This window comes from Xiphias gladius, chromosome 15, assembly GCF_016859285.1.
Source record: "Xiphias gladius isolate SHS-SW01 ecotype Sanya breed wild chromosome 15, ASM1685928v1, whole genome shotgun sequence".
In the NCBI taxonomy this organism is placed as follows: Eukaryota; Metazoa; Chordata; class Actinopteri; order Istiophoriformes; family Xiphiidae; genus Xiphias; species Xiphias gladius.
The window spans coordinates 28,404,005-28,465,872 of NC_053414.1; the positions used below are offsets into that span (position 1 = coordinate 28,404,005).

The 61,868-nt window shown below is 42.3% G+C and overlaps 1 protein-coding gene and 1 long non-coding RNA gene across 5 annotated transcripts; one reads left to right on the plus strand and one right to left on the minus strand.

Moving 5' to 3' along the window:
* Nucleotides 1-15,931: 15,931 nt before the first annotated feature.
* On the plus strand, nucleotides 15,932-33,945 carry LOC120800791 (axin-2-like). 4 transcript variants are annotated; one of them, XM_040147149.1, is made up of 11 exons: nucleotides 15,932-16,253; nucleotides 17,798-18,738; nucleotides 21,222-21,362; nucleotides 24,913-25,015; nucleotides 26,802-26,942; nucleotides 27,552-27,973; nucleotides 28,116-28,265; nucleotides 28,367-28,600; nucleotides 28,771-28,875; nucleotides 29,476-29,601; nucleotides 32,171-33,945. In XM_040147149.1, the coding sequence occupies exons 2-11, from the start codon at nucleotides 17,909-17,911 to the stop codon at nucleotides 32,295-32,297; spliced, it is 2,379 nt and encodes a 792-aa protein (XP_040003083.1). In that variant the 5' UTR covers nucleotides 15,932-16,253; nucleotides 17,798-17,908; the 3' UTR covers nucleotides 32,298-33,945. The 4 variants fall into 4 exon arrangements, with proteins under 4 accessions (XP_040003083.1, XP_040003086.1, XP_040003085.1 ...); XM_040147151.1 differs by lacking the exon at nucleotides 15,932-16,253 and adding an exon at nucleotides 16,602-16,662; XM_040147150.1 differs by lacking the exon at nucleotides 15,932-16,253 and adding an exon at nucleotides 16,690-16,886.
* LOC120800792 lies at nucleotides 24,384-41,653 on the minus strand. Its single transcript, XR_005709015.1, has 4 exons — nucleotides 41,575-41,653; nucleotides 41,138-41,281; nucleotides 28,049-28,227; nucleotides 24,384-25,950 (listed from the first exon to the last, which is right to left on the minus strand). It is a non-coding gene; the product is annotated as an uncharacterized LOC120800792 (long non-coding RNA).
* Between the last annotated feature and the right edge of the window lie 20,215 nt (nucleotides 41,654-61,868).

The following is a 61,868-nucleotide window of genomic DNA, read 5'->3' on the forward strand; positions in this document are numbered from 1 at the left end:
TGCGTGAAATGTTGGATGAGGCAATTATGGTGTAAAACAACATAAATGACCAAACGGTTTATTTTTGTTTAATATAGGCGTGAGTTGTTCTTTGTAGCTTGTGCTGTCTGAACAATCTGTGTTGGATATTTGAAGTCTAAACAGTCAGTGTTTTGTGTTCACCAAGGTTGGGGGGCCAGTGGCTTAACACTTTCAAGAACCACTTTGTGGGGCGGCATTGTGGGGCAGCCTCAAGAAAACCTGAAATAGCTGAAACTAGACCTCAGTGCAAATAATCACCCTGGGCCTCTGTAAACCATCATGTTTATGCATTGTAAATTGTGAAAAGGAATGCTTTAACATTGTGTGGCATATGTATTTCAAGGCTTTGAACATTGGATGGTATCCGAATTTCACCCACACAACCACAGGCTTTTGCTCTCGCCTTTTGACTGAAATATCATTCAGATTCCAAAGACACTAAAAAAAAGCAACCTTTTTTGAGGCTGCCTAAAGAATGTGTCTGAAACCATTCCCAAGATGTTTCCATGCATTTAGCTATCACTGCTGCAGGGTCAAAAACCTTCCACCAGCTTCTCACTATTCTGAGTTTTACTTTGGTGACCATGCATTCTTGAAATTACACAACAGTCTTTGAAAGGTTTGTCTGAGTCTTGGCTTCAAAAATGTTCTAAATCCGTGGAAGACATATTATAATCCTTCAGTCCTCCAGTAAAACTGGACATACAAGGTAACGATAGAGCTCTCTATATAAACACACGGCGGGATATGTATAGATGTTGCGTCAACCCCTCTTCCACCTTAAAGGATTTATAAAAAAAAGTTTTTGGCAGGAGTGCAGTCGCCACACCGGTTATCTCTTTCCTAGACTGTAATTCACCTCTTTTGTAACACACCTCCCCCTTTGATCTATGGTTCCGAAACCTCATCTCACAACCTGTTTACCTAATGAGTCCTCAGAAAGACTGGGAACACACTTGGTGATGTCATGACACACACAAGTTACACCCACTCCTACCATCCTCAACAGGTTATATTACCTACAGTATGTCACAGACATGAAAAAAAAACAGACACAGATGTCTCAAAGAGTTGTAGGTTTCACCTACGTATCTTCTCTCCCCTAGCGCACATTACTGAATAGGAATGCTGGTTAGGAAGATGTACTGTAAATGTAGGTAGTGCGTAGTGCACTATTAACAGGAGCCCTTCATAGCCATGTAAAGCCTACAGACATTGATACTAGATTTATTTCACTTTTTTTTAACAAGTCCACATAGCATTGGTTATGTAATGTGTTAGACCGAATTAGTTAAGATATCTTTCCATTTACCACATTCAACATTTCGGAGAACCCATCGTGTTGTTAAGTTAAATTTTAATCGGAAAGTGGAAGCTAGTTAGCCTTGCTTGCTGTTAATGTTGTTGCTTGATGTTTTTTGCTCACATTATCTCAACACCTGAGTCATCAGCAGCTCCCGCACACTCAGTGTTATGTTCGTCCACGTTATACAAAGAAGTGTTGGCTGTCTTTCTTCCGTAGGTCCCGTTGTTGTGTTGGCAAATGGCCAGATGGTCAAAACTCAGAAACAAGTATACTCTTACCTCAGTATGAAGTCAAAGAGTAACATAGAAATGCTCAAACCACGGATGAGACTAAGAATTGGCTAACAATATCAGCCCCTCAGCGGGTTAACTGCTGGTGTGAAACCAGCCCATGTGCTCTCAGCGCTATAAACGAACAGTCATCTATTTTGGTGGCACCATGGCAAAGTGCTGCACTCGATCATCGTTGTTTATACATGACAAGGAAATCATTTAAAAACATACAACAAATATCAATTACAGAGCCTACACTGATTTTCTCAGAACAAGGAACAGTCCGACAAAGGCTTCCAGACAAAAACTGTCAACATGGCTGGTACAACAGGTGTTTTAAGAACTTAAAACTCCGCAGTCATGCTTCTGCTGCAGCCTTGATCTTGCCGCCTCGGCATGTGCACGCACATACACACATACATTCATACCGTCCCACATACGCACATGTATGCACGTACACACACCCAGGTAAAATCTACACTCCTTTGTGAGTAGAGAGGTGATTTTTATAAGGCAGAGAAGCAAGTAGGGTGACACTTTGAAAATATGGAGGAAATATGATAAGTTATGTCTGTGGAATGTCTCAGCAAGAATGTGCAAGGAGTTTGAACTCTCACTCATCTGTGTAGCTGCTGAACTCTGGTTGCAATAGCTTGTGCATTCCTGTTCTTTTGTCTGTGCCATTTTACAGATGATCCCACAGTCCACTGGCTTACACAGCCAGCTACAAATGAGCGTCAGTGTAATTAGTGTTTTCATTTACTTGGAAATAGTTGACTGTGGCTTTTGTGTTTGTCTCTTTACAGGTGTCAGTTGATGGTTTGGAGGAAACATCATGAGAATAGAGTTTATGTGCAGAAATGGGTGAGTACATGTTTATGCCTTTAAAGTGCACTGAGAAGATTGAAATTAAAAGTTTGGTGTCTGGGCTGAGATTGCTGTGTCTTGATTGTAATATTAGCCTTAAGGTTACCCTGGCATTCAGACAATTTATCTGCATCATTTTTCCCTTGAAAAATTTGTTTATGAGACATGAATGATCAAGCATATTATATTTATACATGTAGTCAAAAAAAAAAAACACCTCTAACTGAATAGCACTGAATTATTAAAACCTCAAGATTGGAAATATAGTCCTTATGCTATGATGTATTTCTTTTTGTGTCAAGTATTTTTGGGGTATATTTGCCTCTATTTGATGGCGTACAGTGTTGAGATGACAGGCATAGAGGGGAGAGAGACATGGGGGATGAAATGCAACAAAGGTCCTTAGCCAGACTCCAACTAGGGATGTTGTACTTACATAGACAGCCTCTTAAACCCCTAGACTCCTCAAAATAGTCATTCGACTGCAGTACAAATCAAACATAATACTCTTCTCAGACACTCATTTGAGAGAATCTAATATTTTCCATTATGGAGAATCAACATGTCAATATCATCAAACATCATACAGAAAACACGGAAGCATATTTCCAGTTTATTTCAACTTGGGTCTTATTTTGAAAGTTTTGGTCGACATTTCTATCATTCATAACATCATCGCACTCACCATGATCATTGCTGAGATCTGTGAATGTGGGGACATCGCAAAAAGAAGTCAGACAAGGCAAAAAAACATAAGCGTTAGATGATCAGACCAACCAAACTCCCAGGTTAGCAAGACTTATTTGGGAGGAAAAAAACAAGAAACGTTAAAAATATTACCAAACATGTCTACTGTAAACATCAAAACAACAAGAACTGGCAACAATTTGGATAATCGTTTCAGTCATTTTTAAAGCAAAAATGCCAAAGATTAGCTGGCTCCAACTTCTGAAATGTGAAGATTTTATACTTTTTTTTGTCATCTCTGATAGTGAATGGAATATCTTTGGGTTTTGGACTGTTTGTCAGACACAAACACACCATTTGAAGATGCCACTTTGGGCTCTGGGAAATTATGATGACATTTTATGGAATAAACAATTAATCCATTGATCGAGAAAATAATTGGCAGATTACTTGACATTGTAAATAAATCTCCTCATAAAGTATTTAAATAATCTGGCTAAAATTTTGTCTTTTTTATAACCTGTTGGACTCATCAGACTTTTTTGTAGTGATGTTACTGTGTTCGCAGATCTCAGCAATTGCTTTGGTAAATACAGTGTTATGATAACTGATAGAAATGATTCCCAAAACTATGGATATAAGACTCAAGTTCTAATAACCCAGAATTATCCTTTAAAGTATAGGATAAACATGGAATTTGGAAATGGAAATTGTGCAGGGACCCTGATTAAAAGGGTTCAACACACACACGCACGCCTTTAGTCCCCAGAGCTCCAGCTGCCCAGGGCTCTAAAGTCACGTTGTCCCAGTGTGATTGAAGGTCCAGCTGGTAGGCCAGCCCTTTTGAAGCTTTTCCCTTTTATGAGAAAGACAAACAGTTCCTCGTCGTCACCCACACTGGAGTGATTGATACACACACACACACACACACACACACACACACACACACACACACACACACACACACACACACACACATACATTGTGATCACAGACACGCACAGTTTCTTAATGGATGCCCTCTCTCCCACTGTAATCACTCTGCTAATGACCCGCTTGAACTCTGAATGAAACCCAGAAGGTGAGAACAAAAGATGGAGAGAGCGAGATAGTTCAAACCATGCAGTGTGTGAACATGGCTGCAAAGATTCATTTTGGCCCACTGCTTTATCCTGATATATAGATTGTTGTAGTTTGTGAGTATTGGTAATAAGTAGCTTTATAATTGATTTTAATTGTAATGACCATATTGATTTGGGGGTCCAACCCTGCTGGTTTTCCATTTAAGAAACAAACAACAATGAACATGACACAGTTTAAGCACATAACTGATACATTCTAGGCTTTCTTGTGTCCAGCTTTTGGAAAGTTGTGTATAACCTCATGTACACATTTTATTGTCCAAAAGCCCAGAATATAACTTTCTTTCTTTAGCTGGAAGAGCTGTTGCATCTATTGTGACTATAGGAATGCTAAGTCACTTCCATTCAGCGTGCTGCACATCTGGCTCCGAGTTTTGTCATGGTTGTTGTGTCTTCACTTATAAAGTTAGAGATCTTATGCTCAGAAGCATTTTGATACTGCTTACAACCTAACTGTCAAGTCGATACACAAAAAAACAAACAACCAAAAAAAACCAAAAAAATACGCGGGAAAAAAAGACTTGAACACACTACATGGCTGTTATAGACAGTTACACTGGTTGAAAATGTAGCATGTCTGTTATGAAAGACATAAGGCTGAAATTGTGGACGAAACATATGTAGACAGAATGTTCGTATTAACACTAAAATTAGCAGTAAGTACAGCGAGAAGTATCATTTATTATTTTCATCCAAAGGGGCACTTTTAGCCAGAAAGGACAAAGAAGAAGCAGCATGAGCCATTTTAACCACTTTGATCACATTAACAACCTTTTCCTTGTTTTAAGAGAAATCAGCCTTGAGGGCTAAAGAACTTATTAGGATTTTTTTCAGCACACTGCTACAAGAGAAACATTTATATGTATCTGGAACAGTTGGTCTTCATATAAACAGTTTTAGTTTAATGTAACTGTTTATCTTATTGGGACTGAATGACTCCACTGAATACATAACCAAAACAATCATGCTGCAATTTGCTAGCTAATATCCAAACTGAACGTTTGAAGTGGGATTTTTCAGTGACTAGCTTTTTTAAGTTCTTCAGTGCTCCTCTGTCCCCCTTTGACAAACTGAGGGAACAGTAGAGGGACAGCAGAGAGGCAATAATATAGAAGAGGGGAGGAAGGGAATGTGCAGGCAGATCTCCACTTCCTGGGTTTCTGCTGCCCCAGAGGCCATTTTCAGGGCCTCCTTACATGGGACCCATCCATACATGGAATTTGCATGAAACTGACTTTGATGGGATCTCCCTGCAGCTAAAGTGCTGGGACATAACTTGCATTCATATTCACAAGTGGGCACTGCACGGTGCATGAGAGAGAGCTTCCGCTCAGAAATGGGTGTCATCTTTCCCATTTTTGCACCACAGGGCGTCAGGATGTCTGGGTTTGTTTTTAGGCGTCTAGTTTGTAATGATAATCTAAGAGGAGTGCGGCAGCAAAGAAGAGAATCATACATACGTTTACCTAATGTGCTGTAAACGGCTATTTCACTGTGGAAATATAGAGAGGGTGGAAGCACAAGAAGGAGGGTGAGAGGATGGACAGGATGAAGGACACATGCAGACAGAAACAGACTACAAATAAAGATGCAAAAAGATAAAGAGTTTGAAATCCACTAAGGCAGACAGACAGAGAAACAAAGGAAAATCGACAAAGACATATGAGAGAGAGGAGAAGGACATATGAAGTAAAAAGGACAGAGATAGAAACAAAAAGATGAAATGAATGAATCCAGATAATGTGAATTTTAGAGGTCACCTCCTCACCACCCCCATCTCTTTCTTTTACGGTAATCCCTCCAGTAGCAGTGAGCTGCTAGGCTCCTCCATAAATCAGCGTTTGTATGAAATACCAGCGGGAGCCAAAGGTCAAAGGAGAAAATTAGCAGCTGTCTTTTCCTCTCCTTTCATGTTAGCCGCAGGGCTAATCGCCAAGTGCGCCATCAGCCTCATTTCCACTTTAAAACAAACTCCCCGACAAGCTGGGGAGGAACTGTTTGCCCGCGCTTACATTTTATGGCACCAGATTTTATTCTGAGAGGGAGGGGGAGGGGGGAGTGTCTGGTGGAGGGGGAGGGGGGTCCTACCCTTATTCCCCCCTTGCTTTCTCTCACCCCCCTCTTTCTGCACTCCTTTCTTCCATCATCTTCAGGTGTGGGAGGGCAAACAGTGGAGCATGCTCCTCTCACACTGCTTTGTTGACACATTTCAGCAGCGCTTGAGGAGCAGTGATGATTGGCGGCCTTTCCCTCTGCTCAACTCCAAGGTGGTGTTACTCGTTAATACAAGACCTGGTGACCTACGTTGACCTTTTCACTCCCACAGCCTTTGTTATTCTCCTGCCCTACTGTTAGGACTTCCCACTAGTTGAAATACCTGCATGTTTGGACTAGACATGTCATTATTAACTGAAGGTTGTTGTAGCGTTTCCAAATGTGCTAAATAGCAAAGTTTATGAATTTATGTTTGAATTGGAACTGAAAATTATTTTCTAATTGCTGTTTTTGTTTTATTCTTTTGTTGTTGTTTTTTTTGTCTCTTTACAGAAGGTGGACACAATAATAGAAATCGATGTACAGTACAGTTCACTTCTTTACCATGTGTTCACAAATACAGATAAAAAAGACACAGTACGTCTCTAGTCTCTCATAAATTTACAGTGACATTATGATTATGTTTTAAAAATGTATCCTCACTCAGCCCCGAAAAAGGACATGAGTGTAAATAACACTTTACAGAATCCAAATCAAAAGCACAAACTACATCGTCAAACATAGTCAAATAGAGCTAAATCAACTCCTCTCACACATGCTTGACAAAAGCTGAGCATTATAGGCTTCACAAATGTACTGTTTGTTCTATGGCTGTGTACAGTACTGTGTACTGTTCCACCCCCAGGATCATAGTGTCTATGCCCATATCACGTCTCCCTTTTTCCAGTGTTCTCCTCAAATTTCACTTGTTTTTTGGCATGACATTGTAAATTCTGATCCCAGATTCATTGTTGTTAAAACATATAGACAACACGAAATACATGAATAAAAGAAGCATTTTTCTTCTTTCTCTCTCCTCATCCATCTTTCTCGTCTTTCTTTGTCTTGCGCTCTTTTCTTTGATCCTCTTCCCCTCTCTTCTCTTTCTCCACCTTTCAGTTTACATCTCTCTTTGCTTGCTCTACACCGTCTCTCCATCTTTTTTTCTCTCTGTGGGAATGTTTTCCCTATCGCTTGTCAGTGCAGTCAGTGAGGTGCATAGCAGCAGTGCTTTGTTGCCATATTCCTCTTTGCCTATCTGCTGTGCCGTGTGTTTTGAAACTCACCCTCCCTCTGCACACCTGCTGAGTAGCTGCATGACACTGGGAAACATCCCACAATAGGGTCAAAACACTTTTATCTTAGTTCTAGTTATGGATTTAGAAACTCTCTCAGGAATATACGGACAATATGCAGCTGGCCAGAGCTGAGGTCCTGGATGATTGCTCTCTTTTGCTGTATCCATAACTTCCTTTATTCACAGTAGGTGTCTTTAACTCTTCATCTTGTAAAAATATCATAACCTCAAAGAATAAAGTCAAGGACCTTTATCATACAGTGGCTATTTTGAACCCCTTTGTCCCACTCACAAGAGCAAGAGCAAAAACACACACATATGGGTTTAGATCTTCATAAAAAGAAACAGAAGTGGGTTATACGCATGCATGCACATAACGTATGTGCACTTGAGCACTGATGTGCACAATATACAGTAACATATACATGCACCCCCTTTAGAGAAACTGTAGCCCTGCCGATGGGAGCAGTTTTTTTTTATTTGTTTCATAGCTCGTGTTTCTAGCTTCAAATTGTAGAATTTGTTTTTCACGGAACCATTTACACAACATTAAAATCATAATTTTAATTTAAAACTTAATTCTAAACAGGGACGATTTTTCTCACTGTGGCATTGAGTCACTGTGGCTTCTGACTGAAAATGATAGAATGCTAAAAATTCAGCTTTGAGACTGCTTTGCTTTGTAATTGCAGTTTCTGATTTAGTAAGCGATGCTTTTGGGGACCGTCAAGAGTGTTCGGCAGAGCCTTAAAAGTGTATGGCTCACACTAAAACCATTAAAGCTCTGCATAGGTACTGCAAAATTCAAGCAATTTTGTTGTTGTTGTGTTCATTGACTTTGAATTTGCTATTAGGTCTGTTGAGGGTTAATCAGAATTACTATACAGACCATACATTCGTAAAATACTGCAAAAAGTCACCATCCTTTAGACATGCATAGCTATTTCATGCATATTAGCCCACACGCATACACTCAGCAACAGTATTAGGAAATGTGTAATGTGTATGAATAAGCATGTTCGCGTAAATGACTCATATTTTAAACAATCAATAGGAAGGCTGTTCTCAAATCTAATCAATTAGGAGCTGGCAGAGCAGGCCATGCACATATTGTAACATTTAGGATAACTAAACACAACCCACCATCAACACAGGATTGGCAGATAATCAGCTCATATGCCAAAACACCCAGTTGACAATAATTATGGTTTTTTTATGACAAGCACATTTGTTCCCTTGTGTTCCAGTGAGGTAATTTGCATCTGAATGCATGACAATCAGATACTCATGTTTCTACATTTCTCAGGTCTGATACACTAATTTTTTTTTCAAATGTTCCTTTTTTTTTTTTTTTGAATCCCAAAGAACTTGGCTGAACGTTCAGAAACATAAAGATTCCATTTTGTACAGCAATTGAAGTGTAATTTGCCCAGTAACATTACAGGCTTCAATCACTGATCTAATTGTTTGGAAAAAATTAAGGAATAAATGCCTTGCTCAAAGGCTCAACAGTACTTGCTGGGGGATAGAAAAAAATGACTCATTCTGATGTTTTCTGCTTTATCAGCCATGGCACTGCCCTGAAAACAGGTGGTGTGGAAAATAATACCAAGAACACTTCTTTTTAAGTTCAGAACACTTTCAGTTTGAGGTTTTGATGCTTTATCCAGTAACTCCGGGAATTTTGTCCATACTGAAGGATTCTGCACGTCATGATTTACGTCCAACGCCAAAATGCAGTGCCAATGCAGGAAGTAGTGTGCGCTTCAGAAAAAAAAAAGGAGATCATTGTGGAGGGGTGTGCAGCAGACCTGACTTTCATGTAGGAGGCCAGAATTCACCTCCTGTCAAAGACCTGCAAAAAATGTTTGTTTTTATAACTGCAACTTCTATCTTTTCCTTACCTTAAGTGTTTTAGTTGCCCAACCCAAACCATACCTTGACCATGTATAGTTTATTTGTCACAACCATGGTCTTGTTCAAACCTTAACCACCTTACCTTACTGCTATGTGCAGATATTGTAGAAAGTGAGAATTGAACGTCCAAAAACTTTGTCACTGAACGTAATCTAGGGTTTTCCAGAATTGGAATTCTTGTCTAGTAGTAGGGTTGCTTTTTTTGAACAGTTTTACCATTATAACATTACCATTATAGCATATATAATCTAGAAACAAACTACTTTCCCCCTTTAGAACAGATAGTTGCTTTGAAAACTTACATATAAGTGTCACTCACCAGTTCACTTTTAAAGCTGACACATCCTGATAGTTGGCATTCAGCTTAATTTGCCAGCGTAGCTGCCTTTGTAATGGTGGTCCACCTACATCAAAGTTTGCATGTTTTGTCCCCCCCCCCCTTTGGTAGTTATACTCACCTCAAATCCTGTGATTGTGAGTTTTTTGTTGTGTCCTGTGAAATACTTTGTGACAAACAGTAGGAAGCAGCTTGAGGTGTGCAAGGCTATGTGTGGATGGAGAAGGGGTTTTAAAATGACAATGAAAGCAAATTCCGTGCATCAGTTCAAACAGGTGACGAAATACTTGTCAGGTTAATTTTAACCACACTGTGAATGGTTTAGTTTTTGCCACAGAATCTGACAGTGTGTCTGGACACAGCAGTCATCCAAATTTTTCTGTTGGAGCATGTTAGAACTGGCAGGATGGGGATATGTTCATATCACAAGGGCTGGTTGTAAAGACTGTATTTCAAACAATGAACCATTGTCACGTCTCCCTGTTGGTTTTATGGTGCTGTCTCCTGCTGCTGACTTCTCCAGAAGTTAACAGTTGAACAGTGGAACATTTGATCAATAGGGCCAATTCGTTTCCCTTATCAGTGCATGGATTTGCTGTCAGGCTGAGCCTCAGCCAGTTAGCTGTTGTCAGTCTAAACCAGTGTTGGTCTGTAACAAGTGTTGTTCAGCCTCTAATAGGCCTGACTGTTGCTTCATATCAAGCATTTTTCTACATCATTTGTCTGATCCTCATTAAGGATGGCTAACTGAGCTCAAAGTGAACATTCACACGTTTCTCTCGCTTTCACAATCACAACGAGAATCACTTGATTTGTCGAGCATGATAAATTGACAAACATAATTAATACACATCAGTGGAATTACTGTAGGAGCAACGGACACCATTACACAGAGAATTCAATGCAGGAGGACAATGCACATTAGAGTATGTACAGTGTGCTAACAATTATAGTCTGTACACTATATAGATATACTGTTTTTTCATATTTTTCATTTAAATTTTTCATATACATTTTTCTGTGGTTCGGTGGATTGCATCTGCATCAAGATGCAATGCAGTGTCCAGAGGTTATTGTTTTTTTTCAGCTCTACATATCGTCTTGCACTTTAGAAAGACAGAATGACAGACAAACAAACAGACACATGCTTTGTCCTTACAGGCTGGCTTGGCAAACATTTGCTGACATCAGATAGGGTTTCAGTTACCACGAAGGTCGCCAAGCCAGAACGGATTAGGCCAACCATCACAGGCATTGTTTCTATACATTATTAAACTTTTAAGCCACCGAAAAACAGGATTGTAAGAAAAAAAGAAGGAGAGTGGGAAGAGAAAGTAATTATTCATCTCCAGTGCTCACACGCACCCCCACACCTTCTTTAGCAAATCCCTCACTAGTTTCAAAAAATGGCCACTCAATGTTGCTTTTTTTTTTTCTTTTAAACTTGTTGAAAACCTAACTTGATCGTTGTCAACCTTGATTTATTTAGACTGTTGCCAAAGTTGAAATTAAAGTTTATTTTCTCAAATTGGTCCTTTTAAAAGGAATAGTCTTAATAAGCCATAACAGGCGGATGAATGGCTGGCTTCTCAAACTTTAAGGGTGTTATGCACCATGTCCGACATCAAAGCCCGTCTTAACTCCACACTTTAATTGTATCTTCTTCAAGCCTGTCTGCCTGTCCGCCATCTGATTCTGCTGACAACTGCACTCCTCTCTTCTTCATGCTCATCCGTCTATCTCTCCATTCCTCCCTCTCTGTCTTTCTCCATCTGTCATGACAGATAGCCCCCCCTTTTCTTTTTTCCTTTAGCTCTTCTAAAGTCACTCTGCTACAAGTGTCAACTCAGGCACGAGCCCTAAATGATTTTTTTGGATGAGTGCTGACATCTACCACTCACCCTTCAGCTCATGCAAACAGAATTACGCTATTTGCCCCTCTTTTCCTCTCCCCACTCTATTTATTTCTCTATCACTTCTTTTTTTTTCTGTTTCTCTCTGAGCCTACAAACAGACATTCACGCTTCTCTCCATATGGGCTTTAATTTGCCATTGTCCCCCAAGATATTCCTCGCTCAGGCTTGAGATAAAGGGATAATCACTTCAAAGGGAAGCTAGGGGGGGAGACTGCCCCCTCCCTCCCAGCTGAAAGGAGAAGTGGACAATACGCTAATTGAGAGGGGGAACTGATCACAGGGTCTGTTCAAAGGGACGCCTGACCACGCCCCCTCCTCCCTCCGATGCACTTAATTTTATTAGTGTTTATGGTGATGCCTCAGCCAAAATTATCACTCAAACCCACCACAGCCTTTGAACTCCCAAATATTGGGTTATTTGCAATTATCCACCCTCTCCTCTGTTTTTCTGGGCTATTTTAGCACAAGTGTAGGATTTGAGCGGATGAAAGAGCGATAAAACGGGCTGTACGGAATTTATTGTTCGCGTTGTGGAAACATATACTGTGGGCTGTGATATGATGCAAATCCAAAAGTTCTTACGAAAAAGACACAAAAAGGGAGAACACCGCCCTACCGTTTGACTGATGAAACTAATGATACACCATCAAAGACTTCTGCAGTACAGTACTAACACAGAAAGAGAGAACGATTCCTACATATTCCCATAATCAAAGTCCTCTGTCCGTTTCCATGTATCCTGATGTGACACCTGTACTGACAGCAGTGAAATGCATACTTTCTCTGTGCCTTAAATGCAGGCTCTAATTAAAGAGGAGCTTCATTTCCAGTCTGTGGTGATACACCAGATGCCTTTAATTTCTTCCCAACCACGAGCTCTCAATTAGCCTCCAGGTCACCCCGTTTTATTGGGGCTTCATAGCAAGTCAGTGGCAGCGCTCTCGTCCTGTATTGTGCTTTTAAAACGTTTGGATCTTCCTGTGAAATGGTTAGGGCTCCAACAAAGGGGTCAGGGCAGGGTCAACATCAAAAAGGGGCTTCTTGGGGCTACTTTACAGCACTCTCTCTCTTTTGTCACTGCTAAACACAAGAGTGGGTATTAGTGGGTCAACAGGTGTGGTCTCATGGGTTTAGGATCTCATGACACGTCCCAAATCAATTGAAGAAATACAGCAACTTGTATTTTGGCTGTATCTTTGGTGATCACAGAAGTTTGGGTTGTACAAACCTGGTTAAAGACAAACACACCCTGAATAGTTGAATAGCCTGAACTTTACATGTCATTAAAAGCAGACGGAGCAAAGCATGAAGGAGGCTTCCTGCCTGTCAGCAAAACTGTCTCTGGATTCTTTTTTTCTTTTGCAGTGATATGTGCGGCCTAATTTAATTTGTGTCAAGATAACATCTTATCCTGAATGTGAAATATCCCGCTTTTAAGATTGTCCTGCACTTCAAAAATTACATTTTATAACCCCTCTATATCACAATTCTCTTTTCAAAGCAGACTTTAAAGAAGTTAGTGCGCAGATAACAGTATGGCTACATATTTCATGGCTTTAATTTGGGCCTCGCTGATCAGCCGAGTGCCCCTTGAACGTCACGGTGCCAACGCTGCTGACCCATTTTGTGATTTCACGTTCCATCTCGCAGACAGCTGGCACTTCCCTTTGCAAAGTGTTGGAGGCTTTTTGTGAATTTTGGGTGCTGGATTGTTTGGATTTGTGGCAGCAATGTTTGTCTTACAGAACCCTGCAGTATAAACAGAGGTTATGAATGACCTCTTCATATTCACACTGACACACGCACACATGCAAACACAAACAAACACAGACAGACAGAGAAACAGACTGTACAGTCTGCTATCGTACAGCTTTGTGACACCTTGCAATGAAGATTTCTTAAAAGATTGTTTGAAATAAGCTGGACTCAATCATCAGACAAGCTTCCAGGACGTGGTTGGCAGGATGTCAATGTAATCAACTGGATTCCTCTGCTGAACAAAGAAAACAAGAATGATTTGCTATTGCACATACTGTATATCTGTAAGAAAGCTGGACTAAGCAAAATATGTCTGAACTAAAGTGAACAAGTTAGAAACTTGTATCCAGTGTGGCTGCAGGATGCAGTGATAAAGTATTGAGCATCTAAATTGAAAATAGTGAGGTAACTGAAAAATCTTACTCAGCAGTCAACATTAGCTGCGTTTCCATCAACGTATTTCTATGCGCATTTTGAAATATCGCATTGGAAAAGGTCGATGGAAATGACAAAATTTGAAAAAAACTTCCTGAATTTGCGCGAAAAACGTTTTTACGCTCACTTGAGGCGGTCTTGGAAAAAAATTGAATGCGCTTAATGGGAGATGTAAACGCCTTTTGCAATAAGGCCTGACCTACTGAACATTTAACTCACATGACTGATCGGCTGTTTTCCGCCTCTAGAGAGGAAGAAGAAGAAGAAGAAGAAGAGGCTGTTTTCGGTGTCTTCCTGTCTCCGGACAGCATGACACATGGGCAGTCATCGCTGACATGAAAGAAAAATTACAACTTGCCCCCAATAGAAAAAAAATCCTGAAACCCGCTCTCCATTTTTCTCTCCTAGATTGCCGAGGTGACTGGTTTTATTTCTTCTTCTTCCTCTTTGAGGTTTTTTGGTGGTACGCAAACAACTTGTTCTGTTTCCGATTCACGACTTCTACTTCTTCCACTCTGTTCAATACAGCCACGCGTAATGCTGCCTATCCCGCCACCTTCTGACGACACTACACAGCCTAGTTTATTAACTCCAAACCCGATGATGGAAACGCGCCTTTTGCGACATTTCAAAAGTTTGCGTACAGTTCACTTAACAATTAAACGGTAACACATATAGTGTCAGTCCATGCTGGATGAGATTGGATGAAATGACATGTCACGATAAGCCATGTGGCCAAGTGTAAAGATTTGGACAAACAGACTAAAATGCTGACACAACTAGAAATCCACATGGGAACTGCTACACAGCACGCTTAATTCTCTATGTATAACTCAACATGAATTAATCACCACTTGGGGACCTAGGAGAAGTTGGATTTCATTAGTTCCCTTGTCCTGTACCATCAAGAGAGTTTTGTGAATTTGAATCCTCTGACTTATATAATTATATTCTCCTTTAAAGTTGATTTTCAACATCAAAGGGACAATATAGCCTTTGAAGTACCATGGGATTGGATCACTGTCTAACCCACTCTTTAAGATTCTGTCACAATGACATTAAGGAAGTCATGTGAATTAAAAGACTAGAGAACAGCTCTTGCCTTTGCTCTCTGTCCAATTTCAATCAAAATGTCATGCTGTGCCATTTTCCCTGAATGTGGAACTGGCAAGTATGTTAGGTTGACATCTTTGTGGCTAAAAGCCTGTGACTAATATGTAAAGTATTTGACAGTTACACTCTATAGGATTATTAAATCAGTGCTATAACTTCAAAAATAGGTTTTAAATAATTGCAGACATTGTTTAAAATTAAATTTAGTCACAAATTCTTTACTGTCACTCCCCTCACTCTGGTAATTCTTTTATTAAGTAGGAATGTTACAGGAACGACATAAGGATAAAGCACCTAAATCTCTCCATACATTGCACACCAACAGAGACGTATTGAAGAAAAATACCCTGCCATACAGCGGGAGACATACATGTATACCAAAATGAGCTGTAAAAGTAAGACAGATCCTATCATAGTGGCTTCTCCTCAGCTAGTCGGACGCACTAAAGTCACTCCAGTCACCTAGAAAGGCCACGGGCAACAAAAGTATCGCTTTTGTTTGCTTTGTGTGTCTGTTGAAACTTTGTGTAGTAACAGGCGGACTGTAAGAATAATGCCATTGGCTCGGTAGATCACTTACTTCTGACGCTCCAAAGCCTCGGGGAGTTGGCTCTTGATTGCCTGTCTTTGATAAGGTCCTGGCACACAAGTAAATCTCTTCCCTGTCTAGAAAAGTTGGTTGAACATTATTCCAAGAGTAAACGCATGGGTTTTCTAATGAGGACTGCTTAAACGGAACATACGCTGTAATTTGCGCCTCTTTCTATTCCCTTGTCTTTACCGTAGTTCATTTTGTTTTGTTTTATTTCGTTGGTTATTGCAAAGATGAGACGCTGTGTTTTTATGTATCTTCCGGGACCAGAGCAGCGGTTCTTCACTTTGAAGTCCACAGTTAAACCCTCAGCCCAGTTGGTTTAAGAACAGCCCGGAGGATTTCTACCGCCTGCCGTGACTTCTTGAAACACTACCTGAGGAGAAAAGTCGAGAGGAGAAAGCTTCTCCCTTGTTTTCGCGGCTGCATTAAAATTATCCGACGTGATAGGACATTACGGGACGCAGGAGAGCGCCGGGGCGGTTTAAGGCACAGCCTGTTGTTGGACTACTTTACTTTCACGTTTTCTAATCAGTGAGGCGACTCGGGTACATGGATGGTAAGTTGTAGGAAAGCTGTTCCACAGGCCCCCTCTCTTGGCCGCTTTGATGTGCTGCTGCTGAGCTTTGAAGTTGAGAAATGCGGGCTATGTTTCTTGTTTGTGGGCGAGAAATACGGTGAGGTAGATAAGAAGCTTATTTGTGTGTGTGTGTGTGTGTGTGTGTGTGTGTGTGTGTGTGTGTGTGTGTGTATGTGTGTGTGTGTGTGTGTGTGCGCGCGCGCGCACATGAATGTATGAATGTGTAGCCCAGATAAAAACTGAATATTTGTCGGGTGGTGCGTCTTCTAGCTGGGAAAAAAGTGGGATGCATTCTTCAGTCAGAGCTCCCCTCCACCCCCTCCTTCACCTCCTCCAGATTTTGACACCCCCAGTGAACTACATAGGGACTGAGCCTGCCTACTCTGAGGTCAGTTGTTGAATGGGACAGGGTACATTAAACTACAGCGGTTGTATTGCAGAGAGAGAGGACACATGTGGCACGGCACAGGCTCGAATCAGTCCATCGTCGGTTCTGTCTTTTTTGCTGGATTACTGTTTGGAGAGTTTTGGACTGTACTCGGCTCTACTTAAAATGGAGTAATAGTTCAACTTTTTAACGGGTTTTGCTCTGGTTGGATCTGCTCTGCGATGGTATGTTGTTTTACGCACGTTTATTCAGCCTTCATCCAGTGGATTTTAGAATCGTTTATATTACACTGCAGAGTTAAACTGCCCGTTGAGACTGTATAAATAAGTGTGTAGCATTTGTAACTGCCAAACACACAGTTTATGCCATTTTTAAGTGCGCATCGTTTCGCGGAGCAATGTTGCAGTCTCTGTAGTTTCGACGCGAGGCTCCGATTAAATCTCTCAGGTGCTGGATGAGCTTTTACTCCAAATATAACAAGTCTATCTGTCGTGTTGGTAGTTCAGACACGTTGCCGGGGCTGTGACTTTAATAATGTGCTGTAACAGCCTTTTTGGGCAGATATTAAGGCGATTGATGGCTTACATTTACGCATGAGCGACGAGCTTTTCCCGCGGGGCTTCTTACCTCTCGTACATTACGACGTTTAGGGTCATTGTGGTGCAGATCAGATACATTTCCACTCGTCTGTACACCTCTGAGGCGGCGAGGACAAGTGTAGGCTGCGAGTGGAAACGAATCGGTGTGTGCGTGTGAGATGCAGACGGGGGCAGGGTACGGTCGTCCGAAACAGATTGGGAATTAATTGGAGTTGAAGCCCGTGACATGGACTCGTTAGGAAAACACGTGTAAGCCACAGTTGTGAGAACACGGTTTTGGTGAAGAATGAGGCTGTGTGAGATGATTATTCTTGTAAAATGTTTTTTGATGTGACAGATCAATGCACGTTCAGAATGTAGGCTGCAGTTGATCTCTCATTTAGATTATAAATAGATAAATAAAACGAAACAAAGCCTTTCATATTTCCTTTCTCTGTGAACCCGGCGAGGGTTTCTGAAAGGGACTGTTTACTTGATGTCTTTCTTTGAAGTTCAGCAGGATCTGGCTTTGATTAGATCAATACTTTGTGTTTCAGAGTGAAGAGGAGCTAAGAAGCTCCCCCGCTGCTTTTAGAGAGTGAGGAGGATTAGGCTGGAGCTCAGTGGAGGCACGACGGCACTCTCACACGGCAACCGGAGCTGGAGCCATGAGCAGGGCGCTTACGGAGCACATCCACAGTAGCTTCCGAGAAGATGCTCCTCGTCCTCCGGTACCGGGGGAGGAGGGAGAGGCGTCATGCTACAACCCCAGCAGATCTGCCAAAATGAGAGCCCAAAACAAGGTTAAAGATACCCCCGCCGCCGCGCCTCCCGGCTCCACACCGCGGAGGAACGAGGATGGACTCGGGGAGCCAGAGGGCAGCGCGTCTCCGGACTCGCCCCTAGTCCGGTGGACCAAGTCTCTGCATTTTCTCCTGGGCGACCAAGACGGTGCTCACCTCTTCAGGACCTTTTTGGAGCGGGAGAATTGCGTGGACACTTTGGACTTTTGGTTCGCCTGCAACGGCTTCAGGCAAATGGACTTAAAGGATACCAAAACGTTGCGAGTTGCCAAAGTTATTTTCAAGCGGTACATCGAGAACAACAGTATTGTCGCCAAGCAGCTGAAACCCGCCACCAAGACCTTCATAAGGGATAGTATTAAGAAACAACAGATAGACTCGGTCATGTTTGACCAGGCACAGACGGAAATTCAGTCCAACATGGAAGAGAATGCATACCAGATGTTTTTGACCTCTGACATATACCTCGAATACGTGCGCACCGGCTGCGAGAACGCAGCTTACATGAACCACAGCGGTCTCGGCAGTCTCAAGCTGATGTGCGGATACCTTCCTCCTCTGATGGAGGAAGAGGAATGGAGTTGTAATGACCTGAAGGCAAAAACGTTAGGGTCTGTGGTTGGACTGTCTGCAAAAACCCTGAGGGCTACTGCTACCATCCGGACAGCAACTGAAGTCCTGGAGAACAGTTGCAGGTAAGAGCAGCGCTCACCTAGCAATGCATGCCTGTGTTATTGCATCTTAATGCGTGTTGGTTATTTTGAGCATTGCTTACCGTCTTCATGATCACCTTTTTGTCATTAGTTAAACTACCCTGAATATGTGGCAGTTAGAAGTTATTTTACAAATGCCTAAGATAGAGATAAAGGCACTTGATCAAAGGGTCTCGGAGGAACATGCCTGTATATTTGTGCCCTCCTGCCTTGCAGTTAGCCAAGGGGTTGAAGGGGTGGAGGGGCGGGGTGGGTACAAAACATCAATGGATCTGAGCCTTCCTTTTAAGTAAATGGTGTCTTGCAGGCAGCCCTCTGCTGGCTTGCTCAAGTTTCCTGTGCTTTGAAACCCTTCCTCCGGTTCAGGCACAAATTCAGACACCGAGTCTCATGACTGTTACAGCTACGTAAAACACCATGATGCTATTGTAAAGTTATGCTGTATTTTCACCCATGCCATACAGTTATCGTATACTGTCACAAAATCTCCCCAACTCAGAGTGATGCTAATACAGAGTTAAAAGAACTTGCAGTGCAGTCAGTCAGTCTTATGCCAGGCGGAGATATTGTTCTCTTGGTCACAGATGAGAGCAGAACTGTTTGTGGAAATCATTTGGGCTTTTATCTTAAGAACTTGTCCTACACATTGTCCAACAGCTGAAATCTTTTCAAGCCAGGAACATTTTCCAAAACTGGATTTTATGCATGAGCCTGCATCAAAGGGCACTTGAAAGGTTTTAGCTCAGCTACTTTATCCTCACATCTGGACACAATTATTACTTAGAAGTTTGACAATGTCTTGATATTTGGTTTGGTAGGAAAATAAAGTTTATAGATAATCCATACTTTCCCTGTCAAGTTAACCAAACATTAAGCGAGACTAGGGATTAAAATGGTCTCCAGCATGACTTTTTTTAATGACAGCGTAAAAACTAATTGATTAAGTCCAATAACTCAACTTAAACACTCCCTTGAGTGTCAGCAGATGTCAGATAACATGATAGCACTAATTTGCTTCAAAGTGATCGTGTTGAGTCAGGAACCAATAAGCACACAGTTTGTTGACATGTCGGCATCTCCTGGTTTCCTGGTGTGTTTCCCTGCATTCTTGTTTTTCACTAAAAGAAAAGCGGGAGGGAGAGAGTCCCCTCATTCTGCCTTCCGTCACCCGCGCTCTCCCCCTTTCCCCTTGCCCCTCACCATTTCTTTAGGTCAACCAATTTCCATCTCAAACATGTGGAACTAATTTTGCCACTGCACAGATTTCTTTTTTCCCTCTTTTTGAGAAACCTCCAATATTCAACTCCAAAGTGATAGAAAAACACAACAACAACACATCCTCAGCCCAGTTCCGCAGCTTCAACCACAGAAACCACTTTGCCGTAGATTGTGTGTGTATGTGTGTGTGTCACTGTTTTCCTTCCTCTTTCTCTTCTGTCCAGCACTTTTATCTCCCATTTTTGAAAAAGAAAATCTGTCTGACAGAGACCAAGCATGCTTTGGAGGGAGACAGGGAGACACAAGAGGAGGGGAAGGGAGAAATACAGGAGGGGGGGGGTCATGAAAGAAAGAAAGGAGATGGAGAAAGAGATCAGGGGGTGCAGAGAGCCCAGCTGTGCTAAATACCTGACTCTTTGCGCGGACCTTCCAAAGGTCAGGTTTGTGCTTGGGGCCTACGGCTTTAGTCATGCTGGGGTTCTCCTCTCAGCACTCCCAGCAGAAGGCATTCTCATAAAGAAAGGGGCCCTCCTTCCCCCTTTCCATCTCTCCCTCCCTCTCTAAAGCTCAAGTTCCCCCTTCCTCTTCTTCCCTCCCTCTTCCTTGTCCACCCCCTTCACCACTGGAACAGGAATGCAACACAGCAGGAGAGAGTAGAAAGACAGAGAGAGAGACTTTGGAAAGGAAAGCAGGGGAGAGTGGGCAAAGGAGGGGCCCCAGACTGGATGATTGAAAAAAGGAGGGATAGAAGTGAGAGAAAGTGACGGAGAGTAAAGAAGAAAAAAAATGGAAAAGTGCAGGAGTAATGGTATAGAGATAGCAGAAGAGAGAAAGAAGGGAAATGCTGTTGTTCATTCACACAGCAAAGCTGCTCACTTCTCCTACTTCACCACCCCTCCTCTCTCACACACAGACACACACACTCACACACACACACACAATGCCCCGGCATGTTAAGAGAGGCGGAGGCAAGACGAAAAAAAAACCCATGGCTCCATCTCTAACACTTGTCACATTCCTCAGGCCCCAAAGTCTCGTGAAAGTGACTCTTAATTACACAAATCTGCAGAGAATGTAAACAAAACAATCTCCGAGCTGTCATGTTTGCTTTTAAAATCTGATAAAGTTAATAAAAGAAGGAAACAGAGAAAATAAACTTTATCAAACTGTGTCACTTCTGTCCACTGTCTCTGTACCGCAGCCTTAATTGACATCTCAGTAAAGCATGTTTCCTGGGTCTCTCACAGGTCTCACCGTCGAGGAGACCCTGCCAGTCCCTATTTTGTCAACTCTGGCTACATTTTTGCCCCTGCCACCAGTGCCAACGATAGTGAGATCTCCAGTGATGCCACGACAGATGATTCCATGTCCATGACAGACAGTAGTGTGTAAGTGTTTTTAGTTTTTATTGAAATCAAAAAGTTGGTTGGTCACTTTAATTTCAACCCAGCTTGCTCTGGAGATAATGTAGCATTTTCAAAAGGCTCATTTCCATTCAGCTGAACCTGGCCAAAGCTCGTTGAATTTTATTATTTCCATAGTATGTAAACGTGCCTGGACTAGAGTTCAGTCAACACCTTTCCAGGAAAACGTCCCGGGGTGTGAAGAAAACATTTGGCCTTGTAGTTTTACAGACTCAGCCTTTCTTTGGGCCAGAGGACTGCACTGTTGCAAAATAATGGTCTGTAATGTATTTTAATTATCCTCTATGATTGACTCCAGGTAATTCTATTAAACTGTAGTTGTTGCTGTGGCCTCCAGGGAGATAACTCTGGGAAAGTCATTATGTCTAAAGACCTTTTGAAGTATATTCTGAGAAGAGGCTGGAGGAGAGGGAGAAAAAATGGGAACGTCTTGATGTGGGTGGGGGCGTTGCCTCATTTTCCTCAAAGTTGAAATGTATCCATCCCAGCCTTCTGCCACAACAGACTTGTTTTTTTCATATTATCTAATCGCTTTTTCCCTTTGAAGAGCTGTAGGAGAGGGGGAGGAAAATGGTCATTCGGGCCTCAAGACAAACTCATTGAAAAATGTTGGCACCAAATGAAAGGAGGCTTACTCACATGGTGGGTCGGTTTCCTGCCACTGGCCTCTGTGGCGTGCTGAGATCATGTGTCTGCGAGGCTTTCACAGGGGTTACTCATTTCTAGACCTTGGGACAAGGCATAAGGAACTCCCCCTGGCCAGACTAGGGCACCCCCAAAAATCACCTCCACCCACCCAGCCCTCCACAGATTCTCTCCTCCAGCCTCCAGAGCCAATAGCAGGAGTGGTGAGGCTCGAAGTGCAAGGGAGTGAGAAAATAAAGTGCATGGAGTATAAAGGGCTTAACTGAATCGCTTTCAGCCTATTGTTAGGTGAGGGGAGCTTAGGGGGATAAGAGGGTGGCTGGCTGCTTTGAAAATGACTTGCACAACTGAATAGGAGATCCCCATAAAGTAAGAGCCCATGAAACCATGAAAGAGTCCACGGCTGTTTTCTCTTCCCCAACCTGGACAAAGCACCCACCCGTCACATGGTTCGCCAGGGTGGGAACTGTTTGGACTGATAAAACATAGTTAGTGAGAGGGAAGTTGGCAAGCTTTGTTTGTTAATGATGTTTTGCTGCTAAGTTTGGGGTTCTTGTTACTGCACAAGCTCCTCTGGGTTGTTGAGTTTTACTTTTGAAGAGTTTCCTGTGTTTCTTCCTGTGCCTTGAGGGACGGTGGCTTGTAGTCTCAAGGGTACAGTTTGTGAAACATTGATTTTGGTAGTAGGCCTCACTCATTGGCAGTGTGGCTCCACTATCTGATTCTTCTGGTCAATGTCACTCTCAAATGTCATTTGCAGAACTTGTTCAGATGAATAAAGAAGAAATCTGTTCATTGTTGAACAGCATCATACAGCATCAAAGTCATATTTATTTAGTAGTTATCGCCCGGGTCTTTGACACAGAGATCTCTCCTGTCCTTGTCCCCTCTACCCCTAACTGATTTTAATAAAAAGAAAACACACAACTTCTTCCTCTCTCATTCGAGGGAACAATTTGATTAGTGTGTCCTTTTATAGTGGTTAACAGGCACACTGCAAATTTGCATCTCATTTCCCAGATAAAGAACAAGAAGAGGAGGATTTGGGAAGGGGGTGGAAGAAAAGGGTGGGGGGATTTTTTTCTCTTTTTGCTTATATCTTATTTATGGATTTACTTGGACGCTGGGGAATGCTGCTGCACCAACTTCAAACATTACCTTATCTTACAAACCAGCCTTTTGATGTTGCTGAGATCAGAGGCTCACAGCAGAGCGCTTGCCAAACGAAGATGGCAGTGGGTGCATATGTGCATGAGTGTGAGATTTCAAAGAGGCAGCAGAAAAAGTAGCGTTTGGGCTAGGTCAGACACTTCTGAGCAGCCAAAATGGCCAAGATAATTGGCCCAGCTTAAGTGGCAGCTGACTGGAAAAGCTAGCAGACACAGAATAAAAAATGGAGAATAAGATTCACAGAATAAATGCCTAATTGCCCTGAGACTACTAGTATTCCTAGCTACATCTCCATTTTCATATTAATATATCAGAGCTACAAAGCCAGCAGCACTTAAGCAGCATTTGCTAGATTGCTTTAACCTGTTGTAGGTTCTGACCTGAACCAGTTACTGAGGTTAGTGCAAATTCTTCTGCTTTTTGGCTGGACTGCAACAGCGGGGCAACACGCATATGCCGCTGACTGACTGAGTTATCAAGTTACACCATTGGTCAGCCGAATGCCAGGTGACTGAGTGCTGAAGTCACACTATTGGTTGGCTGGCCGAATGTTGAAGTCTCCCCACTGTCCGTTGCTCTTTCAAAAGTTTCTTTTACATCATTAGGGGGGCGTTTGCGTTTAGTGTTGCTAACTTAGCACCTTTGTCGCGAGATTTACAGACTTGTCAGACCTCTTTAGCGACTTTTCTTCACAATAGCCCCTAGCGACGAATCTAGCAACTTTTTGACAAACCTTCTCTACTTTCCATAGAAGAGAGTCGCCAGTATTGCCCTGGGAGCGCAAGGTCGGGCTTTCCCTCCACAGGCACACATCTTATGCATCTCATTCAGTTGCCCGCACAGCAGCTGCATAGACGTGAATGAGCTTCTAACTTTCTCTCTGAGTGATCATTTTACAAGTAAATGGAGCTGAAATCACAACACAACCATTGTATTTAGCTTATGTGTGTGGGGATTTGGTCAGACGACACAGCTATAAAATCAGGATTTTAGCAGTGCAGAGCAGCAGCTTGGAAATGGCTTGGAAGTGACTGTTGGTTAATATAGTCTTAATGACCCGTGTTTCAGTCCCTATTTCATACTTGTTCCATTGTTTGACAGCAGAAACAGAAAAACATGTGAATGAGAACAGCTTTATTGGGAATTTGGCTGTATTAAAATACTGCATACGTGAGCACAGAGAGTAGGAGAGAAGGAAACAGATAAAAGGGCGGTCCAGCCATATACTAGGTTTTGACCTAGTCTTGTTAAACAACTCCTGTCAGAGTTGACAAGGACTGATGTAATCTTATCAGTGGGGCTCTTCTTTTGAAGCCTGTAGGGATGTTTAGCATATCTCTCCCATTGTTCTGGTGTGTTTTGTTATGTGTGTTTTTGTTGCCTTGGCTTCAAGGGCTCCCTGGCCTTTTGATTTAACTGTAATGTGCCTAGTGGGTGGTTACTGGGTGGTGCCTTGTCGGTCACTTCAATGATAAACTGCCTCCTAAGGGCTCTTTCTCCACAAAGATTGGCTAATGGTGCTAATGCACTAACTATTGGTGTGGAAATATTGTGACCTGCTTGACAGAGTAGTAGTAAATCATCAAAAATAACATCCACTGGGTAGTTGGTTATAATAGATAAGTAATTTATGAATAAGAAAGAAAAACTGTCCGGTTTTTTTTTTTAATGTAAATCTATAATATCTTTGGTTTTACAGAGATGGAATTCCTCCATACAAGCTTGGCACCAAGAAGCAGCTCCAGAGAGAGATGCATCGCAGTGTCAAGATCAATGGCCAGGTTACGCTACCCCACTTTCCTGTAAGTCCTACTTCCTTAAGTTTTACTTCCTGTCTCAGTGTTTCCTTTTTTGTAATCAGCTAAACTCAAACTTTTACACGCTGACAGACAACTGGGTCCGGATTCCCTCGAGGAGTTGTGCTTTATTTTATTTTAATTATTTATTTATTTATTTTTAGAGCTTATGTTGTGACAGAATACTATATTTCATTCCCTCACTCATTTTCATATAAAAGTCGGGGTAAATGAAAGGCAGGATTTACATACAACTTCACTTCTTCTTCAGCTGTTTCAAGCCCCTTCTTTCCTACCATCCCAGTAGCTTCTGTAGGACTGTAAATATAAACTTGCGTAGTAATCTCTGTATTCCATCTCAGTAACTGTAGTGTCATAAATTGTCATAACTTCAGATTACTCTTCGAACTGGCTAAATTTACATCCCAGCAGATGAATAGGAGGCACATCACCATTCAATTCCGCTTTCCTCTATTCCCACCCTGATGGTCCCATTAGTATTTGGGTCAGACAGTGTATGCGCTTTGAATTCAAGATTTTGTTGACCTGCTAAAGTTGTCGTGGGAAGGTTTAAGGAACTGAGTTAGAACAGACTGACACAGGTTAGGAGGTGGATCTGTTTGAGACAAGAAAAGAGATATGAAATTCTTTTGTCTTCATATCCAAACACAGGTATGTGTGTGTGGAAGAGTTTTGTGTGTGTGTGTGTTTGTGTATGCACTTGACAGTGTTTCTGTTCCCCCTTTTTTTCTCTTTTCTTCTCTGTCTTTTCTCTCTCTCTTTTCCTTTCCCACTTGCACTCCTTTAATGTCTCCCTCCTGATTTGGAGATGGCTCTGTCTCCCATGATGCACCAGCCCCAGGCAGCAGGGGCCCCGTGCAGGGCTGGCGCTCCTTTGCCAGCAGCTCCGCTTGCCTTTCTTCTTCTTCCCTTCATCGTGTCTACAAAGAGATGAGAGGAACAACAAAAAAAGAGTCAAAATCAAGAAAGCTAGTGTGCCAAATAACAAAAAGTAAGAAAGAGAGAGAGAGAAACCGATGCATATAGTTAAAGAAAAAGGAGGATAATGTGACTAGAGTACCTCTGAGCTGCCCTGCATGCAGCCAGGAAATAAATTACTACTTCCCCTCAGATCTTCCTAGTATTTGACTCCTCTATCCTCTCCCTCCCTCTTTTCCCTCCTCCTCTGTCTTGCTCTCTCCCTGCCACCATTGCCACTTCACAAATGCACATCTCAATCCTCTTCCTCTTTTTTCATGCTGTTAATTTTGTCCCCTTCTCCCTTTTTTCTACTGCTCTCCTTACTCTCTCTTCTCTGTCGATATCTGGCTTTTATTTGGAGATTTAAAGCTGCGTGTCCCTCCCACCCCTAGTGTGCGTTTGATGTTTGACAAGGGCCCTTTGAAGTGTGCTGACTTCAGAGGCTGCCTAGCTGATGGCTTGGTCGGGCTACAGAGAGTGCAGGCAGGGGGCCTCCCCTCCAAGCGAGACCAACTGCTACCCCACCATCACTACCCCCTTCTCTCCTCCTCGCCCAGCAGCCTGGCACTGCCAAGGGCACTGGGCATGAGAATATCTGGGGAGGGATGGGCGGCGGAGAAGGTCTGGGTTAGCTCGAGGGCAAGGGCATCTGGATTAGGCCTTTTGGAATAGTAGCCGGCTTTTTGGAACAAGAAAGGATTAGGGCAGGGGCAATGGATTAATGCACCATATTGCATCTGTCAGAAACACTAAGCAGTTACACTAACACACACACTAAAGTGTCCTTTCCAATGTGTTGCTTACCCTACAGAGGACATACCGGCTGCCTAAGGAGATGACTCCTGTTGAGCCCTCAGCCTTTGCTGCCCAGCTCATCGCCAGGCTGGAGAAGCTGAAGCGAGAGCAGGACACCATGAGCTCATTGGAGGAGAGGCTGCAGCAGATCCAGGAGGTATGGATTCACACAAACCTCTTTTAAACAGCCCAAAACTTCCACATTAGGCATGACTGCCGCACTGAAATTCTAACTAGTATCCAAGTTAGCATGGAACGATGGTACCATATTGCACTACAAAAGCCTTTATGCCATCTTTAGCATGTCGAAGAAAAGGGAAAAGACCAAGGGATTTGAAAGTCTGTCTTGGTTTAGCAACATCTTCCCTTTTTCTCTCTGTCCTCCATTATTTCATCTGGAGAAACTTTCAAACTTATGTTTCTAGACACACTTGGAAGTTCCTTCAAATAGTTAGCACTTAGCTGCTCTCCAGTGGCACGTTTGCTGAGTATGTGTAGTGCCAGTCTCTTTGTGAAGCACAGGCACACTCTGCATTATAGATGAAGTGCACCCAAAGCCTGTTAGTGAAGATAACAGTGCAGCAAAAAGGAAACTCAAATCAAGTTATCCAGGCGTTTGCTCTCACTGACTTCAGAGTACGATAGATATAAGTTGGTATAAGTTGAGACATAAATTCCTCTGCTTGCTGCCTCTCCCACATGTGACTGTGTATGAATGTTTCGTCCATTGCCTTAACTTTTTTTATTGTTTTCCTTGCCTGTCCAGGAGGAGGAAAGAGAGGAGAGCAGCGACCTCGCCAGCAACACCTCCCTCCATCACCCTCTGCTCCCATCAGGCAGTCAATGCGAGGAAGACCCCCAGGCTATCTTAGACGAGCACCTATCCCGTGTCCTGAAGACACCTGGCTGCCAGTCACCAGGTGTGGTTCGGCACTCACCGCGCTCACGCTCACCAGATCGGACGGGTGCCATGGTATCTTCTGGCCACGGGCCCTTCTTTGGTGCTTATCCTGGGGCCGCCAAGGTTATAATGACAGGCAGACAGTCCACAAAGCACATCCACCATCACTACATCCACCATCACCACGCTGGGCCGAAGCCCAAGGAGCAGATCGAGGCCGAGGCGGCTCAGCGCGTGCAGTGCCTCTGCCCTCCAGGGGGCGCCAATTATTCTGACTTCACCCCTGCGTGAGTGTTACTTCTGAGCTCTGCCTACACCGTTTGTCAGTCAGCATTGTACATTAGACCTATTATCTTTACTACCTAAAGTTTTCCAAGTGGTAAAGCTGGTCAGTCTCTGGTCCCAACATGCCTCTCCTTCTCCTTCCAGTCGCTGCAGCACTTTGTCCAGACGGCCAGTCAAGGCCTCAGATGAGGGCATGTCTTCACCACGCCTTCCCCTAGATGCCACTGACCGCTCTCAGAATGTTTGGCAGTGGATCCTAGAGAGTGAGAGGCAGGGCAAGCATAAGCCACACAGGTAAGTTTCTTCGAGGAATCACCACATCATTTGTACCAAAGAACACCAGAGTCTTGAGGTCACAGCTCATTTTACATACTGACCCTTCTTTATCCTAACAGCACTCAAGGCCTGAAGAAGTCTAGTCCGCTCGACTCCAAGACCCTGCCTGGTCGGACTCACTACTCTTGGGGTGGAGGTGGCATCGGTAGTGGGACTCACCTCCGTGGTCACCACCCGGGCCACCCGTTCATCCAGGACCCAGCCATGCCACCCTTGCCCCCACCAAACACTCTGGCACAGCTAGAGGAGGCCTGCCGCAGACTAGAAGAGGTTTCCAAGCCACCAAAACAGAGGTAGGCAAACTTGGACACTCTTACACATAAAACCAAAACTGCCAATTATACATATTCCCCATCTTCCACTTTTGATTTACCATGTCAGAATATGGTGTAAATGATGTTCAGTTGTATTCTCTTCATATTGATGTGAATACTGATAAGTCATCGATCGCTGATTTTGACAGGCATTCAACAGCAGCCAGTAGCCTTCAGAGAGACAGGAGCCATCCAGCAGCTGCCTTCCCCACTGGAGGCAGCCCTCTAGCCAGCCCTGGACTCCAAGCAGACGAGTACGGGTGTTTTCTTTTACTTCTCGCTTCCTTAATGTATAACACAATCTTCACTTTATTTCTACAGCTATTTTTTCTTTCTCAGTTGCTTTCTAGTTTTCCAGATTTCATTCCTCATACACTTTTCTGAACGTTCCCTCTCCTTCCGAGCTTGTGTTTTCGCTCTCTTCCTCACAGATTTTCTTGCAATTTCCTTCAAAGAGAGATGTTGTGAGTCAGCATAGCTATGTCTTTGAACTCCTCTTCTCTCGCTTTCTAATCATTTAAGATTAAACATGCTTTAATATGGAATCCTAACTACCCACACGTCTTGCAACACACACACTCACCACTGGGAACCAACAGACATGTGTTAAGTAGCCCCTGGTAACTAAAATTTATCGGCCCCCTTCATACATTTGTTGTTGAAAGGGGTAGGTGTTTGATGTTAAGCTACAGCCACCTGGCTGTGAGGCCTCTTTTAGTTTTAATTGGATGACCCTCAGTGGGCGAGCTGTCTGTTGGCATCCTTAATTAATAATAGAGATTCTTTGTCTACATTCAATACCCTGACTTCTACAAGTGCAGCTGTTGAAACCATTTTTCATTTTGCATTTTCAGGTCTAAAGAATTAGTGGTCACCTACTTCTTCTGTGGTGAGGAGATTCCTTATCGCAGCATGATGAAGACCCACTGCCTCACCCTGGGACACTTCAAGGAGCAGCTTAGCAAGAAAGGCAACTACCGGTAAATATTATCCACAGCACACAGATTACAGTACGCTAGCACATACATGGATAGATGTTTATTCACAACTGTTTGGATGGGCGGGGTTACCTATCTGTGTATGTATGTGCATTTGTTATTGTACTTGTATGTGATTGTCTGCTGACTGGGAGTGTGAAATACTGGAGCCTGATAGTTGAAAAGAAACTGGGCTGATCCACTGTATTCAGAGTAGTGTGTGTGTGTTTTTTTTTTTTTTTTGTGTGTGTGGGGGGGGGGGGTTCTGACATCTGGTACTGATTTCCATGGTAAGGCAGCCTTAATAAATATGGCTTTGAAGCCTGGGCCATTTTATTTTGTGCACAAAGACCTTTGTGAGGCCTCCACACTATTGCATCAGGCATTAAAATCAAATGCCGCAAGCAACATCTTCTGTTAATGACTGATAACAGACAACACGACCTCCTGTCAATGTCAGATGATGAAGGAAAATTCCAAAACAACGCAAGAACTCGTAAGGTAATTTGAAATATAATTGCGAAGAAATTTGGAGTCAGAAATGAAAACTTTTAAATCAGGAACCCCAATGTCAAGGAAGTCCAGGGTAGCTTTATTAAGTAACCGTTTCAGTACTGCGTAGGTTGTATGCAACTGAAAAGACATAAAGCCTGTGTGCTCATGACATCAACATTAGATTACGGCCACATCTGCTTGTTAGGCAAGAGAGAGAAGGCGGCCTGCAAACAAGTCATTGCACCCCTGCTATCCTGTAACTCTTCAGTGAGTGAGAGAGAAGGGGGAGGTGGATGAAGCTACTGGCTTCAATGGCAACAGAATGTGTGGAGTTGGTTAATTTGGACATGGCAGCGGTACAATGGAGAACAGTATGCCGTGGCTCTGCCAGACGATATTGGTGCCAGATGTTGCGAAGAGAGAAAAATCCTGCCACATAAAACATGTTCCAATGGAAAGACTCCGTCGGTCTCTCTCTGTCTCTCTCTCTGAAGCAAAGTGATGACTTTGAACTATTTGTGAGTGAAATGTAGCATTGAAAAAAATCCAGCCAGTTAAATTTAGAAGGATAATGCATTTATTTGGTTTGTACTAATGACGATGAAAAGGCTAAATCCTGCCCAGCAAAGCCTAGACACCAGAGGAAAAGTTTGCTGAAACGCCATATCATTAAACAAAGCCATTACTCCTCTGTCACATCATTGCACACTTGAGTAGAGAGTCTTGCAGCCGTGGTAACACAACGTCCTCCTTCGTTTGTGTGTAATTACAGTCAACATGGAAAATAAAACAGTATGTGTACAGTTTAGAATGCCCCTCCTTACATGTGTTATTTGAATGACTCTGAGCTGAGCGATAAAACAGACCCCCCCTTTTTCTTCTTTTTTGTACTCTGAACGCAGGCAGACATGGGCAAAATGAGGCATTTTTCCATTACAAAGCTTATCATTAAATCCCCTCCCGCTGATCTTTTGCTGGGTTTAAAGTAGAGAGGAGAAATCATTAGGAGCTCCAGGAGACTTCACAGTCACTGGGACCAAGCTAACCCTGGGAGTTATCTCTGCTTGAGAGAAGAAGAAGAAGAGTGGGCTAGCTAGGTGACCCGTGACCTCCAGCAGACTGTCTAAGCAGTCGCCACCCTTCCTCCTCCCAGGTTAAAGCCCCTCAGGCTCGGCCTGCATCCAACCTATCACACCCAGTCACCGAGCCAGGAAAGGCCTCATCTCTGCATCCGCTTTTTTCTCTTCCTGCTCCCTCTTTTTTTCCTCTGTTCTCGGCTGGTGATCGGAAAGCTGCCCAAAGTGTGTTTTTGTGTGTGTGTGTCTGTCTGTGATGGCAGGTGTGTGTAAGACAGAAACATGGGATGTGTGTATTTATGTGCAAGCAGCGGAGTTTGGTCTTGCAGTCGCAGGCAGACTTTCAGGCACCTGAAATGTCAACCTGTGTGACAGAAAGGCCCTTCATTTGACAGCCAGCCCAATTAGAAGTCATGGAGACTCAGAGAAGGACGGGGGGGGGACTATTGAAGAGAGGGGGGGGCTTAAGAAAGCCTCTAATTAACCCTTCAACTTTAATAACACCTTGCAGGACAAATAGGCATCCGTAGAATGGCCAGCAGTCAAGATGAACAAGTGGATGAGGAGACAGGCACACATGGATGAACACACACAGACACACAAACAGGCTGTTTTCTAGCAACTTGAATTATTACAGGGAGTGTTTAAACGGAGGGTTCAGCTCTGTTTGTGCAGCAGTGTGATGTGGAGTCAGGCTCTGCCTTTGAAGTGTGCAGGGATGGCATTGAAGGCTATGACTAAGTTGTTTTGAGTAGGATCCATTTCTGGCTCTCAGAGTGTGTGCGTTTGTGTTTGATTTGGACTAAAGGGAGTTGTGCGCGAGCGTGTATATGGAAGTAGTTGTGTAGGTGCCTCAAAAAGGTTTAAAACACAAAATGTATCAGATGCACTCCTGCTGCCAGTCTGTCAGGTTTCGTTTGAGTTCAATTTTTGTTTTTTTCACATACACCTACGCTCAACATTTTCTAATCACAGCCTTTCTCTTTGTTTTTCTTTCTTAGGTACTACTTCAAGAAGGCAAGTGATGAGTTTGAGTGTGGTGCCGTGTTCGAGGAGGTGTGGGAGGATGCCACCGTGTTGCCCATGTATGAGGGCAAGGTCCTGGGCAAGGTGGAAAGGATGGACTAAAAGCCACTTTGTTGCCAACCAACCAATGCCCTTCCCTGTCCAACCAAAAGCTAAACTGTCCCTAAAAACTTGAGCAAGAGACTCTATGTAATTAACAAAAAACACTCTGGACTCCTTTTTTGTTTTGTTTTTTCTATTTCGTAATATTAAGCTAAACAGAGTTAATATATCCAGCACAAGAGGAGTGATTGAAGGAAGACGAGCCAATGAAGTATACCGAATCCAGAGGAGGTGCTGCCCCTCCCTGAATTTCTCAGCCAATCAGCCTTAGAAACACAAGGGAATGACACAACAGACTTTTAAAGGCCAAGACAAGGATGATGATGATGATGATGATGATGGGAGGCCAGTGGGGGGGGAGGCGCCGCCCTTTCTTGAATATAACCACTGAAGATGTAGATGACTGTTTTGTTGTGATGTGATGAGAGACTGATGGTGCATTCACACCGGTTTTCCGGCTGAGTGCAACAGACTAGCGGGCGCTGAAGATGCAGTGCCACCAACCTACTCTTAAAGTTACACTCCAACATCGTTACAAAAACGTCTGTACGTGTGCATATACATACATGCATATATGTATATATACATGTATTATATATATAGATGCTTTTTGTCATGAGTTGAAAGTTTTTAAGTATTTATTGAAAAAACCCACTCCTTTCCCTGTTCTCCCTTCCCATGTCTTCTTAAACCTGTGGTCCTTCCCCTCCCTATTTCCAGCCAATGGGCAAGCTGCTTTGAATGTTGGGAGAATACTGTGGTGATATTGTTTAGTGTTTATTTTTGTTTGTTTTTACTTTACACAAAGGATGTGACACTAGCCTAGCACCTCCCATAGCCTTGTAGCCCCGTCTGACCCAAACTAACAACCTAAGCAGTGGTCTTGTCCGAGGCGCACTCCCTCCACTACCCTTATGGGCAATCCCAGTCTTAAATGCTGCTGATAGTTTGTAATGTTAAGTTTGTCCCGCTAGCATTTCCGTTCCCTCGTTCTCTCCCCCTCCCTCTCTTTATCTGTTTCTCTCAGTCCAGCGACAGAGCTCAATCTTTTTCGTTGTGCCTTTGTTTGTAAACCAGGCATTGCACAGGAGGGGGGGGGTGAAAAAAGTTGCATATACACACAGAGGAGACCTGGAGCACAAGTTGTACCATCTAATAATGGCAGTGTTTACAGCCCACACACCAAAATAATTTGTGCTTACAAGAACCAGTTTGGGTCATTGATAAAGACTTTTTAAGGAAGTCAGCTAGCGTGTCAAAAAACACAAAAAAAGGAAAAAAAAGCAAACATTGAAGAATTATGGCTCCGATATCCTTTGAATGTTGTTACAGTAACATCGTATATAGCAGAGTTCCTGTATACATTGTAATTATGCATTCTGAAGTATGGATACTGACACATGTGATGCACACATAGAGTACACACACACACACACATTAACAGTACACACATCAAACACACTATCGCTGGTGTTTTATGAGTACAGCACCTGTGCCTACATGGATGCCATACCGTGTGCTACCCTGTTTCAGGGTTTTAATATATATCCCTTGATTCTCAGAAGGGTTTTATGTTGAAAAGATATTTTTATGCTTTTAATAATATCCTGTAATCATGTTTTTTTTTTTTTGTTTGTTTGTTTTTACACCACGGCCTTTTTTGTTTTGTTTCATTCTATCTAAACTGTAAATTATACATTATATAAAGAGTTTCATTTAAAGATTTACATGGACCTATAATTATTGTAATTATTGAGAGATGTAGCCTTTATTAAAGTTTTATATTTTTCAAATGAAAGCCGATGTGACTGGAATTGTTTCTTTCATGATACAAAGATACTTACTTTCCCTGCACCTCTCGATGTCAACATACCTTTTCATATTATGGCCAGTTCATACTGCACAACAAACTTCCCAGCATTGGTATTAGATCATTTTTTTCTGGTGACAAGAACGGACTGGAGAGTCCACTTCAGGAAGTCATAAATGTGGATTGGTCTGGGACAGCTGGTAATGTATAAACACATTATGATAGATACGGGGGTTCTGGTAAATGTACAAATCTAGAAAAGCATAACTCATGGACTGAGTAGTTAAAATAATACTAATAATATCACGCTTGGGTCCTTGTAACATTCCTTTTTAAAGGGATACTGGAAAAGGTAAGCAAAACCTTAAAAAAACCTACTAAAAGACATCAGTATCAGCTGCTCAATGAGAAATGTAACACTTTACCTAAATGATGAGAAATACTGGATAGTGGAAATTACACTACAACAAGCTATTGTAAGATTTTGGTAAGCAAGAAAGGTGTTTGGAACCTGTTGTTAAATACTTGCAAAAATGATTCTTGACAGCTATCTGCCTTCTCTATAACCTCTGTGTCTTCCTCAGTAATGAAGAACATAAAATGTTATCGTCACTATTAAAGAAGTAAAATATTTTAGCGCTGTGGACACAATGCAGACTGAAGATAGAGAAATGACTTCATTTAAACCAAATGATTATTGAAATTAATTCTTGTATACACTTCCCACAGGAGTTTCAAAAACAGCTAGAATGAAAACCTGAAAAATGATGAATTGTTGAAAAAAATAAAGTGTAAATTCAATATGCGCTGTTAATTCACAGTGTAAACAGACATAACTAAAAGCTTTTGATGCGTTACAGGCCCTCAGTGGTTAAATGTGTGGGTTCTGTATTCAACACTTAAATGAGAGACATTAAGCATGGAAATGGGGGCATGGGCTAATTGGTCCTACTAAAGAGCAACGAGGACCAGCGCTACTCTCTGACAGTCAACACAAACATTAATGAAGCACCCTGCATCCCCTATCAGAGGGCCCAGCCATGTTTGCCTCAATTATCTGGCTTTATTTCAGCAGTGGGGGGAAAAAAGAAGAAAAAAAAAAAATCAGGAAATAATTCAGTGTTGGGGAACGCGATGCTGTCTGCTGTGTGCAGACTCACTCACTTGAACAGCTCAGTTCAAACTGTTGACATAAAAAGAGACTTTCAATTGGCCAAAAGCAGAGGTAGCAACGTAACAAAGATAACAACAGTCATTACTGACAAGCTCTCACTTCCCACAAAATGATTTTCTCATTTCTTTCTCCCCTGATAGCTGTTCCTGGCAATATGGCGAAAAAAGGAAGAAAAACACACAAGCCGCCAATGCTTGTCACATCGATGAGATACTGTAGGTTTTTCTCTTTCTTAAAGCACATACGTACTCATTTTTTGACATGAAAAAATAATTTCTGCAGTAGAACAGTTTGTATTTTTAACACCACAAATAGCAGATCCATTTCCCAGACCCTTTTCATCAAAGGCGCAGAGCCGTGAAACTTCAACACATAATCAATGCATTACATAGAGCCCAAACCTCAAAATCAATTCCTTCATGGTCTAAACTTTACAATGAGGAGGGTTTAATCAGGCCAAACCAGCTAGTTTCTGTTGAACTCTCAAGAACAGGGCAGGTGTAACCCTCCACCCTTCTACCCCCACCCTCCCCGCCTCTCCCCAACTCTATTTTTACAGCCTCTTGGGGCTCTGGCTTTGAAGGGAAACCTATCCAGGAAAATTGCTTGCATTTTTCCCCACCAAAGCGCTGATAGATGGACATTGACTGTTGCATTCCCTCTCTTGCACATCAGGAGCTCACCCCCCACCCCCTATCTCCTCTCAGCTTTTCCATGGCATTCCAGTCCTAATAGGTGCTTTGTTGAAGTGCATTGCCGGTTCCATATAGCTTCTGAAGTTCCTGTTTTCACAGTAACTTGACTTCCATTTGTTGCTGTCGACTCCTTTAACTTAAATTTTAATTTGAAGCACACCATTCTTTCACAGTGCCTTTTCATCCACGGAGAATATTTCTGCAGTGTAACTTTGATTTCATTGGCAGCATTCGCTTGTCTTTCCCAATGGCCCCGTATTCCCTATATGTCCCATACCCCACTACCTTCATCCCTGTCTTTTTCCAAACAGTTGCATTCATTCCTCCTTGCATTGTGGTAATTGGCATAGCATGGTTGAGGCTATTGTAAACATGGCTGTGTGAAACTGGTATAAAGAGGCACCAGTCACTCCCCAGGCTAAGCTAGTGTGCGAGGCAGGCAGGGGCTGCTGCCTATTGTGCTGGTGAAGCCTTTGTAGATTTGCAGTGGGCCCCCTTTTAATCGCCTTCTCATACACTGCCTGCCGACTCGCTTTGCATATTTAATTGCCAGGTAAAATCATTTTGTCGACAATCCGTTTAATTATTTGATTGTACAGTAACCGTAAAGAGTGAGCGAGGCGAAGAGGAAGGGATAAAGGGGGATAGAGAGAAGGAGAGAGACAGAGAGAGAGCAGCAGGCAGCGGAGAAAGAAAGAGGTCTGTTGCCAGAATAGACATCAAAGCTGTGCCTTGATGTTGATGTTGAATGGGCATTAATGGTTTCTGAAGGCAAGAGATTGCACAGGAAAAAAAAAAAAAAAAGAAAGAGAGAAAAGAAAAAAAAATAAACCCTCCTTTTTCTCTGACAATCCCGCCAGCAATCTCAGTAAATGCATAAACATTGGAACCCGGTGCCAGATAGAGGGGTTGAACAGAGACAAGGAAAGTGAAACTGAGAAAAGCTAGTTGGATTGTTCACTTTCATTTCCCTTTAATGACTGAAAGGTGAGTAATCGAAAAGATGGGTCAAATGGACTGACTGGAGGCTGGCAGTGGTTAGGAGGCCATTGCATGTTAAACCTTTGGGTTAAAAGATTCAAACCAGTGTCTGTTAACTCACCATAAGTCACAAGCATCTCAAAGTAAGATACATTAGGTTGTGTCTCATCCTCCTAACTAACACTGTTGGTTTGCACTGATTTTGCAGCACTGTACCTGCAGGGAATCTTCTGAGCAAGTATTTTGCAGAATTTTAACTTCTTTTGATCCAAATATTGGATGGATGCTAATTGAGGTTACACTGAATCCTAAATGCAATCAGTAATTCAAAGCATGTTGAAAAGTCCATGCTAGATTTAGCCCACGGCATCCCATAATACTAGTCAAATGATACAAACGTGAGACATTATCACCATATAAAGTTGATATGCTGCATGTGTTAGCAAGTTGGGTTTTTATAAGTAGAAGCTCAAGTGGTTAGAACAAGGTGCATCATTGCCCCAAAAAAATTTTTTCTGTCTTTTGGCCTGTAAAAAATTTCAAGTGTACGTTTCCCCTGCTTAGCCATGTACCTCTTTCTTGACACTTTTTCATCCAACTCTGTCAACCAACTCTGTCCTTCCCTCCGCTACACTTGAGGATAGCAGGCATAACACATCGGACACATGATACTGACAGGAGAAGTAGTCAGGGTAAGGTAGCCGAAGACTTTATAGAGAAATTAATGGTCACGCGTCATCCTCTGTTGGCTACTCTGCTTTGAGAAGTGAACCGCTCAGGTCCCAAAGAAAATGATTAAGAAATAAGCCGTGCGCTCCTTTTAATTGTTCGCTGCTGTCGCTGGGACAAACAAAGTTGTTGCGCTACAGTTCAAGAGTGTTTTTCACTGCAAATGGTGTTTTCCAATACAACCCTCAAATGGATTTTGTATTACATTTTTTCCCATCTATTATTATTAAACTATACAGATATACGATTTGGACTTAAAAAGAAATAAATACTTTTTTTAGTCTAAGCATACCACGGCAACATTGTCACCACAGAAACTCAAAGAAACATTTATGCAGTGGAAATGATCTGTTAACATGAACATCAATCAGTAGATTTTAATATCAAGTTGACGGAAAACACACAAAGTGTAATATGAGAATACTTGCTCCACATGATGGAAGGATATAATACTGCCTTTGCATTCTTGAAGCGAACCCTAAACAGTGGATGCTGTGCTCTTTCCTGTCACCAAACACCTGAATGTTGTCTCGTTTTTCATGATGTGTGCGGTGGGGCTTGGCATTTGCGTGTGAACAGTCCAAGCTGGGGGCTTTAACTGCAGCTTACCTCTGAAACTCATCCAAAACCACCTTGATCCTCTTTCGGCTGGCACTGCTGAAGATCTCTCTCCCTCTCTCTACCTGTCTCTGCCTCTCTCTCTCCCTCTCTCTACCTGTCTCTGCCTCTCTCTCTCCCTCTCTCTGTCTGTCTCTGCCTTTCTCTCCCTCTCTCCTCCAGTCTGGCTGTCTGTCTCTCCCATCCACTCACCCTCTCTCCCCTTCTCTTGTGTTGTCAAGTTTACTTATCTTTCCAGCTTCCCTGAACTATCTTGTTTCTCTGTCATTCTGTTGTGAGGGTGATGTGTATGTGGGTGTGAGGGTGTTGAGGGGGTATCTGCTATCTGAAGGGAATATCTAGATTCAACATAACCTTGACTAGCATGTTTGCCTGTTGAGCAAGTACATAACTCTCCTCCTTTTACTGACTTTACCCAAAAGAAATCTGGCATTCAAAGATGATGTGCTCAAGATACGAGGTTAAAAACAGATAGATGATGCAAGATATAAAAGGACTCTGTCTTTACTGTTGATAAAAACCCATTTTCTATCAACTTGTTATGGGAAATTGTTTATAATTCATGATGTATGCATGATAAACTGATAGCGAAAAGACACCTGAATACTGATTGATTATCCATTATGCAACTGCAAATATACACAATCAGCCACAACATTAAAACCAAAAACTTGTGTGTGTGTGTGTGTGTGTGTGTATATATATATTTATACACACACACACACACACACACACACACACACACACACACACACACACACACACACACACACACACACACAATTAGGTACTTCAGTGTAGACCTCAATCATATCTTGATGAGCCTCTGAAAATTAAAGGACTATGTCCATAAATTATAAAATATATAATATATATAAATTATCAGCTTAGCTCTGGAGCTTTCAACCACACCTGATGTTCTTCATCTGTGGATGAAAGTGCCTCAGTTGTCATCACGTGCCCTAAATATGGAACTTCGGGGGGAGATTGTAACCCGTCTCTATTTAAAGATGGTTGTTTTCAGCTTCAGAAAGCTCTCAAAAGAGTTAGTAAGTGGACCTGATTTTATTTTTTTTTGTCCAGGTCAAGAACTGTTCTACTCAAATTATGAGCAGATTACTGGAGAAATTGTGGATAAAACTGATTATCTCATGGCCAGCAGTTCTGTGCCTACAGTAATCACAAACTGCCCATAAGAAATCAAAGGAGAAAAAGCATATAATAGCTTTCTGGCCCTCTCTGCTCTGATTTAAGAGCACTCTTTTTGGACAACTTTTGTTCATTTATTTTGGGAGCATCCATCCATCTCTTTCCGTTTCTCTCTACCTCTGCCAACTCTATGTCAGCGGTGGATAGGCATTGTCTATTTTGTCTAACTACCCCCTGTCAGGTCTCAAACCACCCCCAAGGGAAGCCTGTGTTCTTTGGGAAAGATAGAGCTTTGGGCCCAAACCACTGTCAACAAGGGGAACAATTTGGCTGGCAAGGGCCATATTTACAGATTGGTGAACCACAGCTCCATTTAGCAGTCTTCTTTCGTCAGTAAACACCACAGGACGGTATCTTTCTCAGATCTCAAGAGGAGGAACAGAGATAGAATTATGCCATGCAACCCAAAGTTGGTCTATGTTGACCACCAGTCGGACCGCCATTGTTTAGATCTTCAGAAAGGCCAAATGATCCGATAACATGAGTTTGTCATGGCACGCAACTTTGTTCACATTCCTCAGTGACCCATCGGAATGCAGTCCCTCGAAAGGCTTCGCCTGTGGCCTCAGTTTGGAGGGTGTGTGGTGTATTTTGAATCCATCAGACTCTTGTCTTTTCTTGTACCATCCTGAATATTGGGAGCGGCATTTCTAAAAATACAGTGATTAGAGAGTTGTGTTTTTTAACATGAATGCTTCAACCTAGTCCCCTTCGGGCCATTGTACATACACAAAGTATGCAAAATGTGTGAAGATATGGCAACCATGAGTCTTGTTAACCTGTTGGCCCACGGTACATTGAGGCAGCCCGGTATGCAAACAGAGAACTGGTTTGGAGTTTGGGGTCAGAAAAGACTTAAGACTAAAATCCAATACAGATAAAGGCTGCTTCTGTGATTCTGGTTCCCCCTTTGTTATTGTTCAACACTCCCTTTTAAAAATATTATTCTGCTATCAATAGTGCAAAAGCTAACTTGCAAAGACAACTGGGATAAAGGTAAAACCACAATTCTCATTCAGATGTCAAGAAGAAGAAGCCATTTAAATAAAGGAATAGTCATATTCATTAGATTTTTGCTGATGTGCTTGTTCTTGTTCTATTTTGTTAGGTGTGAATATAGCCTATAACATGGAGCTGGCTAGCCAGTCTGTGATTTAGTTTTACTATCATCACATTATCACTTCAGTTTAGCTCCACTCACCCCACATTTCAAAAGTGCACAATGAAATCGTTTCAGTTTTGCTCTTGCTCTGCACATGTACACCTATATGTTCTGGAGCTGTAAATTACTCCGTTCCTATGTTGTTTGGTAGTTTAAGATGACCAGAATTTATCGAATTATAGCACAGTATACACTGAGCGTTGATAAAGTCACGTTATGTATACAAGATATGTTCCAAATTACAGCTCAAGCCGATTCAAAAAGCAGTTTATGTTCCAAGACCCCGACATTAACCACAAAGAACCTGCAGCAGCAACCAGTCATTGTCATCCATACATGTCTTGCTTGGGTGTGGCTACCACTGACAATATTGAACTGAGCTCTTTTTTAGAAACTGGGGAATTTCTCTGCACTTTTATCCTAAGACAGCCATAGTGCTTCAGTGTTGTGCCTCACACATACCTTCAGGTCCGCAGTCCATTCCCCAGACGGCTGTGGGAAAAGTGGTGAGGCCACTCTGGGTTTGGAGGCCTCCCAGGAACCACGGGGATAAAAACTAGCCTCTGTCATGTGATGCGGTCATGTGACTCTCGCGGAAATGGAGTCCTATGAAGAGGAAAGGCAAAGGGGGAACATAAGATTTTCAACAAATCAGTCAATATAATAATAAATGTGAAATTCCAGTGTGCATATATATAATATCTTGTTTCATGATCCCATGAAGCCACAGTCTTCTATCTCTTGTCTGTGCCCTGCAGCTTGGATGGAAACCAGATCACCGTTTAGTGGCTAAAATGATCTAAACCTTCCTTTGATTTTTTTCACTGATTTTCACCATCCAAAACAAGTTAAACCACACCAAGGGTTTACATATGCCTAAATGAACCTCTGAAAACCACCTGGGTTGTGGGTGTATGAGCCTTCAAGCCTGACTGTTTCCCATCGTAGACGCTCTGCCTGGCAAAGCTCGGGGCTTAGCCGCCATTGTTTACTCTTTACCCACAGAGCCCAGCACCTGTTAGAGATTGAGCTGTACAAAACCCAGCTGCAAGCCATTTTCATCTAACACCCAGGAAGATAACTATCCCTGTAGCACAAATGATTAGGCTAATCGGGCACGATGATGGGAAGGGACTAAGTAGGATGAGAAGGCAGAAAGTTGCGGACACAAAATGGCAGCCTCTGAGGGAATCTGTTAGTCTCGGACAACCTAATGGACAAATGCACAATTCAGCCATCTCTTAATGAGGACTGTAGGGGCACTGTCTTTCCTTGTTTGTAATCTTCATCTCACATGCCACTTTCTGATGGGCCAACATACCCCCCCTGGCTCGACAAGAGGCAACCATTGTGAGGAAATGGCTTTGCAATCTGCAGGAGCCCACAGCAGTTCTGTCTGTTTTTCTCTACTGCCTCCCTGTCGCCAGCTTGTCCCTCTTCTCCTTTGCTTTTCACACACAGGCAATTAAGTCAGTTTCCCAATGCTGTGATCCCCTCCAACATTCTTTGTTCTTGTTTTTTGTTGTTTTCCTGTTCCTTAGGTTTTCTCCCTCTCTCCCTCAGTCTTGCGGGTTTTTTTCTCGGGTGAGAAGGTCGAGGCTGGGGGCGGAACAGAGAGAAGGAGAAAAATGAGGGAAGGGGGGGTTACATTTGCAGCTTTATGACTAACAACATGTGTTTCTGGCTCTTAGTATTTACATGTTTCTCATGGAAAAGAGGGTGGCGGGAGAGGATGATGGGAGAAGAAAGACGGGCATATGGTTCTTGTTTGTTGAGTTAAATTCAGAACCGGACTGTTTGTTTGTTGTGACGAGCAGAGGGAAATACGTTCTTGTAATCATCTTCAAATTTGACTACTCCTCAGGCAGTGGTGAGGCTTTTCCTTGTAATCAGGTATTTACATTAATATACACACAATACATTGTTTTCATGTACACAAATATACTGTACATACAAACAAGAACTACTTTCTCTTGTTTCAAGCAGAAAAGTTGTAGGTTTGTTTCCCTGAAGGACAATTACTTAGTTTTAAGTTTGATTGTAAAGTGAATATTTTTGCTGGCTTTAAAGTAATACGAACTTTCCGTCTTTCACACTCTCCATTTCTCTCTGGCTGAGGCTCAATGGTGCACACTCCCCTGCTGTAGCTCTTTCCCTCTGCACGCCTCAGGCACCTCAACTGCTGGCACTTGTCTCACCATTATAAAGCCTTCATGAGAACCAAAACCAGGTATTTTGCTCCCCCTTCTTCCCCTTCTGTCTCTGAGGTGTGCCAGCACCTACCCGCATGAGTCTGTGGTTGTCCAATTGCCTTGTAGGGGTGGCAGTGGGAGTGTTGGGAGGGGGTGGGGGGCATTCTGCTTTGCACACCTTTGGCTTGTAATCTGCTCAAGACCAGACTTTACATACAGTGTGGGAAGTATTATCGTCAGAGATCCTTGTAATTTCAATAGATTGTGGGAGGTAAAGGTTGAGTGTGAATTTATTGAACCTGTGGGCCTGGTCTTTGTCATTATAGGAAAACTCTACCCTTAGATACTCTTACACTGTAAAACTATCATCAATCAGTGATTCCAGGTGTTATTTTGTGATGCAAAAGCAGTTTGAAGTGGTGTGATTTACTTTTTTTAGTGCACTCACTTTCCCTTCATCTTCTATACTCCATCTGCAATACTTTGGTTAATGATTTAAGTATCAAGAACTAAACCAAACCTTTTAGTTAAAATGTGACCTCTCATGTCTCTGTTTTGAATTGTTGTTTATTGAAATAAATATCTCTCTTTCTCTTCCAAATTGATTTTTCCCTGTGTGATTGTTAAACATCAAAGTATAAATCACGACGTCAAGAAAACACTTGAGGGCCTGACATCAAATCATTTAACTGCAGATGGTTTTGATGTCTGAAAAGCTTACAATTATCCAAGTCACTTGTAGATGAAGTACAAACGTACAACGGGGTGTTGTGTCATGTTTTTGGACTCAAGGAAAAAAGTGTTTATAATTTAAATATCCATCAGTGTGGTGGAAAATTTAAAAACACAGTGTGGTGGCACATTTACTGAGTTTGCACTGTCTCTCAGTTTTCAGGTCTCTCTTTGGAGAATTACTTAATGGCTTGTTCTGACATGTCAGGTTGCACATGTCCTTGTTGACAGTGTCACTAAAGGCTGTTCAAAAGCAAGCTAGCATTCTTACAAGTGACGCATTTTACTATGTGAAATTCAGCATAAGCCCAAAACTTCTCTGTCTGTTAGAAGTTATGCGTCGCATTGAAATTAATAGCAGCCCTTCCACACAATAGCAGTATTTCTGTTACAATGTCACTGCCTCGGTCATGTTATGCCCCTTCTGTCTCTCTGTCCCTTTCTTCAGCCAAATTACCGTTTCACCATTAGCTCTGTCATTATTAAAACCAGATTCCTTCTACTTGTCCTCTGCCAGATCATCCATGTTGCTTAAAGCGAGACTATGCGACTTTTGCTGAGCTAACAGAGGCCTCTGCGGCAACAAATGGTAATTACAGGACACTGGCGCATTAAATTCTGTTGGGCTCAGAGTCCGCGCGGCAAAGGGCACTGGAATGAAGGGGAAACGAAACATGTCTTCAAGTGAGGTAAAAGACTGAAAACATCTGAACCCACAGCAGTTGTGTGCTAAAATGTAGTTGCTTGGAGCGAGCTTTACACTGACTGAGTGACTAGTAACAGCGAAGGGTCTTCCCTCAGCAGGGGTGACAACTCAAGCCATGGCAACAAGCAGTTAGTGAGTTACCCAACATGGGAATATGTTCCACTAACCTTACCATCCACATCATCCTGACACCATGGAAAATACAGTCGGGTGGCAGCTAGTATATAGCTTAGCTTGAAATGACAGTAACAGTAGATGCGGTACATTCTTTTTATTGCTTGGAAATTCAGAATTTACTTTTTGTACATTTAAAAGTTACATAGTCTCGTTATAAGTCCCAAACATGTCATAGTGCTCTAGCTAGCCTGCCCCTAACCTGTTCCTGTTTTTGTTCCTCTGTCCAGTTCAAACCACCTGTATCTGTGTTTCACACACATTGCTCATCTTTGACCTGCCTGCATGCCTGCCGGCCTTTGGATTTGTTTGCCTGCACTATACTGTATGTAGGCCGTTCCTTTTTCCTCTGATTGAAAAGTCACCAAAAAAAAATCTGCCTGCCTGAGTGTCTGCATCTGGGTCCTCCATTCTGTGCTCCATACTTGAACTGAGATAATTACAGTATTGCTATAATGATTTAGCCCTTAGTACAATGCACAATTCTAATAACCTCTAAATGTAGTTTCAACATAGTTTTTTTTTTTCAACATAGTTTTTTTCCCCTATAGTAGTGACCTAGGGCCAAACAAATCAAAACACACCGTACTGGTGATCCTAAGATCTATAGGACTCACTAATGTATCAAAAATTTGCATTCAACCGTCATTTCTGAAACACGATGCTTCCACTGATGGGAGGTTTTGTATGATTATTTGGTTCTGGGCATCTAGCCATGCTAAATACTTAACCAGTAGAGCAGGAGGAACGTGAACTAGGACCAAGAACCGCCAATAACAGTAATGACTGATTAACATATCTTGTGCTAATAGATGTGGTAGCTACAGAAGTGAAAAATCTGGATCTTGTACTTCCCACTGCCAATATTTGGCCTGACCAATACTCCTTGAATCATTATTGCCTTTGCTTGGATTAAATGTGTTCAAAAAGCAATTTCGAAGCAAACATTTTGTGGCTAATATATTTGCTTGGAAACAAGTGAAATGTTGCAAGGCCAATACAATGCAGTTTTTACACCTAACAGCAAGATACTGAATATTTTCAAAAATCACGAAGGAAAGCAGCCAGTGCAAACAGGAATAATAGAGCAGTTTTCAAGTTCTTGAGAATTTCTTGAGTCATACTCATAGTAGCCATCCGCGAGATTGCTGTGTGGTTTTGGAGGGAAAGTCTTTTTTTGTTGTAATGTGCTGTGAGGGCAGGTTATGTTTACTACTGTAATCTGGGTTATTACTCTTTGGTTTTCTGTATTTTTTTATTTTTGCAGTTAAAAGTCATTCTGGAACCCGTGGTAGCTTAACAAATATTTTTCTGCAACTTAATCATTTTCACTTGCAACTGCAACACTTCCAACTTTACTGTAGACCTGCCACTGCAGAGGATGATAATGTGCAAAAAGTTACAAATTTCAGCTCTGACATACAAACTAATTATTACAATATATAAAATTCTGTATTTTTGTTCAAGATGTTTGCTCACATGATTTTTGATATTTAGTGTTTAAGGGACTCCAATTGGTGGAGAATTATAGAACAATAGAACTATAAAGACATGTCAAAACTCAGACAAACATCAAAGAGACATGTTGATTCAAAAGAGTTCAGCACTAAATGAGTCACAGACATCTTTCAGGAAGGATGGCCTGTGGTTTGTCGAAATGGGACACTGAAGAGGCAAACAGATTATTTATTCATGTGTTGATTTGGTGGTTGTTTTTGTCCCTCTTGTCACACTTCCATTTCAAATGTCAAAGGACCTCATTTGGGCTGTGTCAAAATGCACCACGTGGAGACAGAAAAGAAGTTGCCACTGCTCTCGTGGCTAGAGACGGCAGTTTCAGAGGATCCAAGTTTAGCCTTAGCTTTAGCTGTAAATTCACATCATGAATATGTACCAAGTTGAGAAAAGAAAAGGAATTCATTTTCCTGATCCTATCCTCCATTTGGGACTATTGGGAGTGAATCAGAGCACTTGCAGTGAGCGGAGGTGGGAGGTCATGTGTGATGGCGGATGTGTGCGGGCCAGGAAAGAAAGAGAAAGAGAAAGATAGTGAAAATTGCTTTATTTGCCTGGGTGTAGGCTGATGTAAACAAACGCAGAGCTTATGCAAGCTTTTGATCTTGTGAACCATGAAATCTTCTTGGTAAAAACAGGAAAATTAGGCCTCACTGCAGGGATGGAGGAGGGGCAGAGCAGGCAAAGGCTCATGGGAAAAGATATTTAGTCTGAGATCGGGAGTTCCAAGCTATTAAATGAACTTCCCCCTTCTGACTTTGATACAGCTTAACACTGTTTCCCCCAAATGTTTAACCCTGAGGAACTCATAAGGATTGGTATTGGTGGTATTATTGTTCCCTCATCAAAGTGGCAGAGTTGTAATCGAGCCCTTTGTAGTTTAATTGTCTTTATTCAATGGCAGGACCTCATGGCAAAACACCATTCAGCTGGGGCATACTGTGGATAACAAGGCACCAATAACTAGACGATTAGTTCATTTTCACTATAGATGGGGCTCATAATGATAGATACGGAAATCTGTGCTGAGGCACTCTTCTTTTCATGTGAGGATCCCTTTTAGCAAGCTGATTTTCATCAGACGTCCACATTCCCAGCCCCAATTTTGTTGACATTGCAATAGCAGCTCGCGGGGATGGGGGCGGCATGGGGCGGTTGGGTGATAAAAGGGGATGGGGGGCTACTTGAGAGACAGAAAAGAAGGAATCAGTTGCTTTGCCCATGAGCTGCACTTTTTTTTTTTTTTTCCTGTCACGTAGCACCCTGGTAGGATATGTGAGTTTGGTACAGAGGTGAAGCAAGCTTCCCTCCCTTGCCCCTGGAAAGCTTGTGCCCAAGAGCTATCCATTTGAACTTCAATGAGAGGCAGCCTTCTTGTGAGGACTTGAAACAGACATCTTTGGGAGGCTGTTAGAAGTGCCCAGGCATGCCTTCTTTACTTGATGTGATGTGAAGCTCACTTTTGTTTGATGATTCCATACATAGATACAAAATGGTATCCTTGGCTGGAAAAGAGTGAGAAAGGGAGCATAGAGGGAAAGGGAAGATGGAAAAGGGACAAGATTGACATTATAGCTGCACTGCACCTGTTACAGAGTGTGTTGTTCAGGTTGAGCCAAGAGAGGAGGGCAAACAAGATTTAAAGGAAAGATTTTGATTTCTCTCCAAGTCTGTCTTAAAACATCCCTCACATGACGTATGTATGTGTAAAGAGTTATTCGTGCCAGTAATCAGTCCTTCTTTCCATATTGGTCCCCAGACAATCCTTTACTAAAGAGACTACACTGTAAGTAATTGGAAAAAATTCACAGTCCATGTTCTATGCAAAAAGAGTTTTTTAAAGTTCAGCCGAAGCTAATATGTGGCTTCAGCAGTCTGAAACCACATATTAGCCTGATTTGAAGCCTTGATTTGTCTAAGATTTGTCTTAGACAAATCAAGTGGGTATCATCATCCTAACCTGTCTGAATACACTTTTACATTGTAGTGGCATTAGGAAGGATCTTTTCACAGCCCACCTGGACCGGAGAAATGAATACTATTTGCAGTAACCCTTTCAGCATACTGTACATTCTGTATGGTATGTGTCTGTTGCAATAAGACAAGATCTGAAAAAGACGGAACCTTTCCTTTAAACATCCATTCTTCACATTGTATTTTGATAGAGTGATGGAAAGTTCACTTTGAAAGTTTGATTTGTTCAACATTCACTCCTCGATCCCTCTCCCTTGTCAATAACCATTTGTAAATTCATGTCTTCAGTTTCACCCAGCAGACACTGAGATGATTTCACTACCAGATGTTTGGCGGATGCCTCAACACTCAACACTGAATACCCAAATTTCCCAACACAATTGAGTTTTTTGGCCTTTGTCTGCATTGGTTGCTGTTCAACTAATATATCAAAGGTTTCCCAATCTAAGTTGTTTGCCTCTTGAAATGCAGTCTTTGTGTCAGTGTGCTTTGTAAAAAAAATCTTTTTGAGAGCAGATGAAGTAGCTCCAGGATGACAGGCATCATGTTAAAATGGCCAAGTAGCAAAAATGTCACCAAAAAGCACATTCTGCATTACTTTTGATGGAGATCCGCCTTTTAACAAGTTCTCCTTTTAAGATCTTTTCATATCATAAAGAGAGAGAAAGGGCAGAAGACAACAGACAAAAGAACCCGAATGCAGACTTCACTTCTCCCTTGAAGATGTTAAAATTAGTGACTTAAAAAAAATCAAAGGCTCAACATTAAACACTGAAAGATGCTTGAAATGTCGACACTGCAGTGTTTTAGAAAAAAGGACATAAGATGAGAGATACTTGCAACAGACTTTGGTGTCACTTCAAAGCCTTGACTTTAAGAAAGTGGGATATTATAATACTGATAGGAGAATCTTTACCTGGCTCTGTTGACCTCGTCTGAGGTTTCTGACAGTCCAACCAAAGATCCTGGGACCATGCCTTCACACCATGGGGTAAGGGGGGCTGTGAGGGTCTGTGGGGTCGAGGGAGCTAGGTTTGACGTGTAACCCTGGAGGTCGTCTTTGGTCTCTTGCTCTGTGATGGCCTCTTTCTTCTCTTGTTATGTTCAGAAAAAGATGGCCGCCTTTGAACTCCACGGTAGCTATAGAAACGGCTGGAGTTCCTCCACTTTAGCGCTTGACTGTCAGTGTCTGACTGGGCCACCATGATGGGCCAGCATCATTAGAAGCCGCCGCACACAGGGCACACATTGACACATTTGCTGACACAGGGTATATAAATAAGGCCCTGTGGAAGTGTGTATGTGCGGGTGTGTTTGTTTATAGGGGGTATGGGGGTCATTTTAATTGGCTTGGCCTACGAACTTATGAGCAACAGAAAACCTATGAGCAACAGAAGCCTGATGTGTTTGGACTACTGAGAACTCGCTTTTTTATGTCACAGATTTAAGACTTTGCTAAGAAAACAAAACTTTTATTCTCTTGTTAGCGTTACATGCTGAATCAGGGACAAAAACTCATGGCAGTATAGTTAAGTTCTTCATAGTTCACCAGGAAGTCACTGCTGCCATAGGTAAAAGATCAGAGTTTATCATCTGCTGTGTGGCTCGATTATGACAAACAAAAGTAATAAATTCATTTAACATAACTTTAAGTACTTGACATCTTCAGCCTTGTGTTCCCTCGCAAGCCCCCTGAATCATAAAACCTTTCTCCTCCTCTAATTTTTTGTAAAGACTTTAATTTTCCAGTCTCTGGAACTTCAAAGAACTGACGATTTGCAAGTCCACATCCCTCCGAGGGCTCCGTGAATCTCCATTCTTTCATTTCGACGGCCCCTTCAGTAAATATGTGCAATCGCCCCGCTTTTCAAACAGATTCGTTTCCCATGTATTTATTTTAAATGAATATTATTAGCTGGCCTGGCAAGAAAAGGTTCTTATGCTAATCCACAGAAATCGCAGGCATTTCCATTTAATGCCTACTTATAGGCCATTCTTTAACGACTATTTGCCTCACAGTCTTAGCAAATGAGCTCTGCACCCCAGACTACTCTGCACTCATAATTTCATTGGAAAGAAGAAGACCAGCCCCCCCCCCAACACCCCTTTTTACTTTGATCCCAGAATGTGTTTTTGAATCTGCTGGTTGTGTATTCAAACATCAATGGAGACGTGGTTGCAAGTGCTTGCTTTCATTATTTTTCACAGAGATAAAACGAAACAACAGAGGGATGGGAGGGGACAAGTGGGGGAGATGAGGAAGGGGGAGAAGGCATGATGGGAGGAAATGAGGGAGGGTAGGTGACTGTCCGGGACAGACCTCACATTGCCAGAGAGACAATGTGTGTCAATGTGGAGTCACATCCTTATCAGATTGTGTGTCCTGCTTATTAAAACTGCTGACCTCCCTGCCAACCCTGCCATAACTCCTGCTCTCTTCACTGTAGCTCTCTGTCTTTCTGTACACCCTTATCTTTGGGCTTTCTGAGTGAAGAGACAGAGATATCTGTGTCTGAATTCTTTCATATGGGGCCTAGCTGCAGCCACCAGTCTCAGCTGTATTGTCTATTGACCAAATGTTTTTACTGATTTTCAGGCACTTTAGGACATTGTAATTCCCATTTTTTCCATTTCCTTTCCAGTGAGGCTTGAATTCATGGTATTTTAACCTGGAAAAATGTAATATTTGAGATGTCTCAGCTTTGTGTTTGACCACTGCCAGTCTAAAAAAGCATTGTGACAAGTTTTGACCTTCACCTGGAATCGTCTGTCCACCTCTAGTGTGGCATCCCGCACCGTGACTATGGCGAATGGGGATTGAGGCATCCCACCAAGGTATAATGAGTGATGGGGCTTCTTTGATTCCTAGAGAGCTTTCATCTTCGCTCAAGGCCTCCACTGTTAGACTGCTCTTTCTCTCTTTCTGTTCTTCTTTGTCTCTTGCCTTGATGTTTGATGCTGAAGACAGAGAAAAAGATATTTAATATGGTCCCCATTCGATTACCACTCTCCTTACTGTGATGCTCATATCATGCATCCCTTCTCCCAATGTTCATGGTTTCATAATTGGGATGCCATCGTTGAACCACAGGAACCAATTTTGCCTGTTGTCAGTGTGTGCTGGAAAGTTAGCGAGACAACCTTTTGCGTATGCAACAGCTCAAAATCATTATTGCTCAAGCTCATAACAACCTTCTGAGAGAGGCTTTTTGGGGGGGCTTTAAGAGCACAGCAAGTCACTTGGAGGCAAAAAAAGATTGCAAGATTTGTGGTGAGAAAGAAGAAAACTTGAAAGGAAAACAACAAAGAAAGCATTTGTTCTTTCTCTGCGCTTGCACCCTCAGTCTAGGGTTCTAATCTCTTATTGTTTCAGACCCAAACAGAGACAAAGGAGTTGCAGATCAAAACAAATGACTATCAAGCTATCAAACAAGCACCACCCTGCTATGATTCCAAACGCTGACTGCGGGAGAGGGAGAAGAGAGTCAGAGTCAGGCGGGTCGCGTATTGTTTCCAGTCACTTTGATGCAGAACTTAAAACGCTGGCAAAGAAAAAAAAAATCAAACGCCTACCATGAAAGAAGGAGAGAGGAAAAGGAGAAGAGAGGGAGAAGAGAAGAGAAAGGGGGCGATGCGAAACATGCTAACACTGTTTGCATATATGCACTTGCCTTTGTTTCATTAGTGGTCCAGCTGATAACCTTTATTAAGCCTGATCTGGAATTAAACTCATGGACTAGCGGTGCTTTGAAGCTACAACTGGCTCTTTTGCTGTTTGTGCTGTAAATGCAGGTTGTGGTACGCAGATAAAGCACTTCTGAAGGATATTAAGACTTGAAAGTCCTTTGGCTATTCAGTGGTACATATTTGATGTTGTTCTTTTGCTCCTTGGCTAAATTAGCATATCTCCTTCAAGCCCCCCCCCCCCCCATTGACAGTTGTAATCCTCTGCCATCATGTGTTCACTAAAATTCATAAATGATAGAAGTACATTGTGTACGCTTCTGACACATCAAAGTATGATAACACGATTAGCTATGACGACTTGAGTTTGTTTTCTCCCCACCCCTCTTCTCTCTCTCGTCCTCATCATTGTAATCAGCACCCATTTGCTCCCTCCTGTATTTTGGTCTCTTTCATTTCCACGCACATAATAGTAACTATTCCAAAATCATCTTACCAGTTGCGGTGGGGTGAGACAACCTTTGGCTCAGTTTTTTCACTTTCATTCAGTCTCTCTCCAGAAAATGTTATCACTGTCTAATTTTAGCAGCGATCATATCATCTCTCGGTGTGACAGCACTCTCTTATCCCGCTCGTCTCTCTTCCCAAATCGAGTCATGTGCGCTGGGTGACAGGGCAAATGTGCCACACTACTGTAGATGAGCAGTAGTGTGTAAGTTAAACTGCAAGGCACATTCCCTGCACACATCAAAACAAAAGGCAGTGACAGCCCCATTGTGATCTATTATTTAGCCCCCTCCGTATTTGATCACTAGTGCATGCCATAGTGATGATCATGCAGATTAGGCCCGTTTCTTCCAGCCTCCCCTCTGCACTCTTTTGCTTTCATTGTTTTGGGATCTTCATTTTTGCCTCCCTTGCAAGTGTTGTTATGAGCCAAAGTGGTGATTTTTCAAGAATGACATTCTCCCTAAGGGAAGTTGACACTGTAGGTCATTAGGTAGCAATACATCAATAAGTAAAGCAATATGTAAAACTGCATACACAAATGATGAGCAGTCGTAAGGTATCTAATGAGTGTGAACAGCGCACCTAATGTGTCTGTGAGCTGATTTGTGCTGATAGAAATATTAGCTTGCTGGTTATATCTAATCTTAATTACCTGCCCCCGTGACAGTCATTGGTTTTCTGAGATAATAAAATCAAATGACAGGCATTTGAAACTTGCTTGAGAGAAGTAGTCAATCACAGTTTACCAACAAATTAAGTGTTTTCATACCCGCTGATCTAGATGGATAACCTTCAGTGTCCCCAGAGTCTATTTATATTATACACCCTGGGAATAGTCTTCAAGATAAACTTCATTTAGAAACTCTGCCTTTGTGTTATTCAAACACCACATTCAAAAAATCTTTCACCAGGAATATCATTGTTTCACATAGACAAGAATATTATTTCTTCCATTTTTTTTCAGGTCCTGTTTTATTGTACTGAATGGTTACACCTCCTGGTTAAGTAAAAGTTAAATAAGATTTGTTGCCCTTATTAGTTGATTTCTTATTATACTCTGCAGTACTATACTGCAATGCAGTTGCAAACTTAGACTTTTTTGAAAATGATTTTTTTCAGTGCATTCAAAGACAAAATAATAACCTATATAATGCAAGAAACAATCAAATTCTTTGAATGCTTTTGACAACTTCCATGTTTGTTTATTATGTATATGTGATTTTGTGACATCACTCATGAAAGCAGTGCTTGTAGCATCAGACTAGTGATTCTTGGATGTCAGAGTGTCCTTGAATGCAGCAGCAAGAAGAGTTTTGAAATAATATGTTTACAGTCACATTATAACAAAACAATGGCATGTGACATATGACTTATCTCAAGCAATTTTTAACACTTCAAAAAATTAATTAATTGATGCCCCTTTAGATGGTAGGAAATTAGTCTACAAACCCATGCTATGATCTGGAAAATGGTAGGCCGTAATATACAGAACGGTGTACATTATGTGCAATTTATTTAAAACCACAGTTTAGAGAGACAGAGGTTGTTTGAATTGCCTCCAAATATTTCTCTTCTCACACCCTTTTCTGTCTCCAATTTCTCCTTTGCTCTGCGTTCCTCTCTTTTATTCTCCCAAGTCCCGATTAATGAGTCACTCATTATTTTGGTCCAAACACTGACAAAAGAGAGTCTGTGAGCCATTTAATTTGCTCCAAATTAAAAATACAATCCTTCACTTTGTGCTATTTTGTCTCACTCTTGGTTTGGAAAAAAGCTATTGTGCGTGCACATCTAAATTGTCAACAGAGTTTAACTTCAATTTTTCCCTTTCAGACTGACTGAAAATAAATAAATACATAAATAAATGAATAATAAACTGAAAAAAGAGGTAGTTCAGGTACTTTTTTGGGTAAATTATCCCTGAGAGTACTGAGGGGACACACCAATCAGAGCTAATCTCGTTTGATTCCAAACATGAACGCTGCTCCCTTTAACCTTAACCACTCAGCTGTGCAATTGTTCACTCAGTAGAGAGAGCAACTCTGTGTGTAATTAGCGGAAGACCCCTTTATGAATGGAATTAGCATCATCTTTGTCCTCTCACCAGGAGTATAGCCCTAATTATCCATCTGCATGTTCCAAGGGAGGCCATACACAAGCAGAGGGGGACAATTGCATCCTGGCCCTTCTAATGGCCCTCGTTTGCAGAGCTGAAAAAAGATTTTGAAAAAAGTGCAGACTTTTGTCCAGCGAAATGAGGGCAAACTCTCAAGTACTAATTGAAGTCTGACTGCAGATGGGTCTCGTTAATTTTCCACCACCCAGAGGTCACACCGTAACCTTTATACGAGTGAATGTGTGTGTTTGTCTAAATGTGTGTGCCGTGATGGTCTGTGTGTGTGTGTGTGTGTGTGTGTGTGTGTGTGTGTGTGTGTGTGTGTGTGTGTGTGTGTGTGTGTGTGTGTGTGTATGAGTGTGAGTGTGTCCGCCTGTGCACCCAGTGTTTTTGGTGAGATCATTTTAGGGGAAGAAGTGGGGGTGCCCAGAGATTAAAGTAACAATCCAGCGCTGGGTGCCTGCACTGTGCCCAGCCTTGCCTCTGATTAAAAATGCTAATGTGCTTCCTTTGTGCTTTGATGTGGGATGAACAATGGTGGCGGTGTTGGCAGGGTGGCGTTACCGTGAGACGATGTAATCCTTTATTTGTCGCCATGCAATGACACCCAGCTGAGCACTGTGACAGTCCAAATCAATCATGTCACAGGGAGCCGCCATGAGTCCGCCAGCTAACTATCCCCCCTACTCCTCAACTTCCAAGGCTGCACAACTCTAATTAGCTTCCCTCTCTCAACATGGTTCAGAAGGAGGCAACCAAGAAAGATATGAAGAGAAAAAAATTCTTCAGCAACAGCAAGAAGTGAAGGCACTAAATACACTCTCAGGCACCAGATACATGAAAAACACTAACAAGTAGCACATCACACTATCACACAATAAGACATTTCAGAAGAAAAGGCAGCCTCTGTGAAAATCTTCTGTAGAGTCTGATGGACATGTTAGGTTGGCGGAAGCAACTAGCCTCTGCTAAAACAGAAGAAATGCTCTTCCTGGATAACTCCTAAATTGTCTTATTTACCTGTTGTGTCCTCTTAGGTTGCTAGCTAGTTACACTAGCCACTGGTAAGCCTACATTCGGCAGTCACCTGGGTTCAGAGTTGGAGGGTGCATGAGCTCCACAGCTCTCGTGTGAGGAGTTTTGGAGAGCTGTGTGCAGTCAGCTATGATAACTGTTGATGGTCAGTAAATACCTCGGAACTGTAGTTTAGTTTACTTTATTTCAGCAAGGTAATCCACTTAGTATCAGTACTGCTTTCCAGGGAGTCTTGGGTACATACAGCATATTAAAAACAAACAAAAAAACATATCAAACAGTGTATAAAGTCTGTTGATTAGAGCACTGGTGTCCGGATTACAGTTCTCATTCTTAAGCTTGTAGACTTGTTTGATCCCATGTAGCCCTGTCCAGCTAATTCCAGATAGTGGCACCATAATACTGCAGGCTGCTCTAGAACCCAACAGTTTTGACTGCAAGGATTTCCAGGAGATGTGGACCTCTCCAAATCCTTTGTTGCTGACCTTGTATGACCAATAGGGGCCAGCGGTGAAGCTCACCTACAGTATACAACTGTGCCTGGTAAATAGGGGCAAAGTGACGCACGAATTTATAGACCATTGTCAAGAGAGTTTCTTAGGGTGACTGCTTGTTTTCCATTTCTACACCTGCCGAAGAGAGATGTGCCATGTGGGCGTGGCAACTCTTGAGCTCTTATAAAGCACCTTTGACAACGAAGCGCTAAGTAGGTGAAAGTTACGTAACTGATTTCTTTTGCAGTTGAGAAATTAGCAAAGAAATATAGGCATAATTACGTATACGTAATGAGTAATTGATTACATTTTTCAATTGCTCAACACTGGTAAATACCATACTGTACATGAGCTGGAAAAGTTAAGGTAGAGAAATCAATCTATAATAAATCAAATAAAAATGGCTAAACTAAATTATAATTATTTTAATCACAATAGTGAGTTTACCAACTTAATATAAAAATATTCAGATGAACCTCAGGACCTCATACTTGCAGATTACAGGGCTAAAATAATACATATGAAATGTTCCAAAATATAGAAATCCTGTGCTCTTTTGGTCACACATGAGCAAACACACACCCCCATAACATTTCATGAAATTAACCCAAATTTGCAACCATACTGCAGACAACGATATCATAGAATGTTATAGCTCAAAATAGACAAACCACTTTCAGCAGGCTGTTGCAAAAATTTAAGTATAGATTAAGATAATGCAACCAAACAGTACAGCACGGGTCCTAAGAAAAGCCTTAAAAAATACTCACAGAAAATGTATTCACGAATTGTGAACTGAATTCATTTAGTACAAATCTGTACACAACCTTTCACCACACCGTTATTCACAGCATTTTAATGTCAACATAGTGCCTGTTTCTCGCTGTGCCTTCACCATGTAACCCTTATGTGGTGTAGAAAGGTATTTTTCTTGATTTCATTTTGCAAGAAGTACATGTTTACATTTTAGGACTAAATCTTATGAGATTTCTGAAAAAAACAACGTTTTCTTCAGCTTTTTGTCTTCTCACTATATGTAAGTAGAAAACAGTCTTTTTTTAACTTACAAGTGTTGTACCTGCACTAATTACAGCTATTTTCTTTTTGTTTCACTGCACATTACATTCCAAAAGAACCACACTCCTGTTCATCGACAAACTGAGCCTCCGGAGACAGTGTACACTTAGTCCACTGTCAGCCCAAGTGTGGATAGAGACTGTTTCACTTTTCAGAAACTCGCATCCTCCTATTGTATTGCTCACTTTCAGAGTTTTGACCAAAATTTCCTGGCATGTTTACCATGTTTACTCTCCTTTCATCACGCCACGTTCAGGATGTGACAATGCCGTGACTCTGTTTCAAGACGCTTCCACAGCTTGAAACCATCATCGTTGTCACACCCTGGCGATCTGTCGTTCAGCTGCACGCGCACAAAGCTTGAAGATATTCTCTTCAGAGAGCTGCGTGTATGGGTGTGTGTGTGTGTATATATGTGTGTCTGAGAGACAGAATAGGGGGTGCTGGGATATGAAGTAGAAGGGCTTTTATCAGCCTCTGAGTTGGAAGTCTTTGAGAGCCTCCTCAGAAGCTCAGCATTTCTTCCATTGTTCTATTTCCATCCCTCGCTTCGCTCCTGTCACATGTAAAATTACAAAAGGCCTCCTATACCCCCCCCCCCCACCCATACCCCTCCTCTTCACTCATATCCCACCCCTTTTCCCCACGTTCCAACGTCAGAGAAGCATATAACCCACTTAGATTATTCTCAAAATACTTCACAACTTTACAGTGTTCCCACTGCAAATTGGAGTTCAGGCAGAAAGCTGGAACTGGAAAGCTGAGGTTGTGAACTTTTACAAGCATTTCTCCTATTTTAACCCCAGTCATTCTCTAATACAGGAAGGGATAACACACCTGTGTACTGTAGTTACACTGTGCCACATGCTATGCGGTCTACACATGGTAACAGTGTTAAGAGTTATTTTCTAGCCTCGTCTTGAACCCCCCCCCCCCCACACACACACACACACACATAGATATACTCCACACTCTCACCATCTACCCTAAGGGATGGGTGTAGAGATTGTACTTGGTGTCTATATGTGTCATCCTCCGGCAAGATGGTGTGTTTACTGTACATGGTAAGGTGAAATCCTATCACAACAAGGGCTGACTTAATCTTTCTCTCACACACATGAAAACACACACACACACACACACACACACACACACACACACACACACACACACACACACACTCACACACACACACACACACGCACCGATATCTGAGACCTTGAAAAGCCTGCCTGCAGGCCTGCACCCGTTAACAGGTGATGCCGTTGTGACATCTCAGCAACAGGAGACAGAACCCCTTCCTCTGCTCTCCTTTCTCTTCTTCTATTACCCCTTATCTTCCCCTTTATCTTGTCTTTGGCCCTTGTCCTTTTCCCCCTCTTTTTTGCTTTCCCTTCATTCTATCCCCTCTTTTCTTTCCCTTCTGCCTCTGTTATCATCGTCCCTTCCCCCTTTCTGCCCTAAGGTACTAAGTGACTTGAGTTTTCAGTTGCAGACACGAGAAAAAGAGGATTAGTTGGCCATTTCCATAAACATAAACTGCAGCAGGTGTATTGGAAATCCCCAAGTCTTGCCTTTGTGTAGCGAAGATTACCTTTGATTTTTGAGATGCATCACCTGACAGCACACAACACCAAACTATGAGCCAGGGAATGCCAATAGAGTTATGTGTCTGTCACTGATACATACTAAACATTAACTGTGTGTTGCCAGTGGTGTAATAGCTCCAGAGTGCACCACTGCTCTACCCTCCCTCCTCCTCTGTGCACCAACCCAAACTGATCCTCTGTCCAATGTAATCAAATATGACACCAGCTTGTGCAAACAACAACTTGGCCATGTTATGTGTGCTATTTTCCTCCCCTCAGTCCCCCTCTTTTCCTCCCTTACCCAGCTACTTTTCTTTTCTTCATTCCTCCACCGGAGATTACGAGAGGCGATTTCAAACTCTCTGTATTCAGATTCTGCCAGAGAGCCTGTTCCTCTGCGTGTCAGTGTGTTGTGTGAGAGTTCATGTGTGTATAAGGTGAATAAAGGTATCATTGTTGGTTGCAGGTGTGTGCTTGTGCCAGGCAGGCTTCAGCGGAGCATCCGGAGAACAATGGCTCTCTGTTGGAGGACACACCTGAGTCAGAGAGGGGAGGTGAGAGGGCCTGATCGCAGGAAGATTACACAAGAACAGACTTCATTAAACCTGAGGGGGTTAAGGGAGGGAGGGAGGGAGGGAGGGAGGGAGGAGGAAGGAGAGGGAGCGATAAAAAGGTGCAGGAACATGGAGGGAGGGATGGGAGGAGGGAAGAACATGGAGGGAGAGACAGAGGGGCTAAATACCAAGAGTAGTGGGAGGACTGCGGAAAGTGGAAAAGGAGGGTAGAGGGTTACAGTCTCAAAGTGCACTGAATATTGAATGAAAACTAATGTAATAGTGGGAGGACAAAGGAGTCAAGGTTATTGTGGATACACAACAGGTGCAACTTCCCATGACATGTAGCTCTATGTGCATGGCATGATGGGATAGGTGGTGGCACGATCTACACCTTTAACATGATGAACAAAAGTTCAGATGTTGTTAGGTTGAGTTCAGACTTCTTCTTTAAATCTGCATTAAGTGATTTCTTTGGCCACTTGGGGGCAGAACATCAAGCTGTAAATACAGCAGTGACAGATCATCAGCTTCTTAAGTTGATGTAAAACACATGTTAGGAAACAGTAACTCATTTACACATGGAGCTGACATGGAGCAAAATTAGCATTTATTTAGGGTCGTGTTTTAGTCATTCTGACAAATGTAAGTCCAATATTAACTCTCAATTATTACGTCTTTAATAATGCACAAATAAGTAGTGTCACAGCACAGGTAGTACTGGTAAAATAAGTTTTTGTTATATGTAGGGGATGTAATTACCACTAAACCTTGGGCTGTATCAGCTACTTACAGGTTAAATGGCTTTGGATGAAAGGAAGGATACAGGCCATACCTGAAACCCAGATGAGCTCAACCAGCCTTCCACTGTTGCTCCACTTGTCCTCCACAGCGTCACACTGGCCATGAGGATGGGGCCAGCCAGTCTTGTCCTCTCCTTAGGTCTTCAACTGTGCACTGTTCCAGTTCACAATCAGGAACAGACAGACACTAATCCAAAGTAGTGCAGGGATGAGGGTTATCATTAATTTTCCAGCACAGTCTCAATGAAAGTTGCTCCTTGCATTCATTTCCAGCACACCATTCTCATGCATCCAAATCTTTACACTCCACTGTGGCGTCTGCCCTCTGAAAGGTTCATATTAGGTGAGACCTGCCTTCTTGAAGCTTACCAACCAATCAAAAATGACAAACCTGTGACTGCGGTGACTGAAAAACAACTGGTAGTGTCCCAGTGGATTGGAAAAATGTTATGTTATAATTGGATTCTTTATGTCTCCTACATCTGTGGAAATTAATCTATACATTTAGAAGCAATGGGAAGCCACAATGCAGCACCCAGGAACCAACTCAAGGTCTTAGAGAGCAATGTCAATCAGGAGTATTATCTGCTATCTGATATGCACATGATTGGAGGAGGAGGAAACCATAGCATTTGGGGGAAACCCTCACAACCATTTATAATGTTTTAGATGTGATTTCGCCCATTCACTACAATGATCATTTATAGTTGACATGACAGAAAACAATAGTATGTTTTACTAAATTTGTGAATGTATATTTCGTATTATCCAGGAGGACTATAAAAAAGCAGCTTATTATAACCCATAGTTACATTTTATTAATCTTAACCACATGTTTATAATTGTTACCATAACGATGAAGGACCAATGTGCCTACTGCGCCTGCAACTGGTGTGCTTCTATGGGTCATATCAGAGGGTAGGGACAAAAAAACTTATATGGTAGTTTAGGTTGGAGGACTTGTATCCAGGCTGCGATTGGGTTCATACTATTTTAAACCACTGTATACCTATACAGATATTTTGACATGTTGTGGCAGGAAAAGCATAGGTGTAATTAACAACATTAATTATCGTTACTTTTGACTTGGTTCAGTGTTGTGTCGTCCTGAGACACTTTAATGGAACAGAGCAATCGTTAATGTTATTAGTAATACCTGACCTGTTCCTGCTATGACAAGTCATGTCTGCTTTGAGAGATGTTTTGTCACGAGAAACAAAAGAACCCAGATGCACGATTCTGAACACAAAGAGTCTCAACAGAAACAGGGAATTTATTCAGTAAACTGGATGGAGAGTGGGGCTTTGGGGCTGGGGAGTTAGGGAAGGTGGCTGTAGGCAGGAGTGGTGCGGAGTGAGGAGCAGGGAAGGGCGAAGGTCGTGAAGACCAGAGAAATGGTGGAGGTGCTGGCTAGTTGCAGAGGTCTGGAGGGACTGTGAGTCGAGGATTGCAGGTGGAGGTGGTGGGCAGAGTCAGGCGAGGCTTGAGGCTAGAAGGTTGTATATGGAGGAGGACACCATGAGAAGAAGCAGGGAGAGTTGAAATCTTGTGTGGTGGAAGATCAGATTGTGGAGTGGGTAGGCAGATGGGAGCTGGAGATGAGGAGAATGATGAAGCTGGCAAAGAAACTGGAGTGTTGGACTGAGCCAGACAAACAAACAGGAAGGTGAGGCATAATCCAGAACACAGGGAAAAGCACATTAGTCACAAGGAAAGCATTAGGAAATAAACTTAGACTGTTAGTACTAAGTGGCCTGAGAAGTCTACCGGGCTGTGAGAACAACACTGTGGCGAAGAGTTAGTGTAGGACTGGAGAACATATGCTGCAGTCTTGATATGAAGATGGAATGCAGGTGTCTTGGCTGATTGGTAGTAGGTCGTTGATAGAGAGGCAGAGAGGGAGACGGAGGAGCGCCACGCCCCAGACAGACACAAAAACACAAAAAGAACATACGTGGGAAATACCACAGAAAACACAGGGGACCAGGAAACACAGAAAACACTAGGAAAGAAGTCATGAGTCATGGCAGAGGCCCTG

Excerpts from the sequence above, each read along its gene's own strand:
- LOC120800791 (XM_040147149.1), top strand. The coding sequence starts at position 17,909 with ATGAGCAGGGCGCTTACGGAGCACATCCACAGTAGCTTCCGAGAAGAT. Across the intron at positions 25,016-26,801 it reads TTACGCTACCCCACTTTCCT|AGGACATACCGGCTGCCTAA; the intron begins GTAAGTCCTACT and ends CTTACCCTACAG. Across the intron at positions 28,601-28,770 it reads TCCAAGCCACCAAAACAGAG|GCATTCAACAGCAGCCAGTA; the intron begins GTAGGCAAACTT and ends TGATTTTGACAG.